Genomic DNA, 54349 nt, shown 5'->3' with positions numbered 1-54349 from the left:
CCTTGCACTTGGCCTTGTTAAACCTCATCCTCACCAGCATTTTTTTGTCATTCCACTAGAAAACGGTGATTGATTGTTTTCTTCACATATGAATTTTGTAATAGTGATCTGTCTTTTTCCTCAGAAAGCTGGATTACTGGCCTGAGATTTTTCTGTAAATTCTTTAGGGCCACATTGAAAGACCCATATATTTATTTGAAAGAGCATGGGATGTCCTAGCAGTTGCAACAGGACAGAGAAGGGTCCTTAAGGGGACAAATGGGTTATGGACAACAAACATCAGCAGCATCTGGACAGTTTTAGATATTTAAAAAATAAAATAAAGATTAAAAAGGTGGTTTAGCTGTTGAAAACTAGCCTGTCAGTAATCGCAGACTTTTTTTTCCCCTGTGTTTGAGTGACAATGTCATCGGACCACAGGAAATCAGAAGATTTGAAATGCAGGACTTAAAAGCAAATAAAATTGTCAGAAGGCTCATGTTTACATGGTGCAAGACAATATTAATGCATCATGGATATTGAGGTAACTCTCTGTCCATGAAAAATACAGGAGGCCAGGGGCCTTTATTTTTTATGGGAGGGTACAGACCTATTCGTTATGCAACTTAGACCTAGGAAGTGGTATGGGGTTGGTTTTGGCTTCTTTGACATGGTTTGGATAAGATTTTGGTATGTGGGCTTAAACGGAGCTCAGATTGCAAGCTTCAAGAATTCATCATTTTTAGTGGCTTGCAAAAGTGGTCCAAAAATGAAATCCTGTGGGACAACTGATGTTTGAAGAAACGCCGCAATTAAAAATGAAATAGGGAACATGAAGTAGCTATTGGAAAATGTGGTTCATTTTATAATATGATTGAATAATAGAACAAACACTTACGAACCCGCAACTGAGCCTGAAAGTGTGGGACATGGTTTTAGATAGAAATAATATGCAGCCAACTGTTTCAGAAATAAGTGAAGTGCTGTAATTGGTGAGGTCCTGAAATGCATGTGCTGCCAGTTTTTAAATGCACTAGGCAAACTTGAATTCATATTTGTTTTGACTCAATCCCCTGAAATAAATTTGGATCAGATATTTAAAATCCAATTATGCTATCTGCCATATTTCAAATGCTAAAATAAACGCCCCAGAAGGAAATAAGGTCTCCTTACTGCTTTCAAGTGGGTATTAGTGCTGGGAACAACTGAAGAACACTATCATCTTGGTAACCTCTTGGTTAACACAATGGTTTCACTTCAGTTTTGACTCCCACTAAAGCAATGGTATATTGGAAAAAAAACACAGGAACTTCTTTCTCCCCAGTAAAAATATACGTGATGCTCATTAAAATGCAAACAGGTTGCCAACGCACCCACATGCTTTATGGTTTGTGTTGTGTTTTCTGAATGAAAACTTCTCAAGTGTTTGAAATTGAAAAAATAAATTCAAATTTTTATTTTATTTTTGGTAGTGGAACTCAAGAAAAAACAATAGACCGGGATAAATTTTCCTATTGTCCCCTAATTTGAGGTAAAACAAAATTTGTCAAGTGCATTACTTCTTCTTTGGGACCAATGCTTCTCATGTACTTTGATAATATTGGAAATAGAAAAACACAGAAAAAAAAAGGCAGGTTTTTCATCCCTTCTTTTTTTTTTCACCTTTGCTCTTAGAGGAATTCAGTGATGGTCCTTAGGAGCTTTTGACCATAGATGTGAAGAGGACAGTAGGGAATGCACACTAAAACCAGCCAGATACACACTGAAGTGCGTTTGCCAAAGGAGCATCACATCTCTTGCCCTCCGCTGGCTGGGCAGGGAGGCCTGGAAGAGTTCTGAAGTGTGAGACAATAAGCTATTCTGTTTATCCTTCCCGGTGTTCTTGGGAGTATTTTGTTGTCATGTGAGCATTTATCTCGTATGAAAATTTTCTATGAGAAATCATTTTCCTTGTGATGAAAAAACCACTGATGGCTAATTCAGTGTTTGAATTGTAGAGCTTTCAGTCAGACTAAGAGGAGCTCCTGATATTGTACTGCATTGGATCGATTGCTTCAGCTTTCCCTAATTTCTGTACTGTGAGTGGAACAAAGGTTTTTTTGAAATTTTTAATTGCTATTTTCCTTTAACTTGGGCTCAGCAAGAGTATCATCTCATAGTAGCAATTTACCAATTCTCACAATCCTCTCTATAATAGCAATGATGGAAGTCTGGAAAAATGTGGAATATGTCCGGATTTAAGCACTTTTATCAGATTTGGACCTGTCTGGTCTCAGTTCTGCTGCTGTTTGCTTTCCCTGCTTGGCTTTGTGGTGATTTTTCTGTGGATGGAGCCCCAGGCTGAGAGCACCCTGCTTGGTCGAGGGTAAATACCTCTAGGTAAATAATGATCTCACCCCAAGATCTCCTGTGATTTATTTGGCGGGGATGAAATTCTCCCACTTTCTTTGGACTAACAGTCTGAAATGTTTTCTTTCATGTATCCACTTGCACTGACAAATTCGTCCCTAGGTCCTGCATCCTGCCTTCTCCAGCCTGGCCTGCATCCACAAGCCATAGTCTGTGTCCAGGTTATAAAATTTCCTTTTTTTCCTGGCGTTTCTAATTAGTATCTTCCTCAGCTCCAAGAAATCCACTTACTGTGTCCCAGGCTTGAAGAGACCAATGGCTCCAACTTCCCTTTGGCTGCCAATCTTGCAGCTGCAGCTCTTTCTGCTTTCCTCTTCCTTTTTTTGCCCCTGTGACCTGTGGGGCATGTTAAGTCTTGTACTATTCAGGTGGGGTCTTACATGTCTAACAAGAGACCATCGTTAGTATTGTTTCATACCTAAAACATCATCATACTCTTTGTTTGCCCTGTTCTGGATACTGTGAGCTGTAGTGTGGAGAGCAAATACCTTTCCTAGTATTTCCAAAGATTGAAATCAATAATGAAAACAAGGTTGGAAAGGTTGTCATCCTCTCCCAGACTTTCCACGCTGGAATGATGAATTGTTTCTTCTATTTATGCCATAAGAAATCTGGGGAGAGATTTTCTGCTGCTTTCTTCCAACACCTTGCAATCAAATGCTTGAGCCACGTCACCTAAGATCTGTGCCACTCACACCACTGTCCCAGCTGCCCCAACACTGCTTTCATGTCATCTCCATTCCTATACTACCAGTCTTTCTCCTAAAGAAATTATTCTCCTGCAAACTTGGTGTTAGTTCCCTTGAAACCCAATGACTCCAGAACTACATTTATTTGAACCTTTTGTACATGCATAAGGATCAACCTTATGACATTTTTTGCTATGTTTTTTAGTTCTGAATGGACACGCAACAAAAACACTGCACCAGTGCTGGCAGCCTGTAATCCCAGATAGCCCCCTTTATGTTACCACTTCCTTCCAGATTTTTGTCATTGTTGGACACAAGCACAAGGAGCGGGTTGTCTCATCATTTGACCTTCCACATCTCCTGTGACAGTAATTTTCATCTGACCCACATCTAAACATGTGGGTTGGCATCCAGCTAATTTTATGCAAAATTTGAAAATTCCTCAAAGTAATTGCATTTCCTTTGGAGTTGAGCCAATAAAGCCTCTCCCTCTGTATACATACTCATCTTGAGTGCTTCAGGTTGTTTTCTTGCAATTTCCAAAATGGGCAGAGGGAGGGAGGAAGGAAGGAAGGAAGGAAGGAAGGAAGGAAGGAAGGAAGGAAGGAAGGAAGGAAGGAAGGAAGGAAGGAAGGAAGGAAGGAAGGAAGGAAGGAAGGAAGGAAGGAAGGAAGGAAGGAAGGAAGGAAGGAAGAGAGTTTGGCCAAGCTATACACTACATTAACATAATGCAAGCAATAATTCTTCACAATATTGATCCATTTCTGGCAATTTTTACTGAGCAACAGTCAGACCCTGCTAGGTTGCTGCACTCGGATGTTTTGAGGTGATGTTTAACTTCTTACAGGTTGAAACCTTTTATGAAGGGTAAAGGAGTTTTCTACAGTCACTTGACCAGGCTTATCTGCCCAGATAGTGTTGAGTGAACATGCCTGATTTTAAAGGTAGTGCTGAAGTGGTCATGGATTTAAGAACCTCACAGCTTTAGTGAAGCTTGCTGCATAGAAGTACCTATGCCACACACATGTATTTCATACATTCCTATTTTTTTAAACTTACTTCACTTCAAGTACCTAGAAGGAGCAATTCCCATGTTCCCAAATTTATTTTAATATTGATACTATTTTTTACCCAGATAAAAGTGAAGGCTCTTTCTGATCATTAAGAAGAATAAAAAATATTGGCACACATTTAAAGCCCCAGGAGCTTTCAAGTAATATTAAATCATACCTTTAATAAACTTGTGATTTCTCCCAGCTGACTTCATTATCTGAGGACTGCCTTACCTGAGCAACTAACCAGAAGCATTATAAAGAAAATTAGAGTTTCTGCACTTCTGACTCACCTTTTTCTGAAGTTCTTAGGACATACCAAAAATGTGAACTTCCACAACACTATCACATAATCACCTGGGCATTTTACTGCATCCTTTTCACATAAGGGCACTGACACAAAGAAAGTGGAAGTGACTTGCTTGGTAACCGTGAAATCTTTTTTTAGGGGGGTGGTATAAGTACAATTAATTTATTCCACTGTCAGTAAAATAATTAATCACATTGTTTATCTTAAAGTCATTGCTGACTTTAAAGAGACTACTTTTATCTTTGCACTTGAGTAGCTGCCCAGCTTGTTAGAAGGATCAAGCTTCCACAGTATAAATCCCTTAGGAGAAGGTCCTATAGCATTCTTGCTTGCACTCGCTTGGCATGGCAGGAATAATATCTGGGCCCCAGCCAAAGGCTCCTGACTCCCCATTTTTGGCTGTGTGTGAGACCTCACTCTCTCCACAGAATCTGGGAATACTATGGAATTGAGGAAGCAGGGATCTATTAGGAATGCTGCACGTTGTAAACATGGCTAGCGCTCCCGGCAGGGCTCACAGCCCTCATTCTAGGGATTGAAACAAAATATTTCTTCATCACTTCTGAATTTTAGAGCAAATACAGAATGAGAGCATGGTCTCTCCAAACCTCAGACAATTTACTTTGGCTACCAATACACCCACAGAAAGAGTTTTGCGATTTATATATTTATCCTTTCCTTACTTAGTATTGATTCTAAATAAAGAAGAAACCATGCTTGACGGGAAACCTATGAGTAAGGACATATGAATTAAAGAGTTTGTTTTATCTACCCACTTTCCTTTTACTGCTGCCAAAGAAAAAGTTTTCTTCTTTGTAGTGAAAGTAATGGTGCTCTGCATATAATCACTATGATATAGATTAAGTAGAAGATTCTTTTTCAGATATTGAGTACTGAAAAACTATTAAATTATTATTCCTACTCCATTATTCATATCTCATTAATCTTATCAAATCTTCCCCAAAAGGAACATGTACTGACATTCATAAAATTCACCTTTCTTATTTGCCTATCACTACAATCTGTCATTTTATACACCTAATATATTTAGTTCAAATTTGACAGATTATATGTCTGCAGCAGAAACAAAAAGGAGATACTTCTGTGACAGCAAGTGTCATGGAGGAATTTCATCTGAATAGACAACACTTAAGTTTCTAAAGTTCTAATAATTTTATTTGACATCCATATGCTTCTATCAGTGGTAAAATGCAGCCATTTTTCCTCAATGGATAAGTTTAAAATAATATTTTTGTTATGTCTGTGGAGAACTATAATAACCTTGAACCAGCACTCCAGATGCAGGTTGCACTATATAATTAGGTACTCTAGATAAACATTACTGTAGAAGTTAGAACTGAATGAACTTTTAAGGAATGGAAAGAAAGAGAATTATGATCCAGTGGTAAGAATACACTTCGGGCGATGGTCATGTAACAATGTTTTCCTGATGATAGTTTTACCCATTTGTTTTAGTAAATAAGAAAATATGCTTGGAAAAAGAATTAGGACCTTTTTTTTTAATGCATGCTTACTCCTTGTTTTCAAATTTCAACATGTTATGTATTACTGCAAGATGGGAAGAAAAAGCTATTCAGCCCCTAAGCACTTGTATGTACCCAGTTGTCACCTTCCTTGGAAATTGCATGGTTTAGCTTCACAGATATAATTTCAACATTTGCCACTGTTTTACTTTATAGAAGTGGCCATCAGGCATATGTGGAACCTGATGGTCTGGCTAATAGGAAGAAAAGTAAAAATATTCCACAGAGAAAGCAAAACACCACAGGAAGATGCTAGCGGGATGCAGAACCAGCAGTACTTTTTATACATGCCAAGTTATCTGTTCTCCATCCAGGGGTATGAAAAATGGGTGGCTGCTTCTGTGCTGCTGCGGCTTTGGAGTCCAAGTGATAAACTTGCTCATCCAGGCAAGAGAGATGAATATACTGTGATGTTGCTCCATGCAAGTAAAAAGGGCTAGAACTATTGCTGCGGCATTGCCAGTCGCATGAGCACTCTTGCGTTGAGGCCAAAAACCCTGCTGAAGTCAATCCTACTGATTTCCAGGGGTTTTGGAGGAGGCCTCATGGTTAAACAATGCGCTGTGAGAGATCTGTGCTACACAGATGAATGGCTCTTCCATGTGTCCAGCCCAAATAAATAAGAGGTCATTTTTTACTCCTTGGTGTGAGCCTATAAAGTTTAAACTCAATTTTAAAAATGATTGATTATTTCCTCCTATGCCAAAATAAAGCTGCCTTAATAACAGCTCTGAACTGGCTCGTCATGTTGATAATAAGGCTTCACTGGTAGTAATGGAGGGCACCTACTCCTCACCCGTGCTCATACTCTGCATACCATTTTCCTTACTCATGCCTCCATTTTAGTTTTGGGAAAGTGGCCCATGCCTAAATTGGACATGAAGGAAATGGGTGCCTGCAACCAAAATAAGACTGTAAAAGGACAGAAACTTGAAAGTTGGAAAAAAAAGGGCAATGCTTGTGGATAAGACAGTGCCAGAGGTATTCTCACTAAACTTGACCAGTAAATGTAAGAGGATTTCTGAAATGGATCTGAAACTTCCAGTTTAACTTCTGTGAACTGTCAGGGAAGAACTGGTCCAAGGTATAAATCTAGGAGTGACACATACTCAGCTCAGTTTTGGTGGATGTTTAAGGATGGGCTTCTAAGTCAGGCAACTCCAATGTGTTAACATGTACTAGTTCAACCTAGACATGGAATGGCCTATAAACTACCTCAGGTCCCTAAATTAGTGAAATCAAAAGGAAATGTTTGTGATTGAGCATCATTTCAAGATCTTTTTCCAGGAGAAGGGCAGTGAAGTTAGGGGCACAGCACACAGCTAGGAGGTGACTGCCTGCCTATCATAAAAACTTGAATAACTTACCCAGCCAATATCAGATAGATATACAAAAAAGCAGGCATTTTAGTTATAGATATGACTGTGTCAATTCACCAAAGCTACATTGTTGCTTTCCCCTGCTCGTACAGTAAGTAACCTGGCGGATCTAGCATCTCCCAGGTGCCCCACAGTGCTGGGTTTCTTGCTTTCTTTTTTTTCCCTTTTTTTTCCTGTTTTTTCTGGTCAGATTACTCAGAAATAGATCCCTGAACCTTGAAGTTTATGGTCCTTGCTTGATTATATATAAAGGCTTTCTGAAACCATCTTTTCTATTTTTTCTCTTGGAGCAGCAATTGTCATCCATCAGTGCCCAAATTTGCTTTAAATCCTATCACACCACTGCTAGAAGAAAGAGCAAAAAAATATCTTAGGTTTAGAGTCTCTGAAAATCTGTTTTGGAGACTTGCTGCAGTGACAGGAGCCTTTAATGTTCATTCCACCCTTAACTGTGTGCCTCTCTGAGTCATGTTTCCCTTCAAAGGAGGTGATAAAAAGAAAAGTATAGAAATTGCCTTTGGATCAAAAAGCAACTTGAGAATCTTTATTTCTCCTGTGGGAAATCCTTTGTTTTCAAGACAGGCTCATCTGTCAAAAAAAAAAAAAAAACTATGGTGGCATTTAAATACTCTTCCTTAGTAATTATGTTTCAGTTTGCAGTTTTGTAATTAGTTGTTATTTCTAATATGCAGTGGCTGCAAAACTCTACATGCTCATAACTCACAGTTGAGGTCTTGAGACAGGACGTTTCTTTGTGTGGAGGGGAATCACAAGTGCTTCTGTCTTTCTAAATCATAGGTTTGGTGAGCGGAGAGCAGCAATTTGTCAGTGACTGGAATAGTATGGCCTGAAGAGTTGCACAAAAGGTGATCTGGAAAGCGCAATTTACATTAGTGTTCAAAAAAGCCCTTCATAATTTTTTAATAGACAGTCCAAATATCCACAGTGCAAATGGTTGGAGTATAAGTAACCATAGGGCAAGAAGCAAAGTCTTGGCAAAGACCTAGAAATGGTTACACAGAGCTAAATCTGTTCCTTAGCACAGAAAAGAAATGAATCGTGGTGTAAAGCCAGGGATCGTAGCTGGGACCAGGGGTATCTCAGGCACTGATGATCTGCAGGAGGAAGCAGGCAGCCAGCTAATTAAAGTCTGCTGATGACTATGTTGTTTTCAGTAATAAAAATGACAGAGGCTTGTGAGATGCTAGATGGATTGATACGCACTGGACATTTCCCACATGATTACTTTGTGTAAATATATTGACGTCAATGTGCTTTAAACAGAAACACCGTCTCCAGTACATACAGGACCCAGAAACTGCCAGAAATTTCTATGGAAAAGCTCAAGGACATTGTAATATCATCCTTGATGATCTGAAGAGGAGACCTGTGCCTTTACAGCTGCAGATCAAAAACCAAGATAAGTGCCTGAAGGACCAGGAGCGCACCTGGGGCTCTTGCACAAGAGCACATCGCCAGCTGCAGAGCTGGAAGGAAATGCCTGGTGGGGCAGAGGGATACCCTCCACTGGTGACTGCTGGCGTGTACCGCACCATCTGGGTTTACCCACGGCATCCCTGCAATGGCACCAAAAGCAGAATCATCGTGGCAAACGGAGAAACCCAAAGAGCCACAGTGTTTGCCTTCAACTTCACTGTGCAAATTGTGATGCCACAGTAAGGTCAAGCAAACTGGACATCTATTTGGCTGCCTGCCTACTCACTCAGGTAGAGATCCATCACCTCAACCTCAAACTTCAGTACCACATTTAGCTGGTGTCAACGGGAAACAGCCTCTGACAGTGAGGTGGTGTTACAGAAGGAGGCTATATATAGGTGTGTACTCAGAAATGGTGTGTACTTTTGGAGGGCAAGTTCAAGGAGCCAGGATAAAAGTTTCCACCAAGCTAGGAGGAAATGGGGAAGCCTGCAAACCGGTCTGAGTCAGGCCTTCAGGGAAGCTTTGGGGATGCAGCCCATCTAGACACTCGCCTCACTTTTCTTGCTCCTTTGTTGTTGTCAGAAGAAGGTTTTTCTCCACAAGAGGTGCCCCGGAGCAGACAGCTCTGCCCGGTGGGGTGCCCAGGGCAGCCGCGGGGCTCTGCTGCCCGTGGTGTACTCCAACACGTCCCACTTCCAATGCCCCTCCTTTCCCCATAGCCCTTTTTGACTACCAACCCTTTTGATATGACCACTCATCTCCTTTCCACCACTCGATGATCTATTTCAAAGGAGTTTCCATTTCACAGATTTCCAGTTTGTATTGTGTCGCTTAGGTCTGGAGTTTCACTCAACTGGCAATGCAGCCTATGCAGGGCACTTATTAAAGAAACCTTTACTGACTCCTTCCATGCTGTTCTCATGAAAAACAGCAGAAGGTGAAATATAAACCCCTGTTTAGGCTTCATAAATATAATGCTTAAGCAGCGGTAAAGCATCAAGAACATCTGAAATCACTGAAGAAGCTAAAGAAAACAGACAGGACTTGTTTTCCTTCATAGATACCAATATATTTTCATTTACTTCTTTCTATTAACTGGGTTTCCTTGACTGTGTCCACAGCGATCTCAATTGTAATTATGTAGCAGTTAACCTGTTCACCATGCCTAACATAACCCATAATTAGTTGTCTCGTGTCCACAGTTTATGACTCAACTCCGTGTGGTTTTTGTATATCAAAGGCTTGGTTACCAGATTTTTTTTTTCTTTACCACAGTACTTGTGCCTGCACTGGCAGAGGGCAGCAAAACCTGAGCACATCTGTTTTGTTTGAGGACAAAACCACCAGAAAACCAGACAGTTTTATGAAGATCTTACTTGGGTGCTTTCCAAATACTACACAATCTTGTAGGAGAAACTGTTTTCTTGAGGAACGACCCATATATTTTTATATTTAAGTCGTCACTTGGACATAGAAGTAAAACCTTCTTAAACCAAATACTATCTTTGTGCCTTATCTGGAGACGAGGGAGACAGAAAGACACATCTTGGGATGGGGATAAGCTATTCTTCTCCATTGACAGGCAAGAATTTTATATAATGAATTCACAAACCTCTACATTAATTATGTTCACTATCTCTTAGGGCCTCTCATGTGGAAGGATAAGATCATTCGTATGAGAAAATAGATTACTTTGATAAATAGATAGTATTGCTGAATAAGAATGAACATTTTAATAATTGTTTAGGCAAGTTTTCCATTTGATTAATTTTGCAGTGACAAATGGGCAGAAGAGGTGTGTGTAAGACAAACAGGCCATTTAGAGTAATATAAGAATATAACCAACCACTATTCAAGATCTGTTAGATGAGGACAATTAAATGAACTGACCTAAATGTTAGCTATACAGTCCGTGTATGAAGGCAAGCTTTCTGTCCATCCTGGACATCGTGTGCTCAGCTCAGCTGCTGCATCCGAGAGGTGGTTGTAGCAGAAGAGCAGTGTCATTGGCACTGAACTATGTCCTCTCCACCAGACTGGAACAGATACTGCTGGGAAAGTTTCACGTTGTTTATCTTTGCAGGAGGGATGTATTTTCCCTTGTTAAATCACAGCTGGGGACATTATCTCCAAGCTGTGATGTAGCCATTGCTAAGTGGTCCTCATTAACGAGTCTTGTGGTTAAAGGAACAGAGCAGTTATAAAGCTCTGATATCAGACAAGAAAGAAAAGTGCCCTGGAACAAGTCTTCTTTTTTCCAAATGTGTTGGCAGTTTCTATGAGATTTGTTTGTTGAAGTCTCCCATTTGACCATCAAGGCTGTGTGTTTTTGTTCAAGGGGATGATAAGTAAAGTCTGATGTATGCCTTTGATGCTTTTACAGAATGGGCAGTCTGTCTTTCCCTGATTTTCCATTTCTTGAGTATAGTTCTTCTGGCAACAGAGCAATGAATACAAAGTCCCTTCTATAATTTTCCTGGCAGCAAGGAATAAATGATGTACTAATGCTTTGGCTCTTGAAGGATTATTAATTAACACACATGAATAACTGAATTGTACTTCAGTAGAAGGGGAAAACATCATGGCAGATGACTCAGTTAATGTGGCCCAAACTAATTTACCCCAAAATAGTTATAAAAAGTTTAACCCTGATGAACTTTATGTGAGTTTAACCAGATCAGAGCCAGGACCACAGACCTCCAATTCTTCCAGCTTCTAGCTACACTTTGGTAGGACCCACTCAGAAGCAACAGTCGCTAGGGGAGGAGCTGTTGAAGTGCAAAACCTACTGCACATTTTAGATCTCTTTGCAATGAGGGAGGGAGGGAGATAGCAAGCTGGTCAGGCTTGCCTCAAAGTTAATAGTAACCAGAAGGACAGACCCTTTGAGTTTGACTTGTGGCCAGGTTGTGACAGAAACCTACAGGCAAACTCCCGAGAGCTGCATGTAACAGAATGAGTAACAGTAAAATCAACCATGATTCTCATTTCTCTTGAAGAAGCTACTGCTTTTTTTCAGTCATTTTTAATATGTTTTAATAATACCACACAGTTACTTTTATATTTAAAATCTGAAGTGAGGTATTGCTGGTGCTCCAACTTTTCCCATCTCCGCAAAAAGAGATGTTTACTGTCATCCTCTCTCATAATATGGCAATGCAAGGCATTTGTGTATGCATAAAGGACAGTGTACCTTTTCACATATAAAAATAGAAAAAGGACTTCCTCACGTAGAAATTTTGCAACTATGGCTTTTAAAGAAGTATCTAGTTCTGCCTGTTTCCTGGTTAGTAAAACTGAAAGTAGGACTTTCGATTAAACTAATGACAGCAGGAGTTCAAATGTCATTATCATATAGTTTTAGATCAGCCCTCTAACATCTGCTGTATTGATTCCTACTGGCTAAAATAAATGTTATTTATAGCCAGGGGAAAACCTATGACAAATCAGACATGATTTTTAGAACTTCTTTTCAAGGGAAGATTTTTCTTGTAAGGTTTTCTTTTTGTTAGATTATCAGATATTTTACAAGCAAACAAAACCAAACAAAAAACAGGACTCATACATTTTCAATTGGAAAAGGCTGAGAAATCAAACCAGCCAAGAAATGGTAAGAAAACATTTCAGACATAAAGGCAAATAGAAGGCAGAAATTACTGGTAGTTCATGGATTTTTACTTAAAGTAGAGGAACATGAATGAGACTAATAAAATATAAATTAAAAAACCACATTAACATGAGAGATTGTGGGCATTAGGACTTGGGCTCTAGGAGGTATTTTTTCGTTAAAATAGAGTTTGATGTGAGCTTGGGGGATGTATTTTAGCAGTTGTGTTTTCAGCCTTTTACAGATGGCATTTGACTATGGGTATGGATTTTATTCTTTTGCGGTCCTGGAAATGAAGGACAAGGTACAACTTGAGTTCATAAGTATGCATTGCATACCTAACCTAAGTCATTTTGTCCCATTTCCGTGTGTCAGTTTTCTTATGGGGAAATGGAAATAACATTTCCTTTCTTCACAGGAGTGTGATACATCTTTGTATGTAAATACACCTTTACAGTCTTCATATGGAGGGCACTTGAGAGTAAAAGTGTACGTAGAAAGAGAAACGTTCATAAGTTGGAACCAGCTCACCTAAATTAGGCAACTAACTTGTGGCTAAATTTTGGGATCTGATGCCTTCTAGGTGACAGCATTCCCTGTACAGTAAAAGGAGAGAAACAGGTTTTTGAAGACCCCTTGGATGTAGATCTTCCTTGCTTAATATTATGCATCTACATTAGACAGAAGAATTTTCTTCTGAAAGCCTTCCCAGACATCTCCTTTACTTCATGGACAACTTAGGCACTTAAGGAATAGCTTTTTTAAGTGCTAAAATTATAGCACAATTTCAAGGTTATGTGGTTGTGCAGGATGGATCCTACCTAGTGTTTTCACACTTACAAAGAGAACGGCTAAGTCTTTGAATATTTGTCTATGAGTTGGGTTAATCACACCAGAGAAATGACAGGCAATAACATCTGGGATAGTTTTTTCTGCATTTAAAGCCCTGAAGTGAAAAGTTTTCCTTTGAGTATTCAAAGAAAAGCTTGAAAAAAAGAGCAGCCTGTTTTATTTGACCATTGAACTCTTCATTTCATAGGTGGCTGCTGCAATAAGCAAACTGTCCCTGTAATTGTGGTAGTGCACAGTCACTCTCTCAAGTTGGTTGGCTCATTTGAGAAGGGAGTCAAAGCATGCTGCCTGTTTTGGCATTTAATCTCAATAGTTTAGAACAACCACAGTCTTATAAGCATATAATTCATCTCAGTTCCCTATGAAAGTTTTGACGATTTTCATGGTCATCCCAGTTTTCAAAGATGAACTTTTCAGACTGCCAGAAGCTTATACGAACATCCCTTTGTACATCTCCTTTCCATATTTTCCACCTCCCAGATTAAACGCTTTCTGCTGTGTTGCTTGTTGTAAAGGTCGACACCATTCAACTTCACACTTAGCCTTCTATTTAGAGGTCAGTGTTGGCCAGTCTGGCTTTCAGCAGTGACACAACTTTATTATAATAATAATGCATTTTAGTTTATGGGCATCCGTGCTTGAAGGATACTGGGCATCTTAACAAAAACAACTAAAAACTAAATGACAATAAACAAAGGCAAAAGGCCTATAAAAAGAGAGCTTGGAAGCCAAGAGCTTAAAGTCCCTGCACAACAAAACAGGAAAGGAAATGAGAAAGTCTGAAGCCTTGCCTGCAAATGTGTTCTGGCATACACCAGAGACAGCGCGTTCTTGAGACGAGGGAGGAGACCATCTCTTCTGACCTTCCAAGTGGAACAATGACCAACGCCATCAGTCTGAATTGCCGAGAAAGGACACAGAGCTGCTGGAAGTGGCTTCCTCTTACCTCGGAACAAGGAACTTCATTGGAAAAACCACACTATTCTTGAAGTTATTTTGTCTCTCTTCACTTCCCTGAAAAGATTTACTGAAAAAGTGTCTTCCATTCTGGGTTTCCTTCCATTTGTTTGAAGAGATGACACCTGATCTCTCACATGGCTGTGATGGTGCTACAGCATTTGAACTTAAATTGGCTAATTTTGGAGAAAAACAGAACCAAAAGGATTAGTAGTTTTAAGAAAAATGCAGAAGGCATCTTAACTTAGTTTTATTTTTGTCTCTTCAGCAGCCTTTTTTTGTCATTCTTATTATTTCTGTGCCTCAAGTGGCTGATCTGTGAAGCGAGGATACTGACCTGGCCTGATGGAAAATACCACAGACGTGCTAAATCTCCTCTTCTTCCCTTACCTCTGCCTGCAGGAAATCCTAGTCTCAGCATGGCTATCTGCCTTGAGGCACACTAACCATTTCTGGTCTGCCAGGGTGCCCTCCAGCACCTTTTGGGGTACATTGCTTTTCCTCAGTCTATTCACATTTGAACAAATCCCTTGACTGGGGGTTTTATCCCCTCTTTGGAAGAGCTAATAGCAATTAAAAAAAAGTTCACCGAAACAACTTTAAAAAATGGGGGGTTTGGATTTTCAGTCTGTAATTACAGCATCAGTTCCCTTTTATGCTTCTAAATTACAGAGAAGCAAGCAGCCCTGTTTTCTGATGTTTTATTATTTTAAATTACCCAGTGGCTTTGTGAGGAAAGAGTAACCCAGTATTTTTGGTGGTGTTACACAGGCGACGCCTTACCTATTAGCTCTTGTGATTCTTTGTCACTCCCTGAGGTTCGCTTCAGGGGGAATGGAAATTAATTTGCTTCAAGAGAAATGGTAAAAAGAATGTCCCCTTTTCATGGTTTAGTCAGCTTGAAATAAACTTAAAAATGTGCACATCATTTTTAACATAGGCTTTGCGTTAACCAGGATTAAGCAGGCTCTATTCTTGCTTCAAAACATAATTTTCCTGGTAGTCTTGCAGCATCATTGGCGTGGAATGAAATGGAGCCCTTGGCCCAGCCAGCCACAAATGTCACCCCCACCTACCCATACCAGCTCATCCCATCTTGGCACCCACACGCCCCTGTACAGGGGCTTCGGTCCAGGTGCGTCACTCGTGCAGACACTGCTGACTCTGCTGGATCCAGCCATAGCCTGAAGTAACACCTTGGGATGTTTTTAGAGGTTATAGGGATCACTGATCCGTCTTTCAACACCGGTCGGCTAAGTTTCAACTTTCCCTGAAGCTCTTGCCTTCTGCTATTATTTTCCCTCCATCTCTCCAGTTAGAGAGTGTCTGTCTTTCAGGTTTTTCCCTTTACACTAAGGACATGGATTTCAGCTGATTACCCATGACAGACTGTCTCACAGTTTACATCAGCACTTATCCCTCCAAGTCATTGCACCACCACAGAAGGGCTGGGTGACAGAAGTTGGGTTGACAATGAGTCCAAATGCCTCTTGAACACTGACAGACTTGGGGCATGGACCACCTCTCTAGGAAGCCTGTTGCAGTGTTTTACCATGCTCTTGGTAAAGAAATGTTTCCTAATGTCCAGTCTAAACCTCCCCTGGTGCAGCTTTGAACCATTCCTATGCATCCTACCACTGGATACCAGGGAGAAGAGCTCTGCACCTCCCTCTCCACGTCCCCTGCTCAGGAAGCTGTAGAGAGCAATGAGGTCGCCCCTCAGCCTCCTTTTCTCCAAACTAGACAAGCTCAAAGTCCTCAGCCGCTCCTCACAGGACATGCCTTCCAGCCCCTTCACCAGGTTTGTGGCCCTCCTCTGGATGCATTCAAGGACTGTCACACCCTTCTTAAATGGTGGGGCCCAGAACTGCACACAGCACTCAAGGTGAGGCTGCACCAACACTGAATACAGCGGGACAATCCCCTCTGTTGCCCGGCTGGTTACGCTGTGTTTGATGCACCCCAGGGTGGAGTTTGCCCTCTGGGCTGCCAGGGTTCACTGCTGGCTCATACTGAGCCTTCTGTCGACCAGCACCCCTGGATCTCTTCGTGCAGGGCTGCTCTCCAACCACTCCTCTCCCAATTTATACCTGTGCCTGGGGTTACTCTGTCCTAGGTACAGAAACCGGCATTTCAACTTGCTAAATTTCATCCCAATAATCATCGCTCAATGCTCCTGTCTCTCTAGATCCCTCTGCAAGGTCTCTTGTCCCTTGAAAGAGTCAACAGCACCTCCCAGTTTGGTATCACCAGCAAACTCGCTAATGGTGCATTCAACTGGGCTAATGGTGGCTAGAACTGGGCATTAAACACAAACCTGCTCAAACATGTGCTCTTGCTGTCTGCCCATCTTACTGAACCACTATTCTTCACCATGCATTTCCTAATGTTTAAAGCTGGTTCTCTACAGGCCTTTGTAACCAACAGGTCGAATATGATGTTGCTCAAATGTAATCATGGGCCCGTAGCCATGAAATTATGCCTATTCGCAAAACTTTTGCCAGTACGGGAAATGAGCAGCACAGACTTGTCAAGTAGAGTTGCCTCAATTTACTGCTTGGTTCAAAGAAAACATGAAACATTTCAGATATTCTAATTTCTAAAGAATTTCTACAGTAACTCATGGATTAATATTTATTTATGGATCTGTAACTGTTTTGATTAATTTCTGCTTTTTTTTACCAAAGCTGTTCTGTTGTACCTGGAAGATGATCGAGCCAGACCACTGATTTTAATAAGGTCTAGGATTGTCTTTGGACCCCAGACTTGCCAAATGGCAAAAATGAACACTTTCTACCACTTTCAGATTTTAATTTTATTCGGCTATAACACACATTTGAATTTACAAAAACTACTAACTCGCTGATTTACGGTCAGGCCTCCTTATTCGGTTAATTTTCTTTTGATTATTAATTTACTTTTCTTTACTTTATTGTACTCAGTTTACAACAATAAGTGTAGAAATAGGGACACATACTCTGTGTCCTGCTTCCTCCCAAAACTAACTTAATACTGTTTAGTTTCAGCCTCATAGAAACAATGCTGAATGAAAACTAATCGAATTGTTGTTACAGACAGGTCAGGAAAATCTCACAGGCTGTGGAATTCCATTTTTTCTGGGATTATTTGAATTGTATTATGAATGATATTGCACTGTGTTGAATCATATATTATTTGTAATGTGCTTTTGATTGCCTTTGTATGACTAGATATGTGGTTGGGCTAGTATCATATATTTTGTTGTTGTGGAGTACAGCAATAAAATGTGAAAGAAGCAATCATTCTCTATGGTATCTTTAATGAAATTTGATTTTTCCTTTGAGATCCTCAAGGAAAAAAATCACTATTTTCTGTCCATCTGGCTTGCTACAGCAAAAAACAAATCCAAAACACCTTTAGGTCATTATGGTCTATTGTTGCAACACTGGGATTAAATTTTGGCCCAAATAGCAATTGTTCAGTCCCTTGTAGAAAACAAGAAATGAGAGAGAGGTTTCACAGCTGTAGGTAGGGAAAACTTTTGAATTTTGACCTACAGAGTTTGTAGAGGTGAGCTTCCCCCCACAGTGACCAGTGCCTCCATAAACACTGCTCTGCAGAAAGGGCTGATTTTGGCTGCCCAGCCCAAATTTCCGTTTGCACTGTGCCTGCGTTCACCTTGATCACACGTTCACGTGCCCAGGCACATCCCTAAGATGGGCATGGTGGGATGCAGACCTGCTTCACGCTGGGGAGAGCAGACAAAAGCAAGGGCAAACAGTAGCCCTGTCCTGTGGTGGCTCCACCAAAACCAGTGCTCACTGAGTGCCTCGGGGCTAATTTGGCTGAATGGAGAAATGAACGATGAAAAGGCTATTTGCTTGGGTGGTGCTTGACTACTCATCCTCATATTGATCCCAGGGGAGGCTGCATGGGTGGGCAGGGTCTCCAGTGGTGATGCAGGGGTGCGGTCCTCTCTCGGGTGCAGGGTGAGGGCCAGTGGTAGAAAGGAGGCAGCTGGGAGATAAGAAATGTTGTGGAAATGTTGCTTTGAGGGAAATTTGGGTTAGTTTATCTGATTTACCTCTATTACCACAAACTCAAATGAGTTTATTCAGATTGTTGGGCCTGGAGATTTGACTGACAGCCAGTGTGTGGGGAGGGAAAAATGAAAGAGATGATAGGAGGGGTGAGGTGTGTGGTGTTCATCTGGGCTTGGGGACTGACTCTTCAAGTAAGTACCTGGGCTACAGGCCAGGGAGGAAGAAACAACAGTGTGGGACAGCGTGAACGGGGATGCGAAGGACAGCCAAGGCACCAGCAACACAGACCACCCTCAGGCTGTATGGGGAAATTCATAGGGCTTGGACACCAGTATGCAGTTGTTCCCACTGCTCATGGTGTCCCCAGCATGGGGTTAGACAGGGTCAGCTGGCATCAGCCCAGCTAGGGCTGGGGTACGGCTTGGAGACCACTGCTGCCAGAGACCATGCCTGTATGGGGCCGGGACACACGCCAACACCTGCCTGAGTGGAGCCTGGTGGCTGTGGCTGGGCCTCTGTGGAGGGCTGAGCATGGCCCAAAAGGGCAGGGTGTGGACTTTTATGTCAGAGAGTGTGTTCCTCATTGTTCTGGATGTTTTCATTGTTTCTGTTTTTCTTCTGGTCTTTTGCTGCTGAATTGGTGTCAAAGGGATATGGGAGTGAAAGGGACATGTGGCAGGCACAGGCAGAAAAAAATGCCTCCGAAGAACAGCCAGGCTTTTTGGGTCTGATGTGGAGCCATGTCTGCTTCTACTGCCTCCTGGAAATGTACGTTATCTGGGAAAAAATAAGCATCTTTAGTGACCTTTCTGAACTCACAGAAAAAGGAACTCTGCTGTTCTCTCATGGTGCCCTGCACAATGAATCCTCCTCCGTTTAACAGGTGACCTCTCCTATCCACGCAAATATTTTAACTGTTAAGCTTTGTTAGACTTGAATAGTTGCAGTTTTGATTCAAGGATTCGACACAATGGTTCTTCATCCCTGTGCATGGTGTCTCTACAAGGTGGTGACACCTGCATGAGTGTTAGTGGGAATGTGGGTTCTTGGTGATTTTCCCAGCTGAGTTAGGAACTGGATGATTCAAGTACAACATCGTGGTGGGAAACAGGGCAGAAATTATGAACTTCCTTTACTTCACACCTCTGTAGATTTAATCTGGTTATGTCAGGTCCAAGCATTGCAGTTAAGGCAGCAACTGAGGCGTCACCTTCAATCTAGCTTCTTAAACTGAATTACCACCTGGATTATGAGATTCTTCAGGACTAACCCAGGTAGCCCCAGGCACAGTTGGGCGGCAGTTGCTTGACAAGGGAGGGTGCAAAGGACGAGTCATAGATTAGACACCATTTCCATAGAAGATAAAAACTTTTGGATCTGATGAGAAACTGAATGGGATGTGGAAAGGCAAGAAACAGTATGTGTGAGAGGGCATTTGTCTAATGGAGATTCACACAACCCAGTGGAGGAAAAAAAAAGCCAACTGCCAAAGATGCTGGAGGATGGGAATGTACAAAACATTGGTAGAAAATTTGTTTATCACCAATCTATTAACCCAAATTAATTCTGGGTTCCTTTTTCTCCTCAATAGCATTTCTTTTCTTTATGGGCAGGCTTAGAGCTTGTGAGAAGGGAAGTATAGCCTGTTATAGTGTCTGCGGAAAATATCGAATTTTCCCAGGTGCCTGGGTGGAGTCTTAGGGTGTTTGTTAATTTTAACAGGAACCCCTTGGTATTTGCACCTGTCCATGGTTATTGCCAATGGACTGAACACATAAAGGTCATGAAAGACATTCAGTTCCTTCAGGCTCTCTGGTAGAGAGAGGAAATACGGAGCTGGGAGCCATGCTATGCTGTCACCTGGAACATGGAAAACCATGAAAATAACTTCCCTTTCTGGGTTATTTTACTCCATCAGTTGCATTCAGAGTTACTGTACAACACACATATCTTTGGATATTCCTCAGTTAATGGGCAAGTTGAATAACTCAGTGCTTCAATGTCGGTCTCATGTTAGGTTCAGTAAGGTTAGAAGCTTGCCACATCCTCTTCCACCGTTGTTAAGTCCAGGCATATTGCAATGCAAGAAAAGGAAATCATATGAGTAGGAGACTGTGCTATTACAGGGGTTTTCATTTACAAAGGAGAGTTTTTGGAAAAAAGGATGAGACAGGTCACATAGGTTATTAACACAGCACCTCCTCCTCCTTTAGAGTCTCATCCCAATGATTTCAGTAGCACTACTGGTGACTTACAGTGAAAGCATAACTAAGCCCATTTGTATTTCAGGACATACAATGAAAGAGGGTATTTAGTCATGTTTTGGGGATGCAGCTTCAAGGAATATCATTCAATCTTCTTGCAATATGATATTCAGTCATAGGTGAGTATGACGTGCCACTAAGAAAACCAGAGTTACTCTCCATTATAGTTCTGAAATACAGTTTAAATTGATGTTCAGACCAGTGTCTCATCGCTGATGGAAGCCACAGAGTGGGAGAAATTGTCATCTGGTGCCAGGAGCATCTCTTGATTCCAGTGTGGTCCAAGTGTTCCAAGAAAGATGCGCCTTCTGTATCTTTTCAAAGAGGAGATTTGGGCATGATGTGAGATTGAGCAAGAGAGAATCAGATGGAAGAAATAAATACTTTCTCCCTGGCAGAAGGCAGATTTGTTTTGCAGGATGGCTCAAACTGTGACTTTGGAATCAGACCTTCATGCAGTAATTGGTAATTGGCATAGTCTGTATAGACTGTCCACCAGTTTTGACTATCAAGACGACAAAGAAGAGATATGCAGATAGCTTGATTTTTCCAGGTCCACAGAAGTAACAGAGCTGTCAGCAGCTCAGAAAATGGTTTTATTGATTTCCTTCTTGCTGTAGCAATTCTGTTCTTTCAAAGAGTGAGACAAAGTGGATGAGATAAACAGAAGTGGCAAAGGGAGAATGAGACAAATGAGTGAAAGCAGGAGATTGCAAAAGACTCCAAGTCATTGTTTTGAATCTTCTCAGGAGACAAAGCTTGATGTCTACATTCAGCTTAATGGTTGGTTGCAGGACCCACTTGCTTTTCTGAGCGTTCAGGTATGGATATTTTTAGGAGATTGTGCAATGGACAATAAGGTGAAGTCAACAGATTGTGTAGCCCTTCATGGTAAAGGAAAATTTTTTGATGGTGAGTAGATGGATTATCAATTGCATGTGAAGAAAATTCAATAGATTTCTGTTTTACTGTTGTAATAAATGGCTCTGCAACAAGCTATTTGCATTTCTGTGCAGGCATGTGGTGCTTTGACAACAGTAATCAGTACTTTACTGGGAGCTGAGTACAATAGTAAAAGCGTGAAGGGTAGCATCGTGGCCTCTGGATGGTTTGGTTGTTGGAAGAGCTGACTGAATTATCTTCTGGAAGGAGCTGAGAAACATGCAGACACAACTCAGACTGAGACGTGCACAATAAATTAAGCCATGCAACATTCCTTGAGGGCATCTCAATAGAAACTAAATGAACATCATTACCAATTGGCAACTATAGCATTAAGTTCAATTAAATTTAAATCAGTTCTTTGTGAAACACACTGTTTAAGGACTTCCTAACTAAAAAGACGATGTTAGTAACATCAAGACTGACATAAAAGCTTTGTCATCACAAATACATCTAGCTCTTGGCTCTCTTGGTTTCTGAAGTCTTGTCTTCTCAGACAGGAGTAATTCCAACTGTAGCCTGTTTTGTTGCTCACTTGAGTTCTACTCTTGCATAGAAAAGACATAAAATCCCAAAGTGGTAGTGTATGGTGGGTACCATCAAGGAATACTGGGGAAGATTATACTAGTAGTGTAGAGATGTGTTAATACCATCACTTTGCACAGCTGAGACATTATTTTTCATGCTAGTCATGCCCACAGATGTTCAGTTAATCCTGAATTATAGAGGGTGTTGAAGGTTTTTTAATGTTCTTTATTGAAATGGACTACCATAATTCAACACCTTGGAGACTAGGGAATGCACCTGAGATGTGGCAGACTTCAGTGAAGTCTGTATTTTGTATTCAGACCATGGACTTAAAGCTTGTTCTTCTCCATTGGAACTGCCTTCACACCACATGATTGTCTGTATTCAGTTAGGGCTCTCTCAGTCTCTTCTTTTGGAGCTATTTTGCTTTATACTACCAGTGGTATCTTTCTTGGAGCCAAGAACTTGACTTTGGATGTTTCACACCCCAGGTATGTACCTTGACAAACAGGCTGAGTGGAGACTGAGCAGGCTGTTTGCACTGGAAATTCCAGGTAGATGCTGCAAAATTCTTCCTGAGGAAACTGGCTTGCGTCCTCCCACTGAAATGGGCTCGTTTTGAAAATACACACGTTCTAACAAAATGGAAAATTCCATGCCAGTCCTCTACTTGCAGAGATGCTGTTTAAATTCAGTTTCCTCGAGTAGATAGTGCAGTAGTGCCCAGCATCTCAAGAAAATGAGAAGAAAAAAAACCCCAACCAACCCCAAAAAACAAAATGAAAGTGAAATGCAGACACAGCATTCATAACATGCAGAGCCAAGAGCATTGTGGTCAACAAGCAAGACAAGGTGACAAGTCAGGCTTCGGTCTGAACTTCGTGCTCACTTCTGATGAACAAAATCACACACAGTGTTGGTCTGTTCCCACCTTTGTCAGCGGTCCCTTTGCCACTGTTTGGTAACCAAATCCTTACATCTTTCTGCACCAGGCAGGCAGCAGATCTTTCTCCCCTCCCTTTTTGTTTTCCCAGTTTTCCAAATTCTGATCCAATTTTCTTTGCTCTGCTTCGCTGTCCCTCTCACCAGAGGCTAGCTGCTGCTCAAGTTGAGGGACATGCATGCACTGACACCTGGAAATAAATTTTATGTCAAAAGAACATACCAAGAAAAAGAGTTTCAATGGGCAGTTGTAGCCTTTCTCCTCCATACTCCAGCTCTCTCCAGTCCATTTTCCTCTTCTCTTGCCTGACTTCACTCCTCTAGTCTGCAAATGATCTTCATGGGCTATGCAAAGAACTGCAGCATAAGAGCAAATAATCAGAGGACTGTTTAATTTGGAAACAAATAAGAACGGTCAGTCAGGTAAAGGACACCTTATTTGCTTTCTTGCAAGAACAAGGAGATATTCAATCATATTTAAAGCAGTGTAGTGTGAATCTTACCAAAGGGAAATGATATTATATTATGCAGAAGCACTAAAGCACAACCACAGGATTAAGTAAAGCCAAGGTCAATAGGAATAATGAGGGGAATTCAACATTAGTATAAGTAGTAAGACCATAAAATTACGTCTGATGGGAATTTGTGTTTTGTTAAAGAAACATTAAAACAGCATGTTTTTAAAAACCATCCAGGGGGGTTATTAAATACAATTCATAAAGAGAACTGGTGAAAAAAGGAGGAAAGGTTAATATACAGAAGGGATAGGGCAAGTGATAAAATTCTTTTCCAATATCTAAACCTGTAGGCAGGACAGTACAGAGCTGCAGACTCCTCACATCCACCTGGTCTGCGTGTGCCAACCAAAGAGCTGGCACGAGCCACATGGTCATTCGGTGCTGTCCCATGGCCGTTGCGGAGGGCTTCAGTCCAGTCAAGGTCACACTTGGCACAGCTGGTTAAGTGGGAGAAATCCCTACCACTGGATTGGAGAGATTGAGATTTGAGGTCACTTTGCCAGACAACAGGATTTGTCACATCTTAATAAATAGAAATTTCCACAAAAGCTCCACTGTGTTGCTTTCTGTAACATCTTATAGAGCTGTTTCACTTGAATTCTTAAACCATCTTAATTCTTATATTTCATTTGTTCTCTGTGTAAACAGATTGGTAAGACTTAGCTGCCTAATGAGGTAGAATCCCTTCATCTTAAATGTCTGGAAGCTTCTATGGTCTGGAAGAAAGGCTTTTGTGAGGAGTTATTTAATTCTTAATTCATCTTTATCACTACTTTATCTTAATGAAATAAAGAAAACATTACAGTAGTTTAAAGATATTTATTTCAGTTTGTTTTATATAAGTAAATGAGAGATTTTCTTGTAAATTATGCTCACCAAAACTGAAAATTTGAGGATTATTTAATAGCAAAATCAAGACAATTCTGAATATACCTAAGTATGTATTTCTGAATGTTGAGCTGAATGCATTAGATCTACATTAGATATGCAGCATTTGAACTGAAGAATTACAGACTGCAAAGTTTAGCAATCAGTCCAACGGAGCTGAAATTTCACATTAGTAAAAAAGTGAAAAGCTTAAAATAAAGCCAGGCTGTATTTATCCGTCTGCTTTAAAGCAACTTTCGCGCATGCACTAACGAAGTAGACGGTGCCGTCAGAATAACAATCATTGTGAGTTCTGGGTGTGTAACAGGAAGGAAATAATTTTTTTTTGTTGTTCAATGGAGAAAATAGAAAGATTTGCCCACCCTGATGCTAAAAATACAGAATAATTATCAGATGAGGCAAGTGCACTTCTGACCTAAGCATACATGTACACCGTCTATTTTCAAGACCGCTTTGTTATAATAAACAGATGAATTTTTCCTCAAGTACAGACTTTAAAAGCAAATGCAAGTGGCTTTCCTCAGGAAGGGGAAACCACTCCCAGAGAGGCAGAGGAAAAGGACATCCAGATGCCTTCAACGCCTTGTGGTACTATTGCTTCCACAGCAGGACAAGGGCTCTGAAACATGTGCCACAATCTCTCTGGAGATACCAGCCTCGGTGATGTAGCCCTATACGATTTACATCCTCTGCTCCTTCTGGTCAAGGTCCAACAAGTTTCATAGCATGAACATACCTTGTGCCATTCACAGAATCACAGAAACACCGAATGGTTGAGGATGGAAGGGACCTCAGGAGGCCATATGGTCCAACCCCCCTGCTCAAAGAGGGCCACCTAGAGTCGGTTGCCCAGAACTGTGTCCAGACATGTGTCAAATATCTCCAATGATGGGGACTTCACAACCTCCCTGGGTAGCCTATTCCAGGGCTCAGTCACTCTCACAGTAAAAAAAGCATTTCGTGATGTTCAGAGGGAACCTCCTGTGTTTCAGTTTGTGCCCATTGCCCATTGGGACAGTCTGTCTGATATTTTGCTAATGTGAAGGCTTTGAGTAATCATCTCAGCTATTAATGGAAGATGATTCCTGACTTTTGACACACTGTAGGGCAATTAAACAGCTTTTCTGGTTTCCTGAGTGGATGCTAAACCTTCAGGAAACCAGGAGTCGTACCATAAATGAGTAGGTATAAAGTCAATGCATATTCAGCTTGTGTATTTTTGGTGAAAGAAGGTGAAGTTTGCGGATTTCTTCCTTCTGCTTGGGTTCTGGTTCAGTTTGTCAGTATGTGTCACTTCTGCTTTCTTCCAGGTTTTCCTTCTCAGAGTGCAGTTGTGGTCTTCATATGCATGCAGGTTAACAACAGCCTTCTTAAGAACAGCTCTTTTATGACCAACATAAAACCAGACATAGAAATACAGGATATCTAACATGCATGAGATGTGCCTTCTGAGAGCTAGGACACAGCATACATCACCAAATTGTCCTTTAGTTATACTGTTTTCCATTTTGTCCTACTTACTCCTTCACCATTGCCTATTCCTCTTTCTGAATGCCTCTTTTTGTGGTCCTACTCTGCCCTACTTCCCTCAGACCTCTTTTGCTTCTCAGTCGTTTTATAACAGGAGATTATTTAGCCCCAGAGCTGCTGCTTAACATGGGCCATTGGATGAACTGCCTGCAGAAGACACATCTTACACTGCTTCTCCCTGTCTGTGACTCCAGTGTGGCTTCAGACTAGAAGTATGGATTTTGTTCTTTCCCCACACTGAGAAGCAGACGGGTGGGAGAGAAAAGGGGGAGGGTTTGGTGTACTCGGCCATAGGCACGTAAGGTTGAAAGCCTGGACCCTAATCACAGTTGTGCCAGAATCAGAAGGTGGCTCAGATCCAGGATACAGGTCTGGGCTCAACTCTCTTTAGCGTGTCAGCTCTTCTGAAGCCTTTCCTCATTACATCATTCCTCACCATCTATTCCAGTGCCACAAGAAGAAGGATAAGTTACACTCCCCAAGTGTAAAGGCCCTTTTTGATTCAGGGCCATATGAATGCACATAGGCTGCTAAAACAGAAACATCAGCAATTATTAAGAAATGAAGGGCCTTTCTTCCAGAAAGGGCTAAATAACTGATTTCCTCCTTGCATGGTCTTTCCAGAATTTCCACAGAAGTCACAATTATTCATTTGTGACATAAAAAAGAGCTACACTTCTGAGTAACAGACAATCTTATACAAGGTCAAATAAAAGCCGCTTTCACTGTTTGTTGAACACGAATCAAGTAAATTTTGTCTGAAAAAAGTAACGGATAACCCAAGTGAAATAAAGCCAAATAACCATGTCTGTCTTTGAGCTGTTTTGAAGGTAATCACTTCAACACCCAGTTGTTGCTCTCACTTGGTAAGAGAAAAGCTCCTTTTAATGCTTTCTGCCAACTCTTTTAAAAGTTTGGCTTCTCTTCTGAAGAGACGCAGGAGTGCAAGCAAAATCCTTCTTACTTTGCAACTTTGGGCCCTATTTGTTTTGGATATGATGATTAGTGGGTTTGATTTACTAATCTGACTTTATTAAGGGGCTGTACACAGCCATCCCACAAAGAACAGCCTGCAAGGCAGAAAAAGACAGGGACATGCCAGAGCAGAAAGTGGGACAGGGGACCTGTACAAGTTCACTGTACCATAATGTAAGAAATTGGGGCCTTTTTTAAAAAAAGGTGTCTAAGCTAAGGGGAAAACAAGATTCGTTTTGTTCCCCATCACCCTCTCAGGCAGAAGATGGAGGTAAGCGACAGAAGAGAGCTGCTACAGTCAGGAACATTTTATTTTCTGTCCCCAGGTCCTCTAAGCAATCAGATCTAACCAGTCGTTGTATAACCGTAAACACATGATTTAATTATTTCTGAACATGTAAATACATTTTTCCCTCTGATTTTACAGGCATATACAGCTTTTTTGTGAACTGGAATGATTCCACTTATTGCAGTCAAGTGGGGTTGACACCTATGTTAGCTCAGTTCAGTTCTTTTATGCTTAGAAAATAAAAACAAGATTATGAAAATAATTGATTTCTTTTTCCTTTTTTGTTTTAATTTTAAGTACTCTAAGTTGAACATATTAATGTTGGAGTTGTTTTCCTTTTGTTTGGTTTGGGAGGTGGGGAGACAGAATTGCCTGCTTGACTTCAAATAAATGAGTCTCTTCAGAAGGAAAAGCTTAGTTTAACCCATTGCTTTGAATTCAAGAGTGCTTTCAAATTTTCCCATGTGAATGATCTAAATCCTTTGACTTTCGCAGCTGGGGTTCCCTCAGCCCTTCCTGACAGAGTAAGGGGAAGTTTCGCATCAGGTGAAGTGCTTAAACCACTTTGGACTCTGCCTGCCCGTGGCTGCAGCAGGCTCTGTAAGGGAGGTGGCTTTGTGGCCATGGGAGAGGAACAGAGCATCCTGCCAGACAAATGCAGTTAGTCATTAACCAAGCCAAAGCTCGCTCTCTTGCCATATTCAAACAAACCTCTGTGCCAAATCTTTCTGAGCACAAAGGCATTGGACTGAGCAACAAAATGTGAAGTGTTAACGGTAGTTGACAGAGACAGTATGAAATACTTTGCTTCTCCACTTGTAGCATATTGATATTTTAATCAAGCATTTAAAAGGAAACCAAACTGTTGACTCAGGGTAACACTGGTGAAGTGACCCATGGACTTAATCTGAGATTTTTTTTTCCCTCTGCTCTTGCCATCAGCAAGCAGGCACTAACCATTTCTCTTCCTGTAGTTTCCAGTAGCAAGCCTTGGTGATGGGAGTTCCCAGATTGCTGCTCCTAGTGTAGCCCCTATTTTCTCCTCTAGCTGGAAATGCACCTCCAATAACTAGATAGATTATTGGCTACTCTTTCATACTGTCCATGGTCCCTTTCCACTGGTGGAGCTGTAGCATCGTGGAGACAGGTTGATCTGGGGTAGGCTGCAGAGCGGCCAAGCAAGACCAGAATCAGGCTTCCACTGAAAGATTCAATTTCTCTTCACAGAGAAATTGACAAGAAAAGAGGAACCGAAACTGTTGGCGGAAAATCTGTGGAGACCAGACTGAAACCAGACACATTAGCATAACCCAGAAAGTCTTTGGGCAATCAGGTGCCTGTCTCTATGGGCTCAAAATTCCCCCCCGGCACAACCAGCAAATGCTTGCCTGGGAGGGAGAAGTGAAAAGCCAGTGGTTCTGAAATCTGAGCTTCCACCAGAATTTCTCTGGCTGGTGCTCAGCGTTGCATTCGGGGGATTAACACGGCCACGAGACAGGATGTTGGGTGGCCAGGGTGATGCCCAGCGGCTGCAGTTATTGCTTGGGTAATCCTGCATCCTATAGCTGAACCAAAACTAAGTTGTATCCATTTCTCCTCAGCCCATCTTTCCAGAAGCAAGAAGATATTCTTACTCTGAATCAACACCAAAACACCATTTTCCCTTGTGATTCTTTTTCTGAAGCCTGTAGCTGTCATACTGAAAGTACTTCCTTTCGCAGCAAGGACTATCTATGCTGGCAATGACTATCTATGTTGGCAGTGGTGCAGATTGGCTCTATTTTACTTGCCTGTGGCAATTTAATTTTTCAGTAGTCCTTTTCTTTAAAGCATTTACAAATCCAACAGAAACAAGTAAACCTTGGACACGTGAAGAATAGCAGGCATAAGCCTTAAATCATAATTAAAAAGAAATGTAAAAAGCAAGACGCATCTTTTCATGCCTGATATGGTGCTGAAGATTGCCTTATACTTTTGGACCTAAGCTGTCTGACTGAAGTCACGAGTGACACCACACCATAGATCAGTTGTCCTCCCACAAAGGGCAGTTCTAAAATGCCCATTTTAAATAAGTGTTTTCTCATCCATTTCGGGTTTTAGTCAGAGCAAGGAGTATTACCTGGTTTTCCAAGTCTGGTGGAGAGAAAGGAGAGGAAGACTTCCTTCATGGTTTGGGATAAGAACAGAGCTAGATGTCCCACAATTTAAAATTTAATATTGAATTTGTATTCCTTAGGCACAACATAGAGAACCTGAATAAAACAAATACATGCAGATCAGCTAAACCCATGTATAGCAAATGTGTCTAAACTCATCCTTCTTAGAGTATGTCTTCAACCATAAGGAAACATAAAATTATCTTTTCCTCCCTCTTGCTTTCTCATTTCTATAGCTTTCTTCTTCCTGCCTGAATAATGCAACCCTCCTAATTCTTTGTATCAGAGATCAGTATTGAGCCCTCAGTATCAGTGAGTCAGCATCCTTTCCCACAAGATTCAGTACTTGGGATTTTTCAGGGAAACACTGCCAGGTTGTTATGCCTCAATGGGAATTTTTTTGGAAAACACCTTACATTTGGAACATTAAAAAAAACACTGCTGAGCATTATGTAGATGACGGCCAAGCACCAATTATGTCCCCAAAGGATACCTTACCAAGAAGGTAGTAAACTGCTCAGGCGGCGGGGAAATTACTCCAAGCCTCCCTCCAGTGTTGGCAAGAGGTTCCCTACAGGCATCTCTGGATTGAACATTAACTTACTCTGAAGCAAGAGTGAATAATATCTTCAGGGCTGAATTTGAAATCCAGTGTTCTCCTACAAAAGAGGAACACAGGTGACTATTAAAGAATTGTAGAAATTTTTATTCTTATTATTGTAATTATTTTAATTTACTGTTTAATTAGCCAACTCTGGAAGTATACATTTATTTCTACAGTTAAACTTTCCATGGGAATGGTATCTCTGGGGAGTGAAAGCAAACCCAGGAAACTGCTGATTAAGTACTTCCCGTACTGAATGGGCTTGTAGGCATTTTAGCCTTAAGCAAGGCTAACCAGGCAACAGGACTAATATGTTTTCCATGTGTGTCAGATTTATTGTTGCTCCAGCAAAACTGGAGCATGTGTCTTATAATACTTGCACCGTGGGAGCAATGATGATTCTTCACAGGACTGTATTTTCCTAGCTTAAGGGTTTTCCTAGTCATTACCCTTCATATAACCCAGGCTTTTTTGTTGTCAGAGTCCTTTTATTCTGTATTCTGTGGGTGTTTGAGTTTGTCCTATACGCTCCAGGATAACATTGCGGGATGCTGCAGTAACCACCCTCTTACAGTGGTGTCAGAGGGAGCAGGGAGATTTGTGTGGGAATAGGTGCAATTTCCGCACTTCCAAAGCAGCTTGTAAATACAGCGTAGCACAGAGCAATAGTGTGGTGCGTTGCCGTCCTGGTCACCGCTGATGGAGCCTTTGCACTGACAAAATATTTTTCGTAGGGTCAGTCATTTAAGGTGAGGTGGCTCTGGGGCTAATGCTGCTCCTTGCAATCACAGTTTGTGCCTTTCAGGTTTTCTGCATGGTGACAGAAAGATGACAGCATGGCTGGATGGGAGAGGAGTAAAGTGTAGTGTAACACCAGAGCCATTTACTCTGCCGGAGCAGAGGAAGGAATTGCATCAATAAACTGTGAACAGCATGAAAGCACGAACAGCAGTAGTAGGGCTATTGTGTGATCAGAATGGTTTTGAGGGAACAAGGACGATGGGACATGAACAGTCAGACCTGTGTGTGTCACTCAACATTGTTCTTTTTGAAATGCCTCTCTTTGTGCACATAGAAACACTCTACAATTAGTTTAACTGAAGAGAACCTTAAATTAACAGTACTTGACTCGGAGTTCGAATTCACAGTGCTGTACAGAGGGGTTTTGATACTTCCTCGGGCAGAACTACAATTAAACCTCGGGCCTCATTACAGACTCTCCCAGTACTGCATGCTTAGCCCGTCAGACAACTCCCTGCGGATTGCACTGATAGGGGTTTGATGTGCTATATGATTGTGGGGAAAGATTTGCTTCTTCTAAGAACTTTCTGGAGTTATTCTGCAGCTATTATCCTTAAAATAAAATATTTTTTTCCTTCATCTTTGAAAGAAAAAGGGCAAACCTGTAGGCCTTAAAATCCTTCCAGATTTGTGCAATTGGGTAAAACATTGCATTTGCCCCCCCGCTGCAAATCCATAAGTTAAGATATAAGAACTCCTCTGTGTACTAGGCAAAGCTTCACAGGCTCCCTTGAAAAGGATATGTTGTATGTCAGGGAATTATTAATAAAAATTGAATACATGGGGTAGTTTCAGTTTTACTGTCATATTAAGGTTACAAAATTAGCTACAGAATCAGCTGTTTACTCTGGCTGATAAATTAATCTACCCCTCCTTGAGTGAAAGATATCTTTCCTGCGTCTGAAGAAGCGCTGGCTGCCCGGGCTCTCCAGGATAAGATTTCTGCTTCACATGTTGTTCTTTTTCCATAGACTTCTGCAGAGTCAGTCCAGATTTGTGCAGACACAAACCATGGGGGAAGCAGGCCCACGGCCTCTGGCAGCAGCCAGGGGGTGAGCAACACTTGCAAAGCGTTTTGGGTGAGCACATGTCACCCCATGCACCCACCATCCCTGCATGGGCTCGCTCTGCCCCCACCAGCCCCATGGCTCAAGTCCATCCTTGGGCTGCAGGGACAGCAAGCCGTGTCCTCACCACGGGGTCAGTGGTCACAGCCCTCCAGCCCTCTTTTTGGAGGCTGAGTGGTGGGTTACGTGGGGAGGGACATCTCATAGCCTGCAGATGCGGCTGCTTTCCTCAGAGGGTGGGGAAGAGGAGAGAGAACATTGTAGGTTCTGGCCATCACTTTCTGTCTGAGCAGGCACTTTTTTCTATGCCTGTTTAATGCAAATGCCATCTCTGCCTGCCCATTTTTCTACGATTGTTTAATACACACTCGGCTGCTGGCGTGGCCCCATTCCAGGATGGAAGCTGGAGGCTGGTGTGCCCTGCCCTGTCTCCAGGCTGAGTCAGGGCCCCTTCCCAGCAGCCGGTGGGTAGGAGCCCCTGAGGCTGGGGAGGAGGAGGTCCGCCCCCCCTGCCGCCTCCCTGCCTGTGCCTGCTGTTGGGCAAGGAGAGGTGGGCACCTGCAGCTCCAGGTGTGGCAGGAAAAAGTGAAGCAATTATCTGCACTCAAAGGGATCACTTGGGCAGATCGCACCATGCAGAAGATCCAGGCTATGAGACCACATTTCACAGAGACATCTAAGCCAGTGATGGAGGGAGGAGGGAGGGACCCAGTTTCAGCACACAGATCTTTGCAGCAATTTCTTTGGTGGGGCTGAGCATCCTTGTGCTGAGTTTGAAGTGTTCAAGTCCTTGCGGGGTACAGAGCGAGCCTGGGAGCATCACTGGGTCACCACTTCTGCAGCTGGGCGTTGAACTGCTTTGATGCTACCATCACTTGCCTGTGAGCATCGTCTGTCAACACAAAATCACCCGAATACTGCTATAGGGTCTTCATCACTAGCTGCCAAAGAAATATCTTCTTTTCGGAGTGCTTAGGTTTTGCGATTGTTTCAAGAGAGAAAGTCTGATTTTGAGGCACAAAGTGGAATTTTCCTGCATCGTTCCTCTGGCTCCTTGAGGTTTCAGCATGTCAGTCTTCTTAAGACTTTCAAAAACACGCCCCAACAGCAGTAACTACCCATTCCTTGTATCCCTGTGCTGGCTCCCAACCCACGCGGCATAAAACCAAGCTGCTCTTCTCTACCTCCCGGAGACGGGAATAGCCCGGTTTCCCGCCGGCTTCACCGGCCGGCCAGCCACTCTCAGCTTATTTTGTTGCAATCCAAAAAACACACCCTTCTTCAAGCATTGACACATCTCCCAAGTGTAGACACCCTTCCCGAAAACGTGGGTCTGTGTTAGTCTTCTCTAACTCCCGCCAGGAGAGAGAGAGGCTCCTGCAAGCCTGCTGTTATTTAGGCACTTTGGTCTTCAACATCTCTGTCTCTCCCCTTCAAAGAACGAAAATATCTGATCCATCTCTTACTGACACTGAGTTTCCATTGCATTATGTGGGACTAATAATCCTTTAGGAAGTATCACTTCACTCATCTTAAGTGCCATAGGCAGAGATGAAGCACAACACAAATACCAAACCATTGATACCATCAATAGACAGAAATCTTGTTTTCTGTGCTGACAAAGTTCTGCACATCCAGAATGATATATGTCCTATTTGCCAGAAAGTTTATTTATTTATTTAATAGTGGATGAAGACTTTCTTTCTCAGATAAAGAAAAAAAGGAGAAAAATAATCTCCAGAAAGTTCTGTCTTCGCCGTTATTGAACCACGCCCTGTCCTCTTCATATAAGAAATATTGCCAAAGCCACAATCTTTCATCATGTGGTTCCTTTTAAATAACCTCCTAGGTACTAAAGGTCAGGATGATTTTAAAAAAATAACCTGGTAGTATGAAAGAACTTTTTTTAAATGCAAAAAGACAAACAGTGGAATCCTACGCAAACTTGCCATAAATACAAGGGATGAGGATGATGATGAGTGGAATAAACTACGTTCACATTGCATCCACCTGCTTTGCTTTGTCTCAAGTTTTGTTCAGTTCAAAACTCTAATTTAAAAATAGAATTACTCAATTCATTGCAATTCTGAGTCCATTCTTATAGCCCTTTCCCATAGGTTTGTCCTTCGACTCCGCTGGGAATAGTCATTTACATGACAACTACAGCCTTAGCTTTGTAGGTATTTTTATCCCTCTTCACTACTGAGCTTATTGCCAATATTGGTTCTACCATCTAATTAAGGTGAAGGAAGAAAAATTTAAAACTTTTTTTTGAGTTATTTTTATACTTTTTTTTTGCTTCTCTGCATTATTTCAACAAAGAAGTATTTTGAAGGGTGGGTATTTCCTATATTTGACATTTATCCAAAATTGAATAGTTTCTGATAGTCTGCAGAAATTGCTGGTTCTTTTTTCTATAAATATTTGCTTCTTTCTAAGCCACAGATTTGAATTACTTTAAGGCTGAAAATCTGGGCACTTTGAAGGTGATTTGCAAGCAAACCAGATACCTCTGCCTTGGAGGTGACAAAGTTGACCAGACCAGGACAGGCAGGATGGGTGTCTGAGGGCGATGAAGGGTTTGGTTGAATTGAACTCATCACCACGGCCTGTCGAAGCACCCGGTACAAGTTGTATTCATGGTGTGTGAGTGTGTATGTGGTGTTTGGTTACAGACGTGTGCATTTCTCACCAATTCTTTTAAACCTTTGTTATCCAGCTCTTTAAACTTCTTAAAAGCTATGTAATACCTGGCTTTATTTTTAAAATGTTCAGTCTATAGCAGACTATACTATTGATTGGTAATTTTACTATGAGAGCATCCATGAGTCACAGTCAGGGACCAGGAATCTATTGTGTTTGGTGATGTGCACAGCATAAAAAAAAAAGATTATTAAAGAGCTTAATATGTAGTTTCTTCTTTAATTTCCCTCCTATTCCAAAACATGGTGTATCTTCTGGGGCCCAAGAGACTGCCTCACTGGAAGACAAGTGTGTATAAAAAAAGATCTAAAAAATGGGGTTACAGAAGATCTTGAAATTGTAAGGTTCTGCTTTAAACCCATGGTATTTTTGGATAACTGAGGGTTGCTTCCACACTTTGAGACCATGGCTGGGCAGACAACAGCTGAAGAACCTGCCTTAAAGCCCACCTCACCGTCTCCCTCAAATATTCCTGAAACTGCTTTTCCTTTTTCTTAGTAAAGAAGAAGCCGACAAGCCCAGGACAAAGCCTACCCCTGCTGGGGGTCAGGGGAGGCAGCACACTCCTTTCTCCTCCCTGTTCCTCTCCTGCTTTCCACCCCAAGGCAGGGGCGGCTAGCTGGGGGCTGGCAAAATATTTGCCTTCCCCCGAGTCAGGTCCACAGCCAGGCTGGGAGGAGGGCAGGCAGCAGTACCCTGGCAGGTCAGGGTACCCTGAGCACAGCATCCCTCTTCACGTCACCCCCAAGGCCCAGCTCTGGCTGGCTGTCCCAGCCCTCGTGCCTCTCTCCTTCCCCCCAGCTCCGCCGCCCCACCACGGCATTTCCTCCACGCCACAGACACGGGGACCGCTCTCCCACCTGCTGCCCGACGCACATCTCCTCTGTCCTCCTGCAATCTTCCCTGAAAAACAAACTACCACCCCCAAACCCACATTTTTTCCAAGCAACCCTCCCACTTTCTGTTTGCCTCACCCTCTCCCTCATTATCTTGGGTCTTGCTTTTGTTTGTCTTGGCTATTTTGGGCTGAAGGCTCTTTGGGGAAGGGAATACGGTTTTAAGTGTTGCCTACTTAGGATGTGAAGTGTTCGATTCCTTCCAGCTGAGCAAAGCTGAGTTGATAAATGAGGCACAAACTGGCTGAGAAGTGTCTACCTGAGCATAGGCACCTGGTTAGCTGAATCAGCTTTAACAGGTATAATTCATTAAACAGGTGTAACTTCATGTTTAGGAAAAAAAAAAAAACTCCTATTTTAAAAGGCACAGGTAAAAGTTTAATGCTAAGGTTTCCCAGGAAATCCAGTCAAGGCTATACTCTACTGTAGTGAAGTATAGCATGTTCATATGGCAGCTATAGCATAAACTATACTCTGTGGCTCTGAGCACCTTCTTCAGTATTGTCATTCATGAAGGACCACAAGCACTTAGTGTTATTTACAATGAGAGTTACATATAATTAGTTGGAATACAAAAGTATAAATGTATAAATTAAAAACAGTACCATGTATGAAGAAGCAACTGTGCTTTTTTCTAGCCAATAGCTCTGTTAAAGTGATTCCACTGATACATTTTTTAACTATGTTATGGCTTGATACTGTAACTATACTACCAATTGCTAAACTGTTGTATTAAACAGAGCTAACATAGAAAGGATTAGGATGGCAATGTTTATAAGAGGTGTGTAGGATCCTCTTCATTTTGCTGCCAATAAGATGATTATTCTCATTTTAATACCTACAACACCCCAAACCTCCACACCTGGCAGAGTCATGGAAACATCTGTTCTCTATTTTGCAAATTTGAGAGTCTGTTGTTATCATCTTTTAATTATATGTAAAAACAGTTTCTGTTGTAAAAGTATGTAAATTATTTCAAATGAATCAACACAAAACTAGGAATTTTTTGTGCGTGTTCAGCACCATATCTCAGCTACACTGATAAATGAGATGCTAATATATGGCAAGTCAAATACAAAAGGGAATTTATTCCTCTTGATATAAACAGTGATGTGAGAATTCAGTGGAAAAGGAAATCCAAGTATTTCAAAGCAGTATGTCCCATTTGTACGCTCTGTAAGGAGAGCACTGCTGATGAGCACCTATCTACCAGGAATCTCTTTCTTATTCTTTGCTTAAGATCGTCATCTGTAATAGAGGAATATTTGTCATACAAGGCTAAATGCTGATGGCTTTTCCTTCCTTTACACAAAGGAAAAAAATATGTCAAATACTCAAGCTCTGTTCGCGTGGTTTAAAGAAAAACACCAAGAGTGTAGTCTCACTCTGCAGCCACCGAAGCCTTTGGCTTGCACTGTGAATGATCACTGGTCCTTAAAATTATGTGAGCTTTCAATAACAACACTCATACACTCCCTGTTCCCGTTTTTGGGGGTTCATCTCTTTGCAGGTGCCTCATTCTGTAGCTCAGGGCAATGGTAAATGAGTTGTTTGTTTTTTTTTTTTTAATGTGACCTCTCTATGCTCCCTTCCTTTAAACATAGTGGCAATCTGTGAGGCTTTCCAAGCCAGTCAGGGCCGTGCATCATCTTTCCCCCTTGAAATTACAAGCTGTGGTTAGGGCAAAGGTTGTGAGCTCTCCAAGAATGACAGCGGGCCAAGAATGATGCTGGGCCAAATGTGTCTATGGAGTTGTAATTGGTCGTATCGCAACTGCCTGCGTCCTCTGAACTAGAACCTTTAATACTTTTTACCTTCTTTTACACCTGCACAGTGACCATGAAAATCCAATGCCAGTCAATATTTATTTGGCTCACATATTAACTACTAGACCAGACAGGGAGTAGCAGAGAGCCAAGTCCAAGATAAGGCGCGAAATCCACATGGTCTTTGTTATTAGTTCCTACTTCAGAGTCAAGAGTAAAACACCAGTCAAAAAGTTAACTGAAAAATTTAATTGTTTTATAAAATAAGATTATGAAATTCTATATAAAAATCCAGTTTCTTAAATATGATACATTCACTTTCTCACAGAATATTTAAATATTCAGGTCACTTATGCTATATTTTCACGATATTGGAGTTAAAATCATTGGATAAATTAAAACATCCCTACCAAAAGATACCACAACTTATACAAATAAAACTAAGCAATAATACTTTTTAAAATACAAAATGTAAAGAAATTAATAACTCTTAGAGCATGCTACAAAATTTTGCCAGAAAAATATATGGGATCATTTTTGTGTAACTAGAAAATATACAGTGCGCTTTTCATTTCTCTTCCTAAAATTCAGTCTCATACAATTTCCATTTAACTTAATAAATATGTACAACAAAAAAAGTTCATTCCTTGAAGAATATAAATAGCAAATACTGTAGTAGAGCCTAGTCCAGCATTCTTTTCTCATCTAGTGACTATAGTGGGGCTTTTCAACTCTGAATGTGCAAAAATGCAGAATCAGGCTCTTAGTGTTATCAACAGGTTAATAGCTTTTACAAAAGTGATTTTATTAAAAAAAAAAACCTCCAAAAACACTGCAAAAGACTTAAGAGCTATTCCAGTCAGGCATTTCTATAAATAGTAAGACATAATATAGGGAAACAATGTTCCAGTTTAATTACTGCTGGCAGTAATTAGGGAAAAATAGTCAGTGGAGAATGAAAAATATCTTGAATTAGACACATCTTACTTTTACTGATTTAACTTGGTTCCCTATCATTTCTAAAAAGAGTTTCTGGTATAATCTATACATTGTAAACCTGTGAAGAAACTTAATCACCTTCTTCAGACTTTGGATGGTTCGTTTTGGAAAGTGGTATGTTTTCAAGTGCTTCAGTCCATACATTAAACCTTTAATGGTGTCTTGGTCACCATTCTTTATTCTCCACATATTGAGAAGCTTCAGAACTTGCTCCGTAGGTTGACATAGTTTCATTGTGCGCTCGATATCTTCTTTTCCCACTTTCTTGCCTGGTAAGCTTGCCATAAGCGTGTTGAGATGTTCAAAGGTGAGGTTTGGGTGGCCAATATGCTTTAAGACACTATTTTCACAAAGATCAATGTCTATAGAAAGTGAAAAGGAAAGAGAGGTAAGTACAATGCATTACAACTTTACCATGGCCTGCAAAAAAACTTCCAAAATCCCAAGGTGAATTCTCCTTCCCAATTTTTTTCTTTTACTTTATTTCAAATAATTCTCTCAGCAATGCTTTTTTTTAGGTTCTGATTATGAAAAGCACTTAAGAACTTAATTAACTTTGCAAATACAAAGAGCCCCAAATTACAAACAAACTTCATAGCAAGTATTTATTGCTATACACTTGTTTCATCTATCTTGTAAAATGTTTTGTGTATGTGATAGGATACCTAATATTTGGTTCCAGTGAATTAAAATTTTGCTCTTCTTCTTCAGAAACGTCTAGGCAAGCTTTGCTAAAATAGTCATTTTGGTTTTTGAAGTATTCTAGACACCTCACAGTCTGACGGAGGCACACATACTAAAAAGGAGAGTGGGAAAAAACATTTCTGCAGCATTTTTCAAATCTGTGCTGAGTGGACAAAAGGTCATTCAAATGTGGCAGTTGTTGATGGTGTCTTACATGAAAAGACTTGGCCTGACTCTCATAAAAACCTTGGTGTTAACATTGCAGCACTCTTTCACCTTTGACACCTGCCTTGGCAGATTCAGCACAAACAAAGCGGTGAATTGGCATGACAAACAGGTACCAGAAGGGAAAAAGAAGGGAAAGCCTGTCTGTGTATTCCTCACTCCCATGCATCCCCATTCCATGAATAGATGTCCTAGTCCGAGCTGTCAGTCTCCACTTTATAGAAAACAAATTGCACTCTCAGTTGCAGGCATCCAGCTCCCTCTAACCTCAGCAGCCACTGCTCAGATTAACAGTGGGAAACATTTTTCCCACTTGATCAAAATTCTTCATACATTGTGCAGTCTCAAAAGGGGATCTTATCTGTGACACCACACACACTCCCACGGGGGCTACAAGTCTGGGAAGAATTCAGTTCGACTGATCAGGAGAAGCTGAATTCTCCTCCTGCTTCCCCTCGACTTCACCGTGCTTACTGCATCAATAAATTTCAGTCAAGCCCTGCCAGTCCTCCTCAGAGCATAACACATCACTAGGAGGTATTTGATCCCAAGCAATTTTTAAAATGCCATTTAGAAGGTTGCTTTCAATATACATGCTATCAAAATAAGGTACCTTGAATAATCTTCTTGACCGTATCCTGTTCTTTGTTTTGCTGCTTCCATAATTTCAAAAGCTGGAAGGTCTGTTCTTGAGAACTGTGCCTTTGTTTAATCCTTTCGATATTTTCTATGCTAACCTTTGTACCAGGCAAACTGTCTGCTAGTATATTCAGCCAGTTAGGTGTGAGCTGAGTAGGAACAGCAAACCTGAATAAAGCCTCCTCACAGAGGGTTACATCTGAAATGAGAAAGAGAAAAAGAATGTCAGTTGTTCTGATTTGTTACCCTGTTTGTCTCAGAAAAAAGAGCAACCAGCAAGGATGATAAGAAAAAATGTTTAAAAAGCAAACTAAGAAGTAGTCTTTATAGTGCTGTTGTGCTCTGTTCTTGAGTTCCATTTTGACCTACAATAATTAAAACTCTACTATGGCCATCACCATAGAACACAAGTGGTTAAGAAGCTAGATATTTTTATCATAAATGCTGATACGCTCATTTTAACTATAATTAAAGGTACATTTTCAGAGCACCCTTCCTTAATATGATACATACCTATTCCACATTTTTGAGGTGTTATATCTGTATTTTCCTGACAGACATTGTCACGAACTGCATTTCCCTTCAATGCTATTTTGAAACCCAGTGCAGTACAGTTTGTGTGCTTTAGACAGGCTGCTTTGGATGATGTTTCATTTGAGAAAAATCCTTCTGAACATCTCTTACATACGGTGTCACTCTCAGGGGTACCTGTGGAAACAGGAAAACAATGCATCCAATTACATATAACCTCAACTGTGAAAAAAAAATACAAGAATGAAAAAATAAACCAAAATATTCCTCTCCAAATTGTCATGCTTCTTCTTTTCACATTTCTGATCTATGAAGGAATCACATTTAGAAAAAACAAAAAACAAACAAAAAAACCCTTTAAAAGCAAAAAAGATTCTTTAAGAGAATTACGTTCCTGCTGGAGTAATACAGTAAATAGTACTCTTACATGCACTCGTTACCAACTGTAAAATCAATAATTACTGATTAAATCACTAGTTTAGTAAAGTAATATCTTTAAACCAGTAATTACTTGAGTCTATTCAGACATTACACGATGTCTGACCTTCATCCTTTAACTGTACAAATATTCTATAAGAATAAGAAACTGCTCTAAATTGTAGTCTATAGTATCTGCACAGAATCTACTCTAATGAGTTACTTTAGCTCTAGCTAAAATTATAACCCAACTAAATATCAACTAAAGACCCTCTGAAAAGTACTTTCCCTGCTTAAATATTAAATTATACACGAAAACAGAACTTCAGTAACATTTTTGAACTTTTTGCTGGGCTTGAATAAAATATTATTAAAAGCGAAGACAGTAGATTGTTCAATATAGCAAAAATATTTAATATACATACATAAGTTTTGCTTCGTGTTTTATAAGGCATAGTTTCACTTCAGAATCAAATATATGATACAACAACAGAATGGTAATATACGGTTCTATCAGATTGACAAATAGGAAGAAAATTAATGCATGAAATCTGAAACAATGCAAACAGTCTAATCACCAGTGGCAAGAAAATAACAGCACCAATCACTGCTGTATATTCACTCTTAACTCATCTTTATTCAGCCAACATTTAAGTAAGTGTCTACAGTCTAATATCTAATATTGCGTTATTGAACATGAACTTAAGCACATGCTTAAAATTTTTTTTAAATACTTGGAAACTATATCTCAATAAGAAAATGCCTCCATCTAGTGTATTTTGGAAGTATTTACATGTGGATGCTTATTTTAATGCTACATTTTAAATAAATTTTATTTATTTTGGGCATTTCCTTAGAGAAAAAGAGTATGAATCTCAAGTTTTCAACCAGCTGTGAAATAAAGAATAATACTTGCATACACCTGACCTAGAACTTCCTTCATCAGACAATATGTGAAAACAAAAGAGAAGTTTTTAGTTGTTCTGCATCTGAAAAATCAGGGACCCTGTATATTGCCAAATGCCGCAAAATCCTCTGCTTTCACCCAACCTGCAGCAACAGCGCCTGCCCTTGCATTTTCTTGTACAATGTGTGCTGCCTGTGGCTCTGGGCTGTACGAAACTCCAGCCAACACCTGTACCTGAGCAGGCAGCAATTAGCTTTTCTGAGACATCTGAACTTTTAGCAACTTTCCCTGCTACAGAGATGTTCCTGTTGTGTTCCAGCAGTGAGGAAGGGGAAGAAAGGAGAGTCCTTGCAAACAGTGCATTGTTCTGCTCAGAGCTTCCCACATAACCTTTGCGGCACAAGAGGGAAATAAATTGGGGAATCCATCAGCATTCTCAGGGTTGAACATAAAGTCACCTGCCAGCTTTGCCAGCTTCTTCTTCGCTGCTTATCTGGCTGCTTTTGTTCAGGGCACAAACCGCCGCAGCCCGGCCGCCCTTCTGCCGCTCCCTCCAATTCGCCTGGAATCCCCCATTCTCCCCAGGGAAAGGGCAGCCGCCGCCGGGTAGACAGTGCTGCCTCGTAGCAGTGCCACTTCCCCATCGCACTGCTGCTAAAAACTCTGCCACGTACAGGGCCGACTGCGGCAGAAAGGAACAAAACCTTAATCTGCACTCATAAAAGGGGACTACCGAAGTAAAATGATCTGCCCAATGTAATTAATCATGAGCGACTGGCAGTGGGGAAACAGTTTTCTAATGCTTTAAGCTTTGAATGAGACACTGGACCACACCATCTCTCTGTGTGGCTGTGGAAGCATATTTTTCTACACTTTATTTCACCTGAATTTACATCGTTACAAAGTTCAAGGCTATCATACAGCAGAAAGTGGGAAGACAGTGTGGTCCATGCTTATTAAATTCTTAGTCAATGCCTCACCTCAAAAACTGACTATTGACACAGGGGGACGCAATTATTTTTACAATGTTTTCATTCCTTGTTTGAGGTCTCCTTGGGTTTAGCTGCTTCATTCTGATGGTCTTTTGGAAACCAACTTTCCAATAAATTACATGATTCAACAATTTATCTTCTTTGAAAATTTGTTTCATTTTGAACTGAGGGATTCAAATTCGTCTGCCACAGTTTCGCTGTGCTCGCAGGGATGCAGCAGGCTGGTTGCTCAGACAATTTATACTTCATTGTTCGTCTCCCAAACAGTCTTTCTGAGAACTTTGTTTCTGGCCCCTTTTGACTTGCTGCTGAGGTACAGTGGAACCTCATTAACCCAAGCCCTTGGGTATAACGATTTAGGTTAATGAAGGTTTATAATATGGAAATGCAGTAGCTGCCAGTGGAAATGCGTAACACTGGCAAGGGCGTCAGGGTAATGCTCAGTTAACCAATTACTCAGGGACTAGCGAGCAGCTACAGCAGCGACATTGCTCCTTACGTCCAAGTTGTTCTCCAATGAGATGTTCATAATGCAAGAAAGGACTCCCAACCAGACATTCAGCATAGCTCTAAAATGTACAGGCCAGCCCTAGTGTTTCTCACTGTATATACGTAATTCCTAGGGAAGTAATTCTGTAGTCTGGAGATTAGTTGCCTAGGGGTTCGTGTCTGAGACGCTTTGATTTTCTGTCTTCCCTTCCTCAGTGCTCTTCTCCGGGCAGTTATCAATCTCTGGTATAATGACAGTTTACAATTCTTTCAGGCTGTATTAAATACTGGAGCTAAACCGGGCCATGACATTTGCTAAATGATAAATGATGTATTTTGTTTTGAGAGAAGAACTTATTATTGGTTTAACAATTTATGTTGTCTTAAATGAAGAGTACTCTCCACTGAAAAGTGCCGCTTCGCTCTGTATCCCCACCAGACATAGAGCACAATGTCAGCCTGCCTGACAAAGAAGCGGCTGTTTGTTTGATAATAGTAACAGTTTCCCTAAGAGTTCCACTTAGGATGCTGATAATTAATTATTACCACATATTGCTGTGATGCTCGAGCTATATTAATATTGTTATAATTATACACTTGGTGTCAAACACGTAGTGCTCCTGGTGTTTGTCAAAATACACAGTTGCTTGAAACAGCAGATTTCAAAATGAAAAACATTATTATTTATCACATACACAAATACTACATTCCAGATAATGTTCCTTTAAAAGAGGCAATCCATCATGTTTCTCATTAGAGTGCAATTTGCTACATTTGCTACTGCCATTAAGTTATATATTACAGTAGGAGCAGGGTATTCCACTGAGAAATGTTCCTTTGGCTACAGTCCAAATGATGCAGGCTAGGAACAGGTCCAATTGCCTTTACAATTTACTGTCCTGTAATTTCATCTGGATGAGCCTCTTTCCTAATCTTGTAACTGCCACGAGTCATCGACGTGCGGTAGAGCTCTAATTAAGTCTGTGCATATTGACAAGCCGTACATACCTGGCTGCGCAACACCGAATCCGGGAGGACACTCTGTGTGCTTTAAACAAAACTCGAGCTCCAGGTATCTGCCTTCGACGCACTCGCAGACGCGGTTCTGCGTGCTGGTGCACTCCTGCTTGATGTACTGCAGCTCTTTGCAAACGGCGCTGCAGTACTGGCACTCATCATTGCTGTTCCACTCTTCGGCATAGTACTGATCCGGACACGGGGCACACTGCGTCGGGCTGGTGGCTGTACAGTGCTGCTTTACGTAGCTCCCAGGAGGGCACTGGTCACACAGCAGTTGACGAGATGTCCCCGGGTCGTAATGGGGATACTTGGGGGTAGAGTCGTCCTGAATGGTCCACTTAACAGAAATGTCCAAGAGCTAGCAACAGGAAAATAAAACATTGCTCGCTTTAGTTCTGGGGAGCACCGTGGTCACAAAGAAACCTACACTGTAATGAGTTTGAGTCTAATCATGTCGCTATCTTCAAAAAAAAAAGTCTGTGTTAGAAATTTATAAAATATTAGCCAGCTTCTGGACTCTCCCATGTCTGTCTTAGAATGGGAAGATTTTAGGATCTTCTCCAGAAAATCTTCCTGACGTAAGTACTTCCTTGATCTTCCAGAGATGTAGATCCTATTCTTCTCCCATTTACACCCTTTTAATATCACTGGGCAATGACCTTTTACCACTTGGCACCTGAGGACCTGGCCTGTTAGTTTCATCAGCAACATGCTCGATGCCCAGCAAGGTGGGGATTATGCACTCCTGGGTTCTTAAGTACCAAGTACTTCAGATGCAAAAGAAATGGTATCTGAGCATACAAATCTGACCAGCATACTGCACCATTACCACAGACACCTTTAAAGGCGATTCCTTACAATCTTTCTTTTTACCAGCAACAAATGGATAGAATGATATAGGTTACTTTTTAACGTCTTCCATTTAATCTTGCACTGAAATGCAGCAGCTCTGGGGATGAAACATGGCAGCTACGTCAAGTATGAAGATGCAGCTTCAGAGAGAGGTAGAGAATGCTGCAGTTTATGAAGGGTGCATTAAGGACTGAATTGCATGAGCTGAAAGAGCCCAGGCTAATGCTTTCACTTCCTTTCTAAAACCACAGGCTTACAGCTGTCGTGAGGACCAGGTTCAGTACCGGCACACGTCATGACCGCTACACTCCTGCTTCCTGCAACCATCTGCTTTGCTGGTACAATTTGGGATCTAGTGATATGAGATGACCCTGACCTTTCACAAAGACAACCTCTGTATCATGTCATTTTGGTCTTGTAACTGAAAATTTGGTTCTGTGATTCCACCAGCCTATCAAAAAAATGACTCTTGAGTTTAATCCCTACGTACCACCCTGAGCCCCAAGGGATCCACCAGCAGCTCACTCTCCCCACTGAAAACCTGGCTCTGTCCCAGTGCTGTGTGACCAATGTGCCACTTCTCTTCTAAAACTTTTACGTTTTATAAAGATGAAGTAAACTGGCTCTGAATGAAGATTTTTTTCTATGTATCCATTCAAATTATAGATGCAACTGACTTGTCGTTGTTGCTATTTTAATCCCAGTCAGCTAATACAGAGTTGTCAATTCAATTTCAAGAACGTATTTTCCTCTTTTCCAATGCAGATGTCCCCAAAGCGTAGGTGGAATTAACTCTTTTTATTCATCCAGACTCTGTATTTCCTAAAAAGGCTTCATCTAAGGGCCTCACTTCTGCCACAGCATGGCACTTCTTAAGTCATAGTCTTATTAAGGTCAGAAAGCATGATTTAATTGTTCATCTGCACTAACACAAGTCACAGCATTTACACCAAGGTGTTTGCATCAGGTGCCTAAATTAGAAACTCTTACTGCTTAAGAAAATATTCTTAAGTGCATTCTCCTGTTGCCTGTCTATGAATCCACTTTTTATACAGCTATACTTAGACAGGCTGAAGAATGAAATGCAGATAGCATGGATATTCCCCACAGCATCTTCTAGTTACCCTTGACTAAGCCCTGTAACTTGTCCGATCTGTGATTTCTGCAGGTGGAGATCCCACTTTTTCTGTGGTCTCAATGCACAATCTCTTCCATTGTGAGAAATTCCTTATTAGTCATTGAAGCTTGATGTACCACTCCATTTCTCTTAAATGGCTGGATCTGTTTCACATGATCTATTTAACAAGAGGGTGCAGCACATTTTTTAATAGTGAATGGCTTTCCATTGATGAAAAAAGCACCCACCCTTGGTAAATCTACAGCTATTACTCTAGTAATTAGGAAGTCCTAGTAATCCCATTAATTCTTGATGTGAACAGTCAGGTTTTCTTCTACATTTTTTATTCAGTATTAGATAATACAGCACCCCAGAGTCCAAGGCTTGCACAGACACATGCATTCCCTTCGCAGAACATAACAGACTGCAACATGTGGCACAGATGCTACAAAGACAAGCATCAACCCACATTTCATGCAGATGCCTGTGGAAATCCAAGACAATACCCAGCGCAGATGAAAAAATGACACTGTGAAAATGATTAGGGACGGCAACCAGATATGTGGGCAGCACGTCCTCATGCAGAAACGCCAATTTTCCTGCTCCGCAATGCACAGTTCACAACAAATCCCAAGCTGTCACTGCAGCAGAACCTGCTCCTCTGGGTTGTGCCTCTGTCCTTGGTGACACATTTTCAGGTGCGGAACGGTTAGGTGGACCATTTCATGACTGCTCAACTCCTCTCTGCAACATGCAGGAACAAGAACAAGATTTTCTCTATTTTCCTCACTCAACCATTTACAGTGGAAATCATATATGAGGCAAGTGAGAAGTTTTGCTGCAGGGGATGATTCAGCATTAAAAATAATTAGAAATTCAATAATCAGGGTATAAGAGCATGGAGTTTTGTAGTTAAAATAGAGGCACTTGCTTCCTGAAGAACCTACAGCTACGTGAAGCAAGTCAATAAAAACTGAAAACAATTCAACACAATTTGAGAGGAATTGATTTTAAAAACTGAGCAAACAAATACTTGAAAAATACATGTGTGAGATCATGCGAAATTTTGCTTTTGGAAGTACCAATAGCTATGCACTATTAATAGCAACCAGAATACTATTAATCTGAATGAGCATAACCAATAACCATAATAACAGGATTAATAAATCAGCATCACTAAAATGACGATCAGTCTTTGCATTTGATTTTTTCTTTGTGTTTTTAAAAGAAAAGCGCATCACACCTGTCTTTCCTTCTTTCCAGAAACACACATTATATAGCTGCAGTAATCCACTGATCAGCAGCTGAACCGTATGTATGCATGATCCAACTCCTTTATTTAGTAAAGAATTATGAGAAAAGGTTCTTCAGTCAAATGAAAGCTATAAATGCAATCAATATCTCAGTATTTTATCAGAACATTTTACACTTCATTTTCAACATAGAGCCATTACTATATACTGTTTGACTACTATGATCCTATTAGTAGAGTGAGCTGTGCAACTCATTGCCACAGGACATTGTAAACGATTGAATTCAAAGTCTGACTTGACATAGTAACAGAGGAAAATAATAAAGGCTTATTAGGCATAAACATCACCTTTTGATCAGGAAATCCCAAACCACAGATTGCTTGAGTCTGGAGGAGTGTTTTTGAAAAATACAACTATTTTTCTGCCTTTTTCTTCCATCTCCTCTATGCATCAGTTATCAACCCCTGCCATAGACAGCATATGGGCTTTTTAGGGCACTTTTTCTGCATTATTTTTTTCTTAGACTCAGTACAGCCATTAGTATGTTGTTAAGTACATTTCTAGACTCCAATCCCCAATACCACATTTCTTCATAAGACTGCTGTAGGTCCCTTAATAATGCTTAGGAGAATACATCTGCAAGATTGTCTTCTATGCAGACTGAGAACATCTAGCAGACCTGAGTATTCTAAATATTAATATGCAACCTGAAAACCAGAAGTTAGCCCTGAACCTACATCAAGTGCCAAAGGAAAAGCAATCAATTTTTCATGAGTTCTGCAAAATGCAGGAAGAATGGTGGAAGTTAATTAAGTATAATTTTTACTAGTTTTACTGCAGCAACTTGACACAAACAGAATGAAAAGACTCTTCTTGTCCCCCAGCTCACAGAATAAGCTAGAGGGGAATGCCACTAAATTGTCCTTTCTCCTGGCTTAAGATGAACTGAATTTGTGCTTACATTAGCAAGTTGGATCACCTGTTACAGCAGATTTGTAGAGCAAAACAATGGTGCTGAGCACCTGACATCCACATTATGTATGATTCAGATGGGGTATTTTGGACTAACTTCAGTCTGCTCTCAAGGTCTGAGCATGCATTTGTGGTTACAGTGCATCTGGTATGTCTCTGGAATCCATTTCTGGATTTACTTTCATCAATCCAGTTTACTTTTGTAAATCCACTTTGTGCACTCCAAGTCTGCCCTGATGTGCAAACTAAAATACAGTAAATAAGGATGATCAGGAGAGGCTTTTCAAAAGCATGTTCTCAGATCAAATTAAAATGGCAATTATATGCATTTTATGTCACTCCTGACATTTCTCCCCCTAAACTATGCTATGAGCAACTTGGTAGCAGATTCTCAGCCACATAAAATCTCTGATTGACCTGAATGCCCATACTTAAAGGTGGGCTATGTACTAAACACTTGAATCTCTGCTGTAAGAAACAGCACTATTTGAGCACATGAAAATGCCATGATCAGAACTTATTAGTTCTGAACACTGGTCTTCCCAAAAGCTTCACAGAAAGCAGTATTTCTCCTATAATCATGCTGGCACTGGCCTGTTTTGCTCTTGCTGGAGAGGAAGGCATGTTCCAGTTTCAAAGGAGGAAGAAACTAGAAGTCTGGCTTCAGTTTACTGGAATCAGAAGCAGGGGCAAGGAACATGTTCACCCTTTAACCCTTAAGAAACCAAAGCTGGAGTCTATCAGTGCTGCACTTGGCCAAAGTCATGGGTTTGTCATTCAGAAGACTGCATAAAATTCTGTTCATCCTTCTTTAGGAAAGGCTAATTCAGCTTGGAAGAGGTACAGAGAAAGTTTAAAAGGAAATAGACAGCTTCATCTTGAAGAGGATCTTGACTTGTTCAATAGCTTGGCAAGTCAAAAGTGTATCTATCAATTCAGTACAGATAGACAGTGAACACACGGACAGAGAAGAACTTTCTCCATTAAAGGATAATCCTGGCAAATGAAAAGGGGATTCTCTTGTCAGAGGAAGCTTGAGAACAGCCTTTTACTGAGAAGCAGGTGCATGAAACCCAAGTAGTTTAAATATAGCTCTCAATGCATTTCTGAAAGCAAATACGCCATTTGGTTTCCCGGAAGAGCTGGGGAACGGACTGAAAAGAAACCAGGCAGTTTCTTTAAACTTTAAACCCTAAGCAAATCCTTTATGTCCCAACACTGGTGGAAGCCAATGATACTCAATATCTTGTTCATCTCAACAAACTAACTGTTAGTCTGATTCAGAGTGCACTCAATTGCAAACAGTTTTCCTAGGGGTAGTGAAATGCGAGGGTCAATTTAAAAAAAAAACAATCGCAAAGGGTCGGGTTTTTTGTTCTATGAATATGAAGTGCTATCAGTAACAAAATAGTTACAACAAAACAAAACCAAAACAAAATCTACTATCATTAACTACATCTATCAACCTATTGCATGAAATTCATTTCTATTGTCATGGGTTCAGTTCTGAAAGGACTGAAAAACTCAGTCCTCATCCATCTCCCTGGGCCAAATCCTGGATACCTCTCAGGATGGCTGTCTCTGTGTGAGGAATGGGGATGAACTGTAAATACTGAAATACAAGTCTAGTGTAAATCAGTGTCATGCAAGTAAATACTGAGAACTTATTCAAAATGAGTTACCCGAGGTCAAAAAGCAATTCTTTGATTGTGTTCACTCAACACATTAGGCCTGAAGCTATATTTCCCATATCATCTTTATGTCAGCATACACAATGCTAACATAAAAGGCCTGTGCAGTCCATTTATTTGAGCCCTTAGAAGACGCTTTTGAAAGAGAAATAATGTGATTGTAAAATTTCATTTCAGATCTTGGGCATGAAAAAAGTACACACCCTTTTCTTTCATTTTTAAATGTAAGGCAAAAAGCCGCTTGCTCTTTCTTGTTGAATTATAATGAACTGGAAGACAAAGCACATGAAGCAAAAATCCTTCAAGCATCATCCCCTTAAATCACTGCTTTGTGAGAGAAAAGAAAGTGGCTTTTCAGCATATGAAAATGTTATTATATAGTTTGGCTTTGTGGTTTTGGGTTGTAGACCAAAGGAGAATGTTTAATTTGCTGAGAAAGATAAATCTGTTTCTGTTTTGCATTCCACAACTATTCTGAAGCATATTTTCCTGCATGATAAATAATCATCCAAGGCATCTGTCAGATTGCTCCTAGTGTTTGCATTGGGTTCAAAGTAAAACCTCACAACTCTCCTACTTTGCTTTCCACACGAAGTATTTGGACAAAGCTAAGGCAGGAGGCCTTCACTTACCCTCAGCCCTTAGGCAGAATGCCTCACTGAAATCATGCACAGACTCCAGAGAAATCCCAGTGGCAAAATACAGCACTTAATTATATTAATGAGGTCCTCCTAATCAATAGCTTGTCAAATCAAAACAGTATTTCTAAATCCAGTACATGAGAGTGTCATGCTGGATCAGAGCCATGGCTGCCTATTGCAACCAACCCTCGTAAAACATTTGTCATCTAGGGAGAAAAGACTCCCATCCATCTGGGAGATACTCAACTCTCATCATCCTCACCTTGCTGTTCGGGGGGGCCCCATGCAATCTCCAAATTTAATGTCTTTGGGCCAACAGCCACACAGCACTGCTTACCCCGTCAGCTGCTGCCAGCTCACCCAGGGCACAGCCCAGACAAAGCACCTTTCGGCAGGCCGCAGCCGAGCGTCAGGTACACGACGAAAGCTAAAATGGTGTCATCTTCTCTGGTTTGAGTTTAGCCAAAAAAGTTGCTCCACCATTCTGCAAACCGCTTCAATGCAGTGCACTCACTTTGGACATAATGGGACCCACTTTTCTATGGAAGATACTTTATAAAGCGGGGGCTGCTCTTTTACATAAGGAATGTAACTAGTGACTCTCCTGAGCCACCTGGATTCGAAACTGAGGCTATCAACCACTGTCTTCATTCCTCTGTCAATAAAGCACTATGTCAACAATTCAAATCTTGTAGAAACTTTGTGAGGCACCATTAGTTGTCATTCACAAAGCAATTTAGGGGTCTAAACGATTGTTTCATTTTCACTGGTAGGAAAATGACATTCAGCTCAAGAGCAGTTTTATGTCTTATCAAAGAAGTGCTAAGTTGAAAGTCTTCATTTATGTAAGTTACATTTGCCTTGAAGCTTGTGAAGGCAGAAAGCAGAAAAGACTAACCGGCTACTCACCAAAAGATGTGTCTTATCCATAACTCATATTTTTGAACATTATTTACCAGAATGACAGCAAGATTTACAGCTAACCCAAACCTGGGATATTACAGTCTGTGTTTGCACTGAACAGAATTACTAACAACTGACCATCTAGCTAGAGAAACAGTATGTCTACTATTATGTGCAAACAGGTGTTTTTCTCCAGGACAACCGTCAGAGTAGTAAATCTACTAGCATACAAGTTAAATACAGAAGGAACAAAACTAAAGTTTCTGTGAGATTTGAACAGTGGGTGTTATTTAAATTGTGACAATATCTTTTCAAAATTCTTCTGGTAACCTTGGTGTTTTATTTTTAACCAACACACATGCAGGCAGACAGACAGAAAGTAAGTCAGACAGAAAGATAACTCCTACCCTCGCGGGCTGCAAAGCCACTGCTGCCTACACACAGCAAACCCAACAGGCAGGCCAGAAAAAGCATGTCACATGTGTCCAGAGATCCAAAATAGAGAAAGGTCAAGTTTAAGGGTCAAGATAGTTACGTGACAAGTAACGAGATCCAGCTCTGGGGAATTTCTTTCAATTCAGTCCGATTTCATAACGCTCGCTTGTTTGTAAGCAGTTTTAGTGTTCCAGCAAGCAACACGTACATGCATGCACCACCACAGCAGGTCCCCTTTCTGAAACCTTAGCAAAGAGGCCAAGGCTGAAAGTACATCATGTCCAAAAAGTCTTTTTAGCTATGGTGTCTCCAAACTAGGTTTAAGGCATGTGAGCCAAATGTACACAACTCTGAACTGCTGTTGTGCCTCTCACAAGTGTTCTTATAAAACAGGTACTAAAACTACTTTTCTGAGCTCTAGCACATCTGACAGTACTTAAACTGCGCTGACAGTACTTAAACTTCACAATAACTTTAAACAAATTGCTTTTCAATAATAACTAAAAAAAAAAAAAAAAAAAAAAGAGTTGAATGATGAAGCTCTCTAGTATGTACTCCTGACACTGGCGTATTTCAGCGCCAAGACTCATCTGCCAGAGGATTATGCTGAAGTTCACCAAACACTATTACTTTATGGGAGAACATGAACAGGCACACTACATTTAATCAAAATCAAAATACTGATGTGATCATTTTATGACAGCCACAGATAAGAAGCCAAGCTGATAAGAGGCTATTGCTGAAATTCCCAAGTTAACTTCCTGTGCTTTCATACAGACAAAGAAGGCACAACATCATGCATGAGATGAAAAAGTTGTCTTGTGTTTCAATTTGCTGACCACGAGCCTGACAATTTTTGCTTCCCTTGCACCATTAATTACTTTGGGTTTGTTTCTCAAAAAGCTCTTTCAGAAAGTTGTACAGAGAGTAATAAACATGCATTACTCATCGGATCCTGGAAATCTCATTGCATTTATAAAGAGCTTTCAAAATAAATGGATCTCAGTTCTAACACTCTGCCACAACATTAATGCCACTGTACTCACCAAAACAACCCATGAGCAAGTTACTGTGCAGGCATGTATAACAGCCTGCTCTGAATATTATTTTTAATGTTTTCCTTTGAATGTTTTCTTACCCAAAAGATGAATAGCCTCCAAATAGATGTTGCACAGTATCTGTCTGTACGCTGGTTTTAATTAATCTGACATCATATATAATTCCATATGGCTAAATGGATTAAATGACATTTTGAAAGATTTACTGCACTGCTAACATCTTTAAATTTACATCTGGAAGTATCTTGCTAAATCACCAAGTAAACAAAAACTTATTAAAGCAGGGGCTTATACCAGATTTAATAACACAGTTTTTTCTGTAATAGCTACTGACACAGCTACTAATTCATCACTTTCTTGCACATGAAGCTGAATTTTCTAAACCAAAACAAGCACCACATGCTTGTGCTTTTTTTTTCTGGAGTTCACAGTGGTTTTCCCGGGTAAGAAAGCCAGCCCAGTATCTGTGATGCCGACCACTGCCACTGCAGCAGAGATGACAGAGACAGGCAGGGATGGAGCTTTTGTAAATCAAAACCAAACATCCCAGCCTACAGTTTCTAAATTCATTCCTAGTGTTTTGTGTCAGCCTGATACGATGAAGCCTTACAAAAAGAGTGAGGAAGATAAGGAAAAAAAGGCAAAAGAAAAGCAAATCATGCCACTACCTTAAGAATGGGATGAAAATCCCTGCTGCCTCCCTGGAGCTGGATGCGTCCATGGCACTCCAAACCTCACCAGGAAAGCTCGGCGTGATGACATGAAAAGAGTTTACCAAGAAAATGGAGAGAAGACAAAAAAAAGCTCCAAACCAAAAAAACCCCAAACAAAAAAAAACACAACCAAAAAAAAAAAAAAAAGAGAGAGAAGAAAAGCCGTATGTCTTTACAGCCTGATCTCTGAAGCTGTAATGCATCTTAAAGCCTATCTACTTCTGTGAAGGGACTTACCACAAGCGTGCAGCACAGGAACTTGTTCATTGTGGTCGGTGGAAGAAACCTCAGCGAGCTGGGAAATCAGGCAGAGAGTCAGCTCCCGCTCCAGTCTCCTAGCAGCCTGCTTACATCCCCCAACATTAAAGACACGGTATATATATAGTCCCGGTGTAACAGGAAGCTTTGGCTCAGCTTTGATCACTCATTCCCTACCATGACCAAACTTTTCTCTCGTCCCCCCCCCCCCCCTTTTTTTTTTTTAAGGAACCTGTAAAACTTGATGACTTAATGGAACGCTTTGAGTGCTGTAACCACAGACTGGAAAATGCAGGAGGGAGTGTCAGGGGCTGGCCAGGGGAGGGTTTAATTAGGCGCTGGCCGGCTGGCCCCCCCTCCTCTCCCCTGAGCAGCTGGCTCGGAGGAGAGCTCCGTGCCCCGGGGGCAACTGCGGCTCCCTTGGCGGCCCGGGCTGGCTGGAGG

The 54349-nt window shown here is 41.0% G+C and overlaps 1 protein-coding gene across 1 annotated transcript; it reads right to left on the bottom strand.

Annotated features, from left to right (window-relative positions):
- Positions 1-37918: 37918 nt before the first annotated feature.
- On the bottom strand, positions 37919-53977 carry TNFRSF11B (tumor necrosis factor receptor superfamily, member 11b). Its single transcript, XM_009702181.1, has 5 exons — positions 53885-53977; positions 44001-44370; positions 40170-40364; positions 39631-39855; positions 37919-38470 (listed from the first exon to the last, which is right to left on the bottom strand). The coding sequence occupies exons 1-5, from the start codon at positions 53912-53914 to the stop codon at positions 38082-38084; spliced, it is 1209 nt and encodes a 402-aa protein (XP_009700483.1). The 5' UTR covers positions 53915-53977; the 3' UTR covers positions 37919-38081.
- Between the last annotated feature and the right edge of the window lie 372 nt (positions 53978-54349).

Source organism: Cariama cristata, unplaced genomic scaffold (genome assembly GCF_000690535.1).
Source record: "Cariama cristata isolate BGI_N322 unplaced genomic scaffold, ASM69053v1 scaffold26646, whole genome shotgun sequence".
Classification (NCBI taxonomy): Eukaryota; Metazoa; Chordata; class Aves; order Cariamiformes; family Cariamidae; genus Cariama; species Cariama cristata.
The sequence above is the reverse complement of the archived record's forward strand: the minus strand, read 5'-3'. Positions and strand labels throughout refer to the sequence as shown.

Coding starts and splice junctions, on each gene's coding strand:
- TNFRSF11B (XM_009702181.1), bottom strand. CDS start 53,914: ATGAACAAGTTCCTGTGCTGCACGCTTGTG. Junction 44,371..53,884: donor TCCTGTGCTGCACGCTTGTG/GTAAGTCCCTTC, acceptor TCCTGTTGCTAG/CTCTTGGACATTTCTGTTAA. Junction 39,856..40,169: donor ACCTCAAAAATGTGGAATAG/GTATGTATCATA, acceptor TTCTCATTTCAG/ATGTAACCCTCTGTGAGGAG.